This window comes from Cucurbita pepo, chromosome 13, assembly GCF_057944985.1.
Source record: "Cucurbita pepo subsp. pepo isolate OVF chromosome 13, ASM5794498v1, whole genome shotgun sequence".
Classification (NCBI taxonomy): Eukaryota; Viridiplantae; Streptophyta; class Magnoliopsida; order Cucurbitales; family Cucurbitaceae; genus Cucurbita; species Cucurbita pepo.
Window position 1 is genome coordinate 10,883,139 of NC_141810.1, and position 72,089 is coordinate 10,955,227.

Sequence of the window (72,089 nt, forward strand, 5' to 3'; positions counted from 1 at the left end):
GGTTCTCTCGAGGCACACGAGCAATGTAAGAAGAAGGAGGAGGAAACACTCGATCAAGCACTTCAAACCAAGGCGTCAATTAAAGATGAAAAGGCACTCTACTCTCAAAATTTTCAAGGTAGAGGTCGTGGTCGTGGAAGTAGTGAAAATGGTCGCGGTGGTCAAGGTAGCAATCATGAAGGATACTATAAGGAGAAGGGACACTCGAGCCAAGCAAATTGGCGTGGAAGAGGACGCAGTCGAGGAAGAGGCGATCGATCAATTTATTCCAACATTCAGTGCAACAAATGTCACAAATGTTACAATTGTGGTAGAGTGGGAGATTTTGCAAAAGATTGTCGAGCCGATAAAAAGGTGGAAGGAACAACCAACCTAGCCTTGAAAGACGTAACAAATGAAGGTCCTCTCTTGATGGCTCAGAATGAAGACAACATCAACAACGACACTCTGTGGTACCTCGAATCTCAAGGACAAGCAACCATCTGTGTTGTCACAAGTATCTATTCAAAGAGATCCAAATGATTGAAAATGGTCATGTGTCATTTGGAGATGCGTCAAAGGTGGAGGTCAAAGTCCGAGGTATGATACATTTCTTGCAAAATGATGGTTTAATTGGGTCAATCCAAGATGTTTATTATGTACCAGACCTGAAGACCAACATATTGAGTATGGGGTAACTCATAGAGAAAGGTTACTCGATATTCTTAAAAGACCGCATGCATCACCTGAAGGACAAACAAGGGCATTTGGTTGCTCGAGTCGAGATAGAAAATAATCGAACGTACAAACTGAATTTAAGAAGCATACGAGAAAATTGTTTGCGAGTCAACATAGAAGACAAGGCATCACTGTGGCATCTCCACTTTGGTCACCTACATCATGGCCGCCTAAAAGAGTTAGCAAAGAAGAATATGGTGCATGGGCTACCCAACATGGACTACGAAGGAAAATTTTGTGAAGAATGCATGCTCAGCAAGCATGCGAGAACCTCAATTCAAAAAAAGACTGAATTTTTAGCTAAACAACCTTTTGACTTGATTCATACAGATATATGTGTGTTGGAAATAAACTTAAATGAGAGAGAGAGAAAAAAAAAGCGGTTATTAATTTTGGTTTTTAAATTCAGTAAAAAAGTCATACAATTTTAGGAAAGGAGTAGTTTATGGGTGAGAAAAACGTGGGATAGTTATGACCATTTTTAGCCTTAGGAAAACTTATAAATAGGCTTTACTTCTAATTGTAATATAGAGCAAAAAAAAAAAAAAAGAGCAGAGCAAAAAGTGTAATAGAAAAAGGCTTTTGAGAATTCTTTGTCTCCTTGTATCTCCCCTCTCGACACTCTTTCACAGTTTCGTGAGAGTTATCTAAACGAATTAGTGTCAGAGCGAGCGTCCATTTTCTACAAGTCGGTATCAGAGCGGCTTTTAATTTCTACAAATTGGTATCAGAGCGACTTTATTTTCTACAATGTGGACCAATTACCCCCGAGTCTTTGAGCGGTAAAAGGTATTTCATTTCCTTTATCGATGATTACTCACAAAAAACTTGGGTTTACTTTCTGAAAGAAAAATCCGAGGCATTCAAGGTGTTCAAAAAGTTTAAAGTGATGGTGGAAAACGCAACTGGTAAACACATCAAAGCTGTACGATCCGATAGAGGTGGCGAGTATACTTCGACGTCTTTCATGGAATATTGCGAGGAGCAAGGTATAAGGCGATTTCTAACCGCACTGTACACCCCTCAACAAAATGGTGTAGCCGAGAGAAAAAAAAATCAGACCATTCTCGACATGGTTCAGTCAATGCTCAAGAGCAAAATGACGCCAAAGGAACTTTGGGCAGAAGTCGTGCAATGCCCCATCTATGTGCAAAATTGATGTCCACATGTGAAGTTAGATGATCAAACACCACATGAGGCCTGGAGCGGACAAAAGCCTACAGTTTCTCATCTCAAAGTGTTCGGTAGTGTGGCTTATGCTCACGTACCGGATCAACAAAGAACGAAACTCAAAGACAAAAGTAAAAGGTATATTTTTGTTGGGTACGATGAGAAGACAAAAGAATACAAGCTACTTGACCCGATAAGCAAGACGATGATGGTGAGTCGTGATGTGAGTAAATGAAGTAAGTGAATGGGACTAGAACAATTCGATGGAAATTAATATCGAAGTTGGAGAATCATCAGTTGTTGCACCAACAAGTATACCAACAAACTCAGAAATTTTCGATGATGAAGATGAACCACGAGAACCCAAAATGCGAAGTTTGCAAGACTTATATGATTCAACAAATGAGGTACACATTGTATGTCTTCTGGCAGATGCTGAAATTTCAAGTTTGAAGAGGCGGTGCGAGACAAGAAGTGGCAAACTGCCATGGATTAGGAGATTCAAGCGATTCATCGCAACAATAGATGGGAGTTAACAGAATTACTAGAAGGAAGTCAGCCCATTGGTGTGAAGTGGGTGTTCAAGAAAAAGATGAATGCTCAAGGCAAGATAGAGAGGTACAAGGTTTGACTTATTGCGAAGTGATACAAGCAAAAGATGGGAATTGACTATGACGAAGTGTTTGCTCCTGTTGCAAGAATGGAGACATTCTGATTGCTCATAGCGGCTCAATTCAAATGGGCGATTTTTCAAATGGATGTCAAGTCAGCATTCTTGAATGGTGTGCCTGAAGAAGAAGTCTACCTCAAACAACCACCCGGGTACATGAAAATTGGAGAAGAGAAGAAGGTACTAAAATTGAAGAAGGCGCTTTACGGGTTGAAGCAAGCACCGCGAACATGGAATACTCGTATCGATACATACTTCAAGGAGAACGGGTACAAGCAATGTTCCCACGAGCATGCACTTTACACAAAGAAGAGTGGAGGTAATGTGATACTTGTTGCTCTTTATGTCGATGACCTCATTTTTTCAGACAACAATGATGAGATGATAAAAGAGTTTAAAAGCACAATGACACAAGAATTTGAGATGACAGATTTAGGCTTGTTGAAGTTTTTCCTTCGTTTGGAGGTTAAACAAGGAGAGACGGGTATTTTTATATCACAAGAGACATATGCAAAGAAGATCTTGAAGAAGTACGTTGACCTAACAACACGTCGGTCTCAGGTTCAAGTAAAAGAAAATGCAAGCTGCAAAAATACACACATCATGGGGCCATCCCAGGCAGACTCACTCTCTTTCATGCCAGGTGCAAAAATACACACATCATGGGGCCATCCCAGGCAAGCTCACTCACTCTTTCATGTCGTCCTTGAGTGACGACGTCATCTAACAACAATAGTGGGTAATAATTTTTTTAATTGTTCGTTGCACAATAAAAACACGCTGCTCACGAAAGTTCAGCGCAAGGCAAACCGCCTTTACATCCTAAAGTTGGAGAAAGCGTAACCAGTCAGCCTCTCGGCCAGGACGCCTTTACATCCTGGAGTTGGAGATAGCGCAACCGGTCAGCCTCTCGGCTAGAACTGAAGAAGTAGCCTCTCGGCCTTTTTTAATTGTTCGTTGCACAATAAAAACACACTACTCACGAAAGTTCAGCGCAAGGCAAACCGCCTTTACATCTTAGAGTTGGAGAAAGTTTAATCGGTCAGCCTCTCGGCCAGGACGCCTTTAAATCCTGGAGTTGGAGATAGTGCAACCGGTCAGCCTCTCAGCCAGAACTGAAGAAGTAGCCTCTCGGCCTTTTTTAATTGTTCGTTGCACAATAAAAACACACTACTCACGAAAGTTCAGCGCAAGGCAAACCGCCTTTACATCTTAGAGTTGGAGAAAGTTTAATCGGTCAGCCTCTCGGCCAGGACGCCTTTAAATCCTGGAGTTGGAGATAGCACAACCGGTCAGCCTCTCAGCCAAGATTGAAAAAGTAGCCTCTCAGCCGGGTACCTGAACTTTCTTGCTCTACAAAAACTACACAAGGAGGAGATGGTGCACGGTTTTCTGGAAATCGAAGGCATGAACAAGCTGTGTGACAGATGTCTCATTGGTAAGTAAAGGCGAACCCCCTTTCCGTCTTAGGCAAACTACCGCACCGATGAGCCATTAGAGCTCGTGCACGGCGATATCTGTGGGCCCATCAAGCTGGCAATATCTGCTGGTCGATGACAAAAGCCGCTTCATGTGACTGATCCTGCTGCAAGCGAAAAGTGAGGCGGCAGAGGTGATTAAGCATTCAAGCGCGAGCAAAGGCCAAATGCAGGAAGAAGATGGGAGTGTTGCGCATGGACCGAGGCAGCGAATTCACCTCGGCGAACTTTGGTAAGTACTGCGACGAGCTTGGCATGAAGCAGCATCTAACAGCGCCCTACTCCCCCAGCAGAACGGGATGGAGGAGCACCAAAATCAGACAATCATCGGGACAATAAGATCACTGTTGATGACGGCAGGATGCCTGGGAGGTTATGGAGAGAGGCAGTCATGACGGCCGTCTACCTCCTAAATCAGTCGCCAACGTGAAGCCTCGACGGTAAAACTCCTCATGAGGTCTGGTACGACAAGAAGCCAGCGGTACATCATCTCTGAGTGTTTGGTTGCGTAGCATACATGAAGATCACGTGTCCCTACCTCGCCAAGCTCGATCCTAGGGAGCTGAAGGTCGTCTTCATAGGCTATGAACCCAAGAGCAAGGGGTACAAGTTCTATGACCCTGTGGGGGGGCGAGCTCATGTGTCGCGCGACGTTGTCTTTGACGAGAGCACCTTCTGGCAGTGGAACAACGTGACCGAGGCGAACAAAAACCCAAATCAATCCACGATGGAGTAACTCGTCACCGAGCCAGGAGAAGGAGGAGCGCAGCATCGGGAACCATCATCACTGCCAGTAGCTGCATCGGGCACGCCTACACCAACCCCAACCATAACTCCAGCTACACCCCTTGAGAACTAGTGGAGTTCGCAACACCACGTACTACGAATTCGACGCTGGATGCCGATCACGATGATGGTCTGGTGGCCATGTACCTGAGGATGGAAGACCTACTGGGAGGAGGTGAACCACCTAGACTGGACACATGCGTGAGCTCAAAGAAGAGGTGGCCGAACTGCATGCCATCAGCGCGGATGAACCGAACACCTTTACCGATACTAAAAGGAACCCATGTTGGTTGAAGACAATGTAGGAAGAGATGCCGCTGGAAACAAGACGTGGAGTTTGGAGGACATGCCACTGGGACACCGAGCCATAGGGCTCAAATGTAGAAATAAAAGCTCGCTCTGATACTAATTTGTTAAAATAATACTCATGATACTGTGAAGGAAATGTCGAGAGGGGAGAGACAAGGAGATGTCTAAAGGCAAAAAATGGCTATCCCATAAACCCACCCTTACCTAAAATAATTATTGGCCTTTCATTTTTTTCTTTTGGTAATTTCCTATTACGACTCAATTTCAAAAAACCACTCAACTTAACAAAATTAAAACTACTTTTCACCATTTAAGTTTATTCCAACATCAAATGGGTCTTCAAACTCGAGTGGAATGAGGAGGGAGAAGTTGTGAAACACAAGGCCCATCTAGTGGCAAAGGGCTACATCTAGAAGCAATGAGTGGACTTCAAAGAGCTATTCGCGTCGGTGGCAGTTGGATCCGTCCGCCTGTTGTTGGCAATCGCGGCACATTTCTCTTGGGAGGTCCACCACATGGACGTGAAGTCTGCTTTCCTTGACGGAGAGCTAATGGAGATCGTCTACGTCCGACAACCACCCGACTTCCTAGACAATAACAACCCAACAAGGTACTGCGCCTGCATAAGACACTCTATGGGCTTCGGCAAGCGCCACGAGTCTGGAACACGAAGCTCGACAGTACCCTGCTGTCGTTGAAGTTCAAGCGCTGTACCTCTAAGTATGGCATGTACACGCACGGCCACAGCGAGCAACGACTGATTGTGGGAGTGTACGTCGACGACCTCATAATCACTGGAGGCGACCTGAAAGTTTTTGAAAGATTCAAGAGGGAGATGTCAAAGAACTTCAAGATGAGCGATCTCGACGTGCTCAGCTACTATCGCGGCATCAAAGTGCAACAGAGTACTGTCGGCATCACCATCTGTCAAGGTGCATACACAAAAAAGCTGTTGGACACAGTTGGGCTAGTGGACAGTAACCCTACATGGACGCCAATGGAGGCCCGGCTCTAGCTAAGGAAGGCCAGCACTACGATGGAAGTCGACTCCGCCAATTACCGCAGCATTGTCGGGAGCCTGCGCTATCTAGTAAACACACGCCCTGACCTTGCTTATTTCGTTTGATACGTGAGTAGGTTTATGGAAGCACCTAGGGAGGAGCATCTAGTGGCTGTCAAGCGCATCCTGCGCTATTTGGCCAGAACCAGAGGTTGGGGTACAGTGATAGTGACATGGCCGGTGACGTTGATGATCGTAAGAGCACCAACGGGATGATTTACTTCTTCACAGGCGGCGCGATCTGCTGGCAATCAACTAAATAAAAGGTAGTTGCTTTGTCTTCTTGCGAAGCAGAATACATCGTCACTTCGATAGAAGCAGCACAGGGGGTCTGGCTTCCGCGACTAATGGAAGAACTCATCGGAAGATAAGGCGATCCACCAATGCTTTACGTGGACAATAAAGTTGCGATCTCCCTGATAAAAAATCTAGTTTTACACTACCGGAGCAAGTATATAGAAATCAAATTCCACTACATCCGGGAGTGTGCAGATCGGGGGCTCATCAAGATTGATTTCATCCGAATAAAGGAACAGCTCGGAGACATCTTCACCAAATCTTTGGCGCGGGTGAAAATTGAAGAACTTCGCTCGAAGATCGGAGTTCAAACAATAAGGTAGATATACGATAGGACTTTAGGAGAAGATTGTTAGATAAATCCCTACTTTTTAGTGAAAGTGACCCTATTTCTTGTTAAAGCCACATAATTAAAGTCAGTGGAAGGGCTTTAATTGAGTCGACACTTTTTTCCATTTTTAGGTTATATTTGTTATTTAAATATGCCAAATGAATGAGAAACAAATCATTCAGTATTCAGCCTGAATCTGAAATACGTCTGTCTCTCTTATGTTTTTCCTATTTTTCTTGTTTCAACGATCAGCTGTTTTCCTCCCACTATTTCCTCGTCAAATTGCTCAGTCAAAACAACACACCTCACTTCGAGTACCTAAGAGTCTTCGATTGTACAACACATGTTAAGACGGCAAAGCCATATATCAAAAAGCTTGATGACAGAAGCCAAAAGATGGTGTATTTTGGTATTGAGGATGGGACCAAGGCACACAGGCTGTATGATCCACAACATAAGAAAATTCATGTAAGTAGGGATGTCGTATTCGAAGAAGAGAGGAAGTGGGATTGGTGTAATGTTGGCAATAACAAGCACATTGTTACAGAGTTCACTACTTTGGAAGAATAGGAAGACGCAACAAATTTAGAAAGTCCCCTTAGAGCAACACCAACAAGTCCACACATGTCATCACCGGTGACACCGGAAGGCATGATGAACTCTCCAGAACAAGAGAGCTCAGGCGAAAGCACAAGAGGATCCACAATAGAGGATGGACCAAAGAATTTTCGTTCTCTTATTGAAATTTATGTGGATACACTTGAAGAAGAATTAGATCCTAATGTGTTAGTGTTACTCGCGAACGAGGAGCCGACAACCTACCGTGAGAAGAATAAGACATGGACATTAACTAACTTACCGTACGGACACAAGCCCATTGGTTTGAAATGGGTGTTTAAGTTAAAGAAGAATAGTGAAGGAAATGTCATTAAGTATAAAGCAACTCATGGCGAAGGGATACGTGCAATGACAAGGAGTTGATTTTCAGGAGGTTTTCGCGCATGTGGCCAGACTGGACATTGTAAGGTTGATTTTCGCCCTCGTAGCTCAACTTGGCTGGGAGGTCCATCACTTGGACGTCAAATTAGCATTCCTAAATGGTGACCTCCAAGAAGAATTTTATATTGCCCGACCTGAAGGGTTGGTCATCAAAGTTGAAGAATACAAAGTGTACAAGTTTTCAAAGGCCCTATATGGTCCACGGTAAGCACTGAGGGCGTGAAACATACGCTTGGACAAAAGCTTAAAGAGTCTAAAATTTATGAAATGCTTGCAAGAACAAGCAATATATACGAGAAACAATGAGGCTGAAACACTCATAGTTCGCGTGTACGTTGATGACATGATCGTCACTGGTACAAATGTGGAAGGCGTCAAAGAGTTCAAGCAGCAAATGATGAAAGAATTTGAGATGACTGATCTCAGATTATTCACGTACTACCTCGGTATTGAAGTGGACCAAAGAAAATATTGCATTATGCTAAAGAAATCAACCTATGCTAAGAAGTTGTTGCAGCAATTTAAGATGATAGAGTGCAACCTGACCAAGTATCCCATGGAAGCAAAGTTACAACTCGGGAAAGATGCTGAAGGAAACTTGGTGAATTCTACTGGGTATAGGCATGTCATCGAAAGTCTAAGGTACTTGACTCGTACTCGTCCTGACCTTTCATATTGTTGGATCGATATGACAACCCTAAAGGGGGTGAATAGGGTTTCAACAATAAAATAATTTAATCGTGATTAAATTTTTCTAATTATCAATTTTTTTTTAAATAAATAGAATATGATAATTAATACAATAAACTAGATAAACAATTATAAAACAAACTTATAACATGCAATCAAACTTAATAACAATTTAGAATTTAAATAGATAAGGTACAATTTAGATTTAAATAGAAAAGGGTTAGAAAATATAACACCGTAGTTTTATAGTGGTTCGGTCAAACTCGACCTATTCCACCCCCAAGCGCCTCTTGGGAATTTCACCCCCAAGCGCCTCTTGGGAATTTGAATAAACCTTTCTCAACTCTTTCCTCGTATCAGAGCTCAATTGCTACGCTGCTCTTCAAACTTGACCTACTCCACCCCCAAGCGCCTCTTGAAAATTTAAATAAACTTTTCTCAACTCTTTCCTCGGATCAGAGCCCAATTGCTACGCTGCTCATTTTACGAGTTCAAGAGCCCAATTGCTACACTGCTCTTTTTACGAGTTCAAGAGCCCAATTGCTACACTGCTCTTTTTACGAGTGCAAGAGCAAACTCAATCTTTTCCACGACTCAGGATCAAACCGGTACAATTGTCTGAATTTTGTAGAAACACACCACAACTCTCTAAAAGAGTAGATTTACAATTTGATCGCTCACCTACTATTTTCTCACAATACAATAAACATCTCTCTCAAGAATAAAATGAACTATAAATAAAATTGAAAGCTTTGTAGCTAGCAACAAATCAAGGCTTTAAAAAAATTTAGATAGAAGAAACTAGTTGTGTGGTGTTCTCAAAAAAGTAAACACGATTTGTACGAATAGGAATTGATACCGACCACTAAAACGCCAAGAAATGTGGACCACGAAAAATATTTTTATTATTATTATTTTTTAAATTTATCCTGACAAAATGTGGACCACATGTTTATATATATATATATATATATATATATATATATATATATATATATATATATATATATATTATTTTAAATAAATATTAAAAAATTTCAATTTAATATAAATATTTAAATGTAACAATATAATAAAAAAATATTAATGAAAATAATTTGCATACCAGTTTATTTTTATAATTCAAATAATTTTATTTCAATTTAAAAGTAATTGAAAACTCAACCATTTATTACTCTACTAAAGTTATAAATGTCATACTTCGACTGGTTCATGATGTCAATTTTGCTGCCACATCATCACGTCGGGTATCTTGTTTCGACTAAAACTTCTTCATTTTAGCTCTAATTTGAGTGAACCAAAAAAGACGCTGAAATCGTTATTTCCAACTTACACTATGGACAAAATACGGAGAATTGTTAATAATTGAACGTAGCTTTGTTATCATCAAAACATCAATTAATTAAAATTAATTAATTTGAGATGAAGGGCCAAAAAGCCAACACATATGCAGTTGGAATAATGAGTAGGTACATGGAAAAGCCCACTATGATGCATCATCAAGCGATTAAGCACATTCTCCGCTATGGGAAGGGAACCACAAGCTAATCGGTTTTACCAATAGTGATTTAGCTCACAAGCTATGGGTTGAAGTATCATAAGAATGGCGTTTTATCTCGACGAAAATTTGATCTCTTGGCAATCTCAGAAGCAATGAACTGTGGCACTATCTTCCTGTGTGGCTGAGTTCATGGCAGCAACTGAGGTGTCATGCCAAGCATTGTGGTTAAGAAATTTGTTGAGCGAAGTGACTAGAAGTGAACTAAAGCTGGTAACTCTCTGCGCCGACAGCAAATCTACAACTACACTAATGAAAAATCCAGTATTTCACGGACGTAGCAAACATATTGACAGTGCTTCCACTTCATCCCTGAGTGTGTTGAGAAGAGACAAATCTTTGTGGAGTTCGTATGCACTAGAGAGCAACGTGCGGATATTCTAACCAAGGCCCTAGCAAGGGTTAAGTTTGCAAAGATGCGAGAATTGCTGGGAGTGAAGAATCTCGAACAAAGTCAAGTTTACGGAGGAGATTGTGAGCTTATAACCATGACTTAGTAGAATAAATCACTAACTTATTGAGTAACTTTAGGAGAATTATTAGTAGACTTAGTGGAATAAGTTACTAACCTATAGAGCAACTATAGGAGAATTGGTAGCAGTTGCCAAATTGTAAACCAAGTTTTGTGGTTGTGGACTAAGTTGTATGCTTTAATTAGGAAGATCATTAGTAGTTCTTAACTTAAGGAAAAAGTTTGGGAAACAAGTTAGTGCTTTCTCAACTATAAATACTCGTGAGAAGTATGCTATCTTCACAACAAAACAACATCAAAGAGAACTAAAAAGTTAAGTGCTTAAGTTTTTCCTTTGCCTCTTGTACTTATTTCGACATAATTCCGATCGTGGGTCAAATCCAACAGCCTTCAGGTTATGCAACATGCATTTCTTCTTGGAGGTCACCATTTAGAAATGCTAATTTGACGTTCAAGTGATGGACCTTCCACCCGTGTTGAGCTGCGAGGGCAAGAATCAACCTTACAGTGTCCAGTCTAGCCACAAGCGCGAAAACCTCCTCAAAATCAACTCCTTGTCATTACACATATCCCTTCGTCATGAGTCTTGATTTATGCTTCATGACATTTTCTTCACTATTCTTCTTCAACTTAAACACCCACTTCAAACCGACGGGTTCAATGACTTGTTATCCCTTCACCATGTCTTGTTTTTCTCAATGGCCTCAAGCTCTCTTTTAATGGCCTCCTGCCACATCATCCCAATTGTTGCCTCATGGTAGGTTGTTGGCTCCTTGACCACAAGCAACACTAACATGTCCGGATCCAATTCTTCTTCAAGTATATCTGCACAAATTCCAGCAAGGGAACAAAACTTCTTTGGTCCATCTTCTGTTGTGGATCCTCCTGTGATCTCTGTTAGGTTATGGAGTCTGATGCTTATTTATAGCTTGGTCAACGGTTATATCCGGTAAAGCTATATATAGTAGATGCTTAAATCTGGTAAAGCTATATATAGTAAACTGAACTATATATATATCCCGTTCGGTAGAGCTTTGAGATGTAACTTTCTATTCTCTGTAATTTTCTCTTACTGTACATACGTGAAGTCATCAATAAAAACAAATCCTTTTAGCCAGAGTTCTCCTTGCACTTTTCTCTATTCCATTCTTTGTGTTCATCTAGATCGAGCGTGTGCGTTGTTGTGCGATCCTAACAACTGGTATCAGAGCTAGGCAAAATTCACCACGATCTGTGAAGATGGAAAGTTCAAAGATTGGAATTGAGAATTTCGATGGATCCGATTTTGATTTCTGGAAGATGCAGATTGAAGATCATCTGTACCAGAAAGATCTTCACGAACCTCCGTTGGGGGTGAAGCCGGATACCATGACCACGAAACAGTGGAAGCTCAAGGATCGACAAGCCTTGGGGCTGATCCGGTTGACGCTATCCAGAAACGTGGCGTTCAACATTATCAAGGAGAAGACAACGTCAGATCTATTGAAGGCACTGTCAAATATGTATGAAAAACCATCAGCTATGAACAAGGTGTATTTGATGCGGAGATTGTTCAATCTACAGATCTCTGAAGGTGGACCTGTTGTTGATCATATAAATGAATTCAATATGATCATAAGTCAACTGAGTTCGGTGGAAATTAATTTCGAAGATCAAATTAAAGCGTTGATTTTGATGTCATCCTTACCTGAGTCATGGGATACTGTTGTTGCCGCAATCAGCAGTTCCCGAGGATCTGATAAACTGAAGTTTGGTGAAATTTGAGATGTAGTTCTCAGCGAAAGTATTCGCAAACGAGAAACTAGAGATTCATCAGGCAATACTCTCAATGTTGATCGAAGGGGAAGAAGTAAATCAAAAAGCTCAAACAAATATGGGCGATCAAAATCAAAGAACCGGGAAAAATCTCTAAACAAACCCAACGTAACGTGTTGGAGCTGTGGGGGGAAGAGGACACTTTCGAACAGATTGTACAAAATTGAAGAAGAAGCAGAATCATAAATTTGGAAATGATGATGATTCTATAAATTCAGCATAAGACATTAGGGATGCTCTAATCCTCAGCGTGGACAATTCCATTGAATCCTGGATTTTGGATTCAGGTGCATCTTTTCATTCGTCTCCAAATAAAGAGTTGTTTCGGAATTTCAAGTCTGAAAATTTCGAGAAGGTGTATCTTGCCGACAACAAAGATTTGGAGATTAAAGGAAAATGAGATGTCTGCATAAAAACTCCGGTAGGAAATCAGTGGACATTAAAGGATGTCAGATATATTCCTGGTCTCAAGAAGAATCCGATCTCTATTGGTCAGTTGAACAGCACAGGTTATGCAACAAAGTTTGGGAAGAGTTCGTGGAAGATTATGAAGGGTGCTACGGTGGTAGCACGTGGCTCAAAATCTGGAACCTTATACACCACTGCAGGGTGTATGAACATAGCTGTTGTTGCTGGAGTGCTTCAAATTCAAGTCTACGGCACAATAGACTTAAACCTATGAGCGCGAAAGGAATGAAGAGGCTGGCTACGAAAGGAGTTTTAGAAGGTCTGAAATCTGTTGATGTGGGTCGTTGTGAGAACTACGTTATGAGCAAGCAAAAACGAGTTAGCTTCACAAGGACCGCCAAAGAATTGAAAAAAGTGCGGTTGGAAATGGAACCAGATGTGGAGCAAGGTTCCAAGACCACGAAGCCAGTGGGAGTTGAGCTTGAGTTGCAGGGAAACTCACCTAGTGATGTTGTAGCAGATACTCATGAAACTCCTGAGACTACTGCTGAGGAACCAGATGTGGAGCAAGGATCCAAGACAACAAAGCAAGTGGGAGTTGAGGTTGAGTTGCGGAGAAAATCACCAAGTGATCTTGTAGCAGATACTCAACAAACTCCTGAGGTTTTTGCGGAGGAATCAGCAGTGGAGTAAGTGACACGTGAACTGGTGTTGAGAAGATCATCTTGTACTATCAGAGTACCAGATATGTATGTACCTTCATTACACTATATGTTGCTGATGAAAGGGAACCAGAGCCCTTTGATGAGGCCCTACAGTTGGAGGATGTAGGAGCAAGCCATGGATGATGAGACGTCTAGGCTTCAAAAATGCGTTGTACTGAGGCTGAGTACATGGCAATAGTTGAAGCTGGAAAGAAGACGATATGGATGACTGACTATCTGGAAGAATGGGCAAGAAGTAGCACGAAGATATTCTTTACAGAGATAGTCAGAGTGTCATACAGTTGGCGAAGGAACTCGGTCTATCATTTCAAGAGAAAACACAGAAGACGATACCATTTCACTTGCAGGTTAGTGAAAGATGGTGATGTGTTTGGAGAAGATAGAGGGTGCAAAGAATCTAGCAAACATGTTGACAAAATGTGTTGATGTTGGAATATTGAGGTTGTGCAAAGCCTTAATTGATATGGTGCCATGAAGACCATGAAGATGCTCATGGTCGTTTGAGAATGAAATTCTTGGTTGACTAGATCAGTCTCCAAGTGGGAGAATTGCTAGGTTATGGAGCCTGAAGCTTATTTATAGCTTGATCAACGGTTATATCCGGTAAAGCTATATTTGGTAAAGCTATATCCGGTAAAGTTATATATAGTAAATAGCTATATATAGTAGATGGTTAAATCTGGTAAAGCTATATATAGTAAACTGAACTATATATATATCCCGTCCGGTAGAGCTTTGAGATGTAACTTTCTATTCTCTGTAATTCTCTCTTACTGTACATACGTGAAGTCATCAATAAAAAAATCCTTTTAGTCAGAGTTCTCCTTGCACTTTTCTCTATCTCATTCTTTGTGTTCATCTAGATCGAGCGTGTGCGTTGTTGTGCGATCCTAACAATCTCTTCTGAGCTCTATGGTTCCAGAGAATTCATCATGCCTTTCGGTGTCACCGATGATGACATGTATGGAATTGTTGGAGTCACTGTCAGTGCATTTTCTATGTATGTTGTGTCTTCCTCTTTTTCTAGGGCAGTGAACTCTGTAACAAGCTGCTTGTTATCGCCGACACTGCACCATTCCCACTTCTTCTCTTCTTCAAATACCACATCTCTACTTACATAAATTTTCTTATGTTGTAAATCATACAGCCTGTGTGTTTTGGTTCCATCCTCTATGCCAAAGTAGACAATCTTTTTGCTTCTTTTATCAAGCTTTTTTATATATGGCTTTGTAGTCTTAACATGTCTTGTACAACCGAAGACTCTTATGTACTCAAAGTGAGATGTTTTTCTGAATCATGATTTGTAGGGGCTGCGAGTGTCCAAAACCTTTGTCGGTAAATGATTTAGAAGTTAAACAACACCTTTTTCGTATTGCTTCACTCCAGAAAATCGTCAGGACTTGCATGCTCCAGAGTAAGCTTCTTGCAATGTTCATTATGGTGCGATTTCTTCATTCCATCACACAGTTTTTAGCTTATGATCAGACTCGTTTTCAACGAATCTTTTGAACTTCTTGAATTCACATAATGCCTCTCCATTTTCTTTGAGCATGTACATCGACATCCAACGACTATCATCGTCAACAAGTAAGAGAAAATACCTAATTACAAGGAATTGATGATGGGGTGACCGGGCCACACAAATCTGCATGAACCAGCTGTAGTGGTCACTCAGCACGAAAACTGGTTTGAGCTGGGAACGATAGTCTTGCTGGTTTTGGAGTAAGCATCTTTTTAAGCATCTAAAAGTTCACATGCCCAAGTTTTGCATATCATAGCCAAGCTGGATCTGCAAGTGCCGTCAATAGAGAGGTAGGTTGGCTAGTCTCCAATAGTATCTTGTACAGGCGATTATACGGTCTTACCTTTATCAACAAGGTTCCATTTTTTTCAAACATCTTGAGGAAGGAGTCAGCTAATTTCACTCTACTTCCTTCTTCCATCATATGACCAAGATTGATAACGTTACTCTTCAAGTTTGGGATATACTAGACCATGGTCAGTAAACGTTGGTCGTCATTCTTGCATTGGAGCAAGATGGATCCTTTGCCTTGGATCGGTACAATTGATCCATCACCAAACTTCACGTTTACAATGAGCTTCTCATCAAGCTCCTTAAACTTTGTTCGAACTCCGTTCATGTGGTTGCTTGCTCCATTGTCAAGGTACCACATGTTGTTCTCCACTCGGTCCTCACCTTTTGTGAGAAAGTTCGCCATAACCTTCTCTTCGTTGAGCATCAACAGGTTGAACATCTTCTCAGCCAACATCAGTGTGGGCTCTTGATTCTCCGTGATTATGAGGCTTGCCTCCTCATATCACTCTTCTTGTGGCACTCTGCTGCACAATGCCCATATTTTTCACAAGAGTAACACTTGATCATACTCTTGTTCTTCCAAGAGTTGGCATTGTCATGAGTTTGTGAGGTATTGTCATGGTTTCCTCTGCCACCACGTTCGTGACCATGTCCGCAACCAAACCTTTGCTTTCCTTATTATGGCTGCCACATCCCTGATGTCTTTTGACTGAGCAATTCGCCTGGTGAGAGGAAATCCTTGATGAAGGAAAAACAGCTGAAGAAACTTTTTGGAAGAAGTAAATATTAGAAAAACACAGAAGAGAGACACTATATGTATTAAGATTCTACTGAAGACCAGTAATTTGTTTCTCATTAGATTGACATATTTAAATAACAATTATACGCTAAAAATGAAAAGAAGTGGCAACTCAATTAGTGCCATTCCACTTGACGAGATCATTCCACTCAACTTAATTTTGTGGCTTTAACTTAAAAATAGGGATTTATCTAACAATCTTCTCCTAAAGCCTTGTGGTGTATCTACCTTATTATTTGAACTCCTATCATTGAGCGAAGTTCTTCAAATTTCACCCGTGCCAGAGATTTGATGAAGATGTCTCCAAGTTGTTCCTCTATTTAGATGAAGTCAATCTTGATGTGCCCCCGATATGCACATTCTCGAATGTAGTAGAATCTGATTTTTATGTGCTGACGTACACTCCCACGATCAGTCGCTGCTCGTCATGGCCGTGCATGTACATGTCATGCTCAAAGGCACAACGCTTGAACTTTTTAGCGACAGCAAGGTACTGTCGAGCTTCGCATTCTAGGCTCATGGTGCCTGTCGAATCTTGTAGAGTGCCTTGTGCAGGCGCAGTACCTTGCCAGAATTATCGTTGTCCAAGAAGCCAGGTGGTTGTCAAACGTAGATGGTTTCTTTCAGCTCTCCGTTGAGGAAAGTGAACTTCACGTCCATGTGGTGGACCTCCCTAGATATGGACCTATATGCACCTAGAGAGTGGATTAGCTTGAGGAGCTAGTCCTAGACGTCCTGGAAACAATAGACAAGTTTTAAACTGCTTAGATGCCCTTAAGAACCTACTATACCTCCATGGCATCCAAGAATGACAAAGGTAGCCTTCAGGTCTTCCAGTTGGTACGATGTCAACAAAGTTTCCACTTTTCTTTCCCACTTTGGTACTAGTATCATCAAGCTGGGTAAGACCGATTAGGTTGACACAGGTAGTCTTAGTAGTTGGCCAGCACAGGGGGGTCGATCCCCAAACCTTGGCTAACTAGATGGTCCGGTGAGTAGGGTTCGTCAACTAACCTCTAATGGATGATGAGAGCAGACTAATACATACCATAATGTCCCCACTAGAGAGAATTTTACGAGGTAGCACCTCGACCTAAGACATCGGTTATACACTGCTTAGGCAAAGCAAGCTACCTAAGCTTAAGAACAAAACAGTAGTTCACCCGATTGATGAGATTTGTAGCCCAAAAGACCTACAACGCCAGAAAGGGGTAAACCACCTCCTCCATACCTAGAGTGAGTCTATGAGAAACTAAAGTACTGCCCAAATTCGAGGCACTCCAAATGCCCTGATAACACTAGAGATAAGGTTTGAACTTCTTGAAGTCTAAAATAAAGCCTGTGGATACCTAGTAGGATAAGAATGCAATGAGAGCCTACAAGTAGGTTGGTTACTGAGTATTTATATACTCACCTCTTTCCCCTTTCTTTTTCAAGTGTTCGTAAGTTACCTTAGTCATTTGTATTTTGTTTTGTAATTATATCTCAAACCTATTTTGTCCTTTGTAAGAAATTTGAACAGCATCGGGATTCATTTTGTATTTCATTGTGGTGTTGTTTGTTGTCTTTATTTCTATTTCAATTTTATCCAATTTTCATCTTTTAATTTTATTTATTTTCGTATTGGTCCTTTTCTTTTTAGTCATTGTTCAAGTTTCAAAGCCTAAAAAATTGGGTCGTGACAAAAAATGCATACATAAGTAATCATGGCGGGACCTGTCCTTTTACCATGGGCAGGGTTGGATGTGTGGTACTTCCTCACACACAGCTCACGCATGTGCACATGGACCCACCAAGTGGGCTCGTATACGTACTCCCTGGGCCTGGCTCGTCGAGCTAGTGCGCTCTCATGTCGTCGGACACCACAGAGGGAAAGGGCCCGCATGATATCATGGCAAACATAAATTTCGTAAGATACACATATGTACTAATCATAACGGAGAATTATCTTGATGCATATGGCACACACAAATGAATGAGGTCCCCATAGTTTAAAATGAGGGCACACGTTTTAAGATTCAAATTGTACGACCTTTTATTCATGACATAACATGCATAAGCATTATGCATACATTATTCTTATCACATATTTCATAATTAACATACATGGCTTCAAGGGTTACACATTATGTATTATTGGAAACATTATATAACTCCATAACATAGTATAATTGTATGATAGCATAATATAGCGTAACATATGATGACATAGCATAACATAACATAGCATAGCATAGCATAACATTACATGACATACAATCATAAAATTTGACACGTATATTGTGAGATCCCACATCGGTTGGAGAGAGAAACGAAACATTCTTTATAAGAGTGTGGAAACCTCTCCCTAGAAGATGCATTTTAAAAATCTTGAGGAGAAATCCGAAAGGGAAAACTCAAAGATAATGATAAAAAAAGACTGACATACATAAAGCAAAGACATTGAGCCCCAAAGGGGGTGGTCATCAAGCAATGTGCCAGTAAAGACTCTGAGCCCCAAAGGGGGGTAGACACCGAGTAGTGTGCCAGCGAGATGATGAACCCTGAAGGTGAAGGACAACGGGTGATGTGCCAGTGAGGACGATGGGCCCCGAAGGGGGTGGATGTTGAGATCCCACATCGGTTGGAGAGGAGAATGAAGCATTTTTCATAAGAATGTGGAAACCTCTCCCTAGCAGACGCGTAGGTGGACACCGGGTGGTGTGCCAGCGAGGATGCTAGACCTCGAAAGGAGATGGATTGTGAGATCTCACATCAGTTGGAGAGGGGAACAAAGCATTCTTTATAAGGGTGTGGAGACCTCTCCCTACCAGACGCGTTTTAAAAACCTTGAGAGAAAGTCCGAAAGGGAAAGAAAGCCCAAAGATGACAATATCTGCTAGAGGTGCGCTTAGGTTGTTACATGTAGGGTCTACGGTACGCATCGTTCATACAAAAATCATGATAGTATGGAAAATATAAATATTGAAAGGTACACGTCTATACTAATTACAACGTAGAAGCATCCTAATGCACATGGCACATATCAAAACATGAGGTCCTCATAGCTTAAAATCATGGCATATGTTTTAAAATACAAATCGTTCCTCCTTCCATGACATAACGTGCATATGAATTATGCATATATTATTCTTAGCACATTTTCTATAATTAGCGTACATGGCTTCGAGGGTTATGTATCATGTATTATTAATAACATAATATAACTCCATAACATGGCATAATCATATCATAGAATGACATAGCATAACATAACATAACCTAGCATGATATACAATCATAAAATATATGTCGGACATGTGTCGTTCAAACAACAATCAGTCATCTATCCAAGCCAACAGTAAGGTCACTTACATGTTTGACCTAGTCCGAAGTTACTGATTATCATCAAACTAGCTTGGTCCTGCTCCTCTAAGTCCAACTCAACCTATGTGGACCCACAACATCAAGTTAAGACAAAGCATACTATTCAATACATCAAGCGATATTAATTAACTCAACCCTTGGCTCAAAATTAACTTAGATTAACCAAACAATGGTTATAGTGACCTCAAATGCTTCCAATAATGTCAAGATTGCCTTCAAGACAACCCAAAATCGAATGATGTGAAGAAGTTGACCAAAATTGAAAGTTTGGTAAATCATAACCTGTCATAATCCAAACAATGCATTTAAATGGATCAAAGTCAAATTCTACATAGGAGAATTCCTAAAACATGCACTTTAGTCAAATCTATCAAATTCTAGGCTTAGTTATCTATTTTCATTTTCAATTCGTCCTTGAATCATACTAGCCAAGTCCTAATCCATTTCTATAAATATTTTTTTGGGGCTAAAAACTCAAATGGTAACTCATTTATGTTGAGGATTGTTGGGAGTGAGTCCCACATTGGTTAATTTAGTGGAAGATCATGGGTTTATAAGTGAGGAATACTATCTCCATTGGTATGGGGCCTTTTGGGGAAGCCAAAGCAAACCTATGAGAGCTTATGCTCAAAGTGTACAATATCATACCATTGTGGAGAGTCGTGATTCCTAACATGGTATTAGAGTCATGCCTTAAACTTAGTCATGTCGAACAAAGAATTGTGGCCTCGAAGGTTGAGATTAGCTCCTGAACCTTTGACTCTACTAGGTCTATCGGCTCCTTTGACTCTATTCTTCTTTTCTTTTTTTGTAGGTCTATTTGCTCTCGAACCTATAACTCTGTTTCTTGACTTTGACCTGGTTGAACGAGGTAAAGCTATTTTCCTCTCAATTGACAATTGAAACATGATATTTACGTTATTCGAGCTCTTTGGCTTGAGTCTTCGGGTGTTTCAACTCCAAAATTAGCCCAACATCCCCCCTCGAGCACACTCGGGCGATGGTTCCTCTCCAAGATCGTGCCTCAACTCTCGCTGGATAGCCTCGAATCTGGGCTTATTTCTTCACTGGCGGTAATGGGTATTCTTCCAAGTTCTCGACAGAGCTCCCCCTGAGCCCCCTCTTAAACACCTCTGCCGTCTCCCTCACGCGTTCTCTGGCTGACATGACGAGGTAGGTGGCGGTCGTAACCATGAACACTGTTTGCAACTGTTTTTCCTTTTCATTTCTCTTTTATTTGTTATTCTACTAATTTCCCCAAACTCCATTATATATTTTAAACATGGGTATTATAGCATGTTTTGTTCTTTACTAGCTGTCAATTTGTTAAGTATAGAATGGCAGATCGTTCTAATAGTAATTACTTTAAATTGAAAATTTTATGCTAGAAAATAATGCATTGTTTGACAATAGCATTAAAAAAATCTATTGTTTGTTTGGTGAATATATATAATATTAGAGCTTTTCTTAATATAAAGAAAACTTTTAGGGTGCCTTTATTTTATAGGTTTTGAGAATTTCACTTTTTTAAATACACTTTAAAATTCAATTTTTTCAATGGCCTTCGTACAGGTTTAATCAATCATTATTAATTCTTTTAATTCTTTTTTAAATATTCATATATTGTTTAGAATTTATTTAAAATTTATGATTAATATTCTAATTAATTTATACTTATTTAACTATTTTTAATAACTAAATTAAAAATTTTAATTATCAATATTACTTATAAGTAATCTTTAATGAAGAAATATTTATTTATTATTATAATTGATTAAGTAATTAACTAATATAACAATGTATTAAATAACACTAATTTTAACTTATGATAATAATATAAAAAAATCTCTTACATTTAATTAATTAATTAAAAATTTTACCTATAAAAGTTGTAAACATGATCATAATATATTAAATATAATTTTTAATTAATTAATAGTATTAAAATATTTTAATATTATTTATATTTTTATGTAAGTATTTAATTTTATTTCTACATATAAAATTGGTAAAACATTGCATATCCACACATAAAATACGTAAAACATTAACTTGTGTTGGCCTTGATTTGTGATGTCATGGTCTGCCGTACAAGGGTGTCTTGCCTTTACCTAGAATAGATGTAGCAAGTGGGTTGAATATTTTAAAAAATATCAGTAAGTGACCTCAATACTCGGGTTAGTTGCAAACACATATAATCCTTGAGGGGATCTATCCTTTTAATCCTTATTTTCTTAAGTGACTATCTTAAGCGGGTAATTGGATGTGCATTTACCATTTTACACACGATCCACACATGTGAGTATAAACCCACCAGTTGGTTTCCACAACTCCTGAGTCCCTTTCTTGGTCTAGTGCTATTGTCAGTCTCTTATAGGAATAGTGACTATCGCAGCGTTATGATAAACATAATGATCGTTTTCCTGCCTCATAACATACGCGTCTGTACCATCATAAAAGGGGAGATTCTTCGATGCATGTAACATACAATGTTGCATGAGGTCCCAACATTTTTATTCACTAAATCGTGTAAAGCAACCCCTTTCATTTTGCATCATATCATTTTACAACATAGCTTTTAAGACATTCATCAGGATTGAATGACATATCATTCATATCATACACATAACATGTCCTTCGACATATCATATTATATCATGCTTGTATTATACCATAAAAGCATATCACAACATGGATTATGTCGTAAAACGTATTACACCATATCATGTGTCATAACATTAACATATCATATAATAGTCATATCATACCATAGACATATCATAGTCATGTCATTTTACAAACATATTATAGTCACATCATTTTATAAACATTTCACACATATCAAGCATTTAACACATGTCATCATACCACATCAATTTCTAACCATGTCGATAGTAAAACCACTTGGTTAACCTTAGCCGAAGTTTCTATCTAATTTCGACCCGACTTGCCTTCGTCCCTCGAATTCTTTTCCACTTATACTGAAATGTTTCCCCCTATCAAAGACATTCACATCATCCCTTTGGTAATTCTATTTCTTAAATTCGTTGAAATTGACATTCCCCTGCAATTAAAAGTTGAATCTTTTAAGCTCGGTAAAATAATAAAAATAATTTTCAAATAAGGGAAAAAAAAGATAACAATAAAAAACCCATTTCAAAATTTAGACAGCGAAAGCATATTAAAATAGAACCAATAACAAAATATGGATTTGTTTGATGTTTTAGCCTAAAATTTATATCATTAAGCTTTTCCCAAATTAAATTTATTTGAAAATTAAATATTATTCCAAAAATGAAATAATTTCTAACAATTTTAGTTTTGTGTCAATCTCCCTATTATATTTTTCAATGTTATTAGAAAAATAGTACATGATTTTAATGAGCTTAATAAAAATAATAATTACTATATTTTTCTCAATCTGATTATAAATCCCAACCCTAATTTAAAGGAATCATATTCCTTATTTAGAATTTAAATAATAAAAGCTATTTCTACCCATTCCACGAGAAGGCTGTGCAATTTGATATAAAATATTAAAAGTGAGGGAAAATAAAAAAGAAAAAGTGGTCTCATATATTAAAAGTAATTTCTGGTTTTTTTTTTCTTTTTTTTTTTTTTTTTTTTTTTTTGAGTTGAAGAGATAAAAAAAAAAAAAAAGAAAGAGGGGGAGAGATAAAAAGCCCTAACAGCCGGTAAAATAAATTACATGCAATTACAGTCTGCTAACCCCCCCACCCAGAATTACAGCCATACATCACCCACCACGTAATACACATTAAAAAAAAAAAGTAAAAATTAAAAATTTTTAAAATTAGAAGGAAAAAGAAATTAAAAACAGAGCAATTCCCGGAGAGCTCTCAGTAGCTAAACACAACCTAAACAATTTCATATTTTTCTCTCTCTATCTCTATCTCTCTCTTGCTCTGTTTTTCTTTTTCCCACTTAACACCCAATCGGGGCCACCGCCGGCTTTACCTTCGGTGGCCGCCCTCTGCCTCTGGGGGGGCCGGCGACAGGAGGAGCAGACGTTGGCGCAGGTTTCGGAGACTTCGGGGGGCGGCCACGTGGCCTTCCACTTCCCGTCGAGGTTTTCTTCTTCGGCTGCGAAATGGGAGCGAATGGATCTTTGGGTTTGGGAGGACGGCCACGTGGGCGAGGCGGAGGAACGACGGTGCCTGGCGGAAGAGGGACTTTAGGCTTGGGTGGGCGGCCACGGCCACGCTTGGGCGGGGCGTTGGGATCAGGCTTCATGTAGTTGTTTTTGACGAAGAGGAGTTTGCCTGTTTGCTTCATGACGTCTAAGTGGTGGGCGAGAAGCGTAGTGAAAGCAGGGGGCAGATCGCCGTATGTGGACTCGATTTGCTTCGTTATCGCCGTTTTGCTCACTCCGTTTTTGTCGTTCAGAGCTTCGATCGCTGTCATAATCATCTGCGAAAGAAATTTCCCAAAATTAATTTTAATAAAACAAAAATTAAGAAATGCAAAGACTGAGAGAGAAAAAGTGATACCTCGGGGTAGTGAGGGAGAGAAGGAGCCGGAGGAGGTGGCTGAGGGGGATTGTTGAGCTGGTCTTCGGTAGCCATGGCGGCGGCGGCGGCGGAGACCGAGGACAGACAAGATTTTAGAGAGAGGAAGTTGAGAGAGAAACACTGTAGGTCTTGTGGGAAGAAGAGGATGATGAAGGGAAGGGGAGGATTTAAATTGGGGAAATAGGGGAGGAGAGGATCGGGAGGAAAGGCAGGAAAGATCTGACGGCTGGGGATAGAGAGCTAAGAGTGAAGATCCCATGGCTAGCATTCGCTTATTGTGTGTTGCGACACGGATTGATGACATGGCCTATGGGACCTACTTACCACGCCCCCCCCTCTTTACTTCGCTTTGCTTTTATTTCTTTTTTCTTTATTTATTTTTTTTTTTTTTTTGCTTTTAGTACCGAAAACCACTTTAGAGTTCTAGAAAAGCACCACCCTCAGTATTCCGTGCTGCTTCTTCTCCTCATTGTTTTTTTTTTTTTTTTTTTTTCTCTCTTTTTTTCAATTTACTTTGCTTAAAAAAAATTAACATTTAGTCCCTTAAAAATTGGTAAAGTTTAAAATAAATGAAATTAATATTAAAATAATTTATTTAACTATATGTATATTGGGTTGGGTTCTCTTACATTTAATTAATAGATAATTTTCATAAAATAAAGTTATAAAACAAACACAATATATGTTTTTAGGTTAAGTGACAATTAAGTTAACTTAGTATAAAGACTAAACTAAATAACATTTTGTAAACGGTTAGGTCCTATTTCCCTCGCTAAAATGCAATTTCATTGACCCGTTATTACTTTAGAAAAGGTACCTTCAACAGAATCGGTTCAAGATTGGTAACTCTTTTGGAAATTTGCTTAAAACGCATAAAAATGAAGACAAAAACTCATAAAATAAAAAGGCTCTTCTTTACGTCACATTGCAAAAAATGCAGCGGAAAATATGTAAACGGTTAAAGTATTCCGGGTTTTAAACCTTTAGTTTTATAACGTTTTATGCTTAAGACTTAAGATTTAAAATTCAAATTTTTTTCTTTTTATTATTCAATAAAGATTTTAAACTTCTTACGTCTGTATTAACGATAATACGGCATGGCCGACTACTTTATTTATTTTATTTTTTTTTAAATGTTCTTTGTTCATTGCATTAAATACTTTCCTTTGGAGGTCACAATTAACTTAATACACTTGTATGGTACCAATAATCTCAGGTATTATTTGTGATATTTTTTCAATTTCCGTTGATGATATTTTACATATTTTTAATTTCATGTTGGATAACTATTTGAAATTCTTTGGATAACCATTTGACTTTTTAAAATTATAGCTATTTTCTTTTTTTAATCATAATTTTTTTTATCTTTAATATATAAATATTTTCATTTTTAGCTAAATTTTAAAAATTAAAATTTGAATGATGTATAAGTTATTATAACTAAACTCAAAATTCAATTTAAAAATTTGTAAGATTCTTTTGAGAAAGTTTAAAGTAATTATTTAAAAAAGAAAATGTAATCCAAGGTTGCAAATTGCAGCGTTGACTAGATCTTGAAAGAGTCCACAGCTCAGTCCCGGCAAGTAGCGCTACTGCTGAGTCGTGTCCTACAGCTAAATGTCCGACTAATTTGACTTTGACTTTCATGAATGGTACTTTTGTAATTTCAATAACTTTTCAGGGTCTTTTGAAATTTAACTCAGTGTCTTGTCGTTTGTGGATATGATTCTTATTATTTTTACTTTCTGGGTCCTACTTCCCTGTGTGCATTTCTAAAATAATCTTTTCCTAAATGAATAAATAATTTATTATTATTATCATTATTATTTTGATTGCGTAATTATAATATATATTTGTTGTCATAACAACAATGAAACTATATTATAACATAGGAGTGTCCGTCCCCACGAAAAAGAAAGGAAAAAAAATAAACATTTTAATATTAGACTAAAATTATAAAAATACGGAAAAAGAGTTAAATAAAATTGCAATTTTTTAAAATAATAGTTCTTAGTTGTGCAATATTTATAATATATATATATTTTTAATCCCATTTTAACCTTCAATAAATTGAAAACCTAATATTGGCCTAAAATTAAACCAAAATTATCCATAAACGCTCCATACAACCAAACTCTTCTGCCATCAATAGCAGAATGCAGAGAGGACGAAGAGGAAGATGAACGATTGTTTGTGTCTTTCCGACGAACGCAAACCGGCAAGGGCAAACTGAATCTCTACACACGACTCGACCACTTCACCTCTCTTTTTAAAACCTTCCTCAACTTCCCCTTTATGATCTTAACATATTTCTGTCAGTTGGAGGAGGAGGTACAAAAGAAGGGACCAACGTAAGGATATCGTATAGGAGCGAACCACCGACGAGCATCGGTTTTTTTGGGAATCTGAAATGAAACATGGATCTAAAATTGTAGGTACACCCAAGGCTTTATGACGCTGTGGGAGTGGGAGGAAAGACAAGAAGAAGGTAACGAGAATCAAAGATTTTACGTGCAGTCGAGAGAAGAAGACGAGATCCGGGGATTTGGATTCAGGTTGGATACCCACCTGCAACCCAATACTCAGTCCAGTCCAGCAACCCAAATCCTCTATACTCGACCCAAAGCCCACGTTCAAGCCCAATCACGAAGAACACATCAAACCCACACTCAACACGCGACCCACAGCGTCGTGAAACCGACCCAAAGTCCGCACCTCGCCCCGACTCGCGAGCCACGTGCATGTTACCTTCCCCCCCCCCCCCCCCCCCCAACGACACATGTCGTGAATGCAAACACCAACTCCTTCGGCTCACGCGACTTCATCGGCTCGACTCCGACTGCAGCTCAGTGGCTCCTCGACTCATTCGGCTCACAATTTGACCCGATTCCTACATCTTAGATCATATTGGAGATAAATTTAACCTTAACTAAGGCAATTAAGGTCAGTGTAACATCCTATATCCCAAGTTCAAGTTGAATTAAATAAAAAATGTATGGTTAACGATACGAAATAAACGTTCTAATAGGAAATACCTTAAGCATACTTGAAACAACTTCAAGGGACGTAATCAAGTATTCAAATTTAGGAAGAACGTCGACTAAGGTCAACCAAGTAAGTGGTCTTACTATCGGCTTGGTTGGAAGACTTACCTGATGTATGACGACACATGCCTAGTGGCCCTTGCATGTGTCATTTATGTTTTATGTTATATGATGATGTAATGATGTTATTGATGATGTGATGACATTATACGATGATGTGATGATGATATGAGATGATGACACGATATGATGACATAATGATGAGCATGATAACATAATGATGTAAGATGCATGATGAGTAAATGACTTAATATGATGATATTCCATATTAAGATGATGTGTATGTATTAAATGCCATGATGCATCATGACGATGAGTTTTTTAAGACATAACCCCAATTGATGTTAATGAAGATGAAATTATAAAGACCAATGCATGCATGTTACCTAGGGTACCGTGTGAGTGATGTATAGGGTTGTGTCATGAGAATGGTTTAAAGATGAAAATTATAGGGATCTCATGTATATTGTGTGTTCATATACAACAGGTTACTTCTTCATTTATGATGATGAGTACGAACGTGTAGACTATGATGATTATGATGATCATGCTTCGCATGATATTCAGGGGTTTGCTGACCTCTAGACGTCCGGTTACAGACAACTAGCCCAACTATGATAGGTCTAGTGGGTGCGAACTGCCTAGGGACTCACGTTTGCACGTGTGGGTCGTGTAGAAAAGTACTACACATCCAATTATGTTCAAGTTGGAGGTGTAACGCCCCTAATTTTTCTTAACCTAATTAATGACGTCAACCCATGCATGCTTAAATCACATACATAAAAATTCATAACAAATACCTTTTTAAATTAAAGTCATGGGCTTAGATAATCAGTTCAAAACATGAAATTAGACCTAACATAATTTTGATGAAAACTTATACGGTAATAAAAACACCTATTAACTACTAATTGAAATACATTGTGACCTATCAGCTACTAATTTAAAATTAAAGCATACTACTGCCCTATCGTGCCCTAATCTAACTTCCATGGCCTTCCCAACGTTCACCATCATCCGTGAATAGGAATTTTACCTTTACCTAAAAATTGAAGGGTAGCACATGACTTGAATATTTCATAGTCACCCCACTGTTGGGGTTGGATATGCAATCACACAAAATACATGAATTAGACCTATCTTTTAGAAACATAACATAACCTTAGGCTCTTTCCAATTCCAGGGAGGATTGGATGCATGGTACTTCTCCATACACGACCTACATACGCGCACATGGGCCCACCAAGCGGCCTCGTATACGTATCTCCTGGGACTGACTTGGTCAGGCACAACGCATTACACTTCACCGGATGCCACATAAAAAGAAAGACCCGCATGATATCATGGGGAACATAAATATCAAACTTACGCGTCCGTACTATCATAAGATAATGGAAAAGTATCTCGATGCATATAACATACATACATGCATGAGGTCCTGTAATTTACATTCATAACATAACATTTATTTCATTTCCTTTCTCTTTTCTTTCCTTTCCTGACATAACTCATGTATGCAACATCTACACATTGCAAACATGTCATAGTCTATCACAAAATTCTACACGTAAGACATAACATTTCATACATGGCATTTCAATTAATTTGTAAAAATAGTGTAATTTATATACATGCATACGTGACATACATCTCATGAAAATACAAAGAACAATTATGTCAGGACCCGATTTTCGAGGCTTCGAAAAATCGAATCGTGACTAAAAAGACGAAATCGAAAACAAACAAAAGGAAAAGAAAAGAAAAGCAAAGTAAAAAGATAAAAATACTTTGAATTAAAACAAAAGAGAGAAATTTTGTTCGTTAATTATTACAAAAGAAATTGCAAATATAAAATGAAATACAAAAGACTCTAAAAGATCGAAAAGGGACTGACGCTCCGGAACGACCCCCTCTGTGACTGTACAGCTCTCAAACGCTCCTCTACCTCGACCAGTAGCCAGCGAACACCTGAGAAAAATAAAGGAGAACGGGATGAGTATAAAAATTATACTCAGTAAGCCACCTACTTGTAGGCTCTCTTCGCATCTTAATTTAACAGAACTCCCACGGTTTCCTAATCGGTTCTAGGACATCGGGTTCTAACCTTAGTCTCTTGGGGCTTGCCCCTTGGGTTTCACCGGTTCATCGTCCTTTCATAAGTCACCTAGAGGTTCCTTATGCCAAGCTGATATGGTCGGTATCTCTCTATGAGGCACTACCTCTACATGGCTATCTAGGACTACATGGTATCTAGCCTATGGGTGTGCTGAATACCCCTACGCCCATATAGTCCTCCTATGGGGGGCGCGACCCAACCCGTTCCCATGCAGCTACTGGGCTGTACGACGTGGGGACACATTTCCCATGCGAAATGGCTAAGAGCAGTAAGGACTGATCAGGGACCCTTGGTCCTCCCACGAAGCTATAGATACCGTTCTCACGCTAGCAATCTATGAACACTCTTAGGTACTTTCTTGCCATGGTGAACCGCTAAGTTCCTAGGGGAAAATTAAGTCTGGCTGGAGCGACATATCGCTCCTAACAGTAATTCTCTAAGCTTATCATAGAAATTGGCACTAGAAAATAACGGGGTGTGCATGCAACCATCTTCTAACATTCTAATATTCATGCAAACTAGGCACGCCGGCTCAACAGGGCGATGGCCTCCATCCAGCACCCAAAACACGAAGTTCGCGCTCAATGGGGTGAATTCATCCATCGAGCACCCGGAACACGGAATACACAATTCTAACATAAATTAAACGCATGCATACGTACAACGGAAGCTTAAGGCATACAAGCAACACTCAGATAATTCACCCAATACATCATAACAATCCATCTGATTAATCTCATTCATGGAGAGCTAATTTAAGGCAAAATTACTAACATGCATACATACAATCCAAGCGAACCCTACAAGTATTTCTTCCTAAATACCGGTGGTGACTTACCTGATTGACGCGTGCCCTTTTTGCTAGCGTTTCTTTGCCCGTGAGGTGTCCAAAAGTACTGATTTCTTTAAATTAGGTCCCTATTCACGTAAGAACAATATTAGAACTGGAACCGGGACAAAAATCGGGCAAACAGAAAACAACCGGGCCAAATTGGCCGTTCCACGCGCACAGGAATGCGCCAGTCGCAGGCTGCACGCGCGCCCGCCTCCACGCAGTCGCGGGTCGGCCCAGCTTGCAGGCGACACGTGTCGACGCCTCGTTGGAGCTGCGTTGCTCCAGCCGATGGTCGACGCGTGTCCGGCGCCTGTCGCCGCCGTCCGTCGCTCGCCGGCCGACTCCTTTTTTTTTTTTTTTTTTTTTTTCTTCTTTCTTCTCTGCCCTCTGAAAACCGAAACACAACCCTCTTTTCTGATTTTCATATCTTTCGATCCGTAGATCGGATCGACATAATTCCTTCGGCAAAGTTTTAGATCGTGTTACGGGCTACGTCCTCGTTTTTTTTTCGTAATTTTCGCTTAACTACCGGACGAGTTAAGAAGGTCGGAATTTCGCTCACCATTCTCGGACGACTCTCGGATCTCTGCCTTCGGGTTGAGGTCTGGCCAAACTTCTTCACAGATCATGCGTAGAGTTGTTCCTAGATGAATATATCAAGATTTCAGATCTTGATTCACAAAGGAAAACCGTAGATTTGAGGAAACGTTCAAGATCCTTACCTTGCGGGTTTTCCGACTTCTTGATGAAAAATGGGACTCCGGCCACCCACATTCTCTTTTCCCTTCCAAGAAAGTCTCTCTGCATGATCTTCACCTCCTTGCATCATGATCTTCACCGGAATAGACTCCGACAGTAGTTTTCGGTGAGTCTTCCGGCGGTTCATCCTTTCTCCTCTCTCTAGGTTCTCTCTACCCCTTTCTCTCACTATCTCTCTTTTGCAGGACTATGGATGGGGTTTCGTTTGGACCCCTTAGGTGGTTGGAGGGGCAAATTTACCTATTTGCCCCTCTCAACTTTTCCTATTTTTTTTTCTTTTTCTATTTCTATTTCTCTTTCTTCGGGTATTACAAATGAAGCATCACATAACATAAGCATTACACATATAATACGGTAAATATAGAAGCTATCGGGCATGCACCATCATACATCAGTCAATAAGCTAACTTCAACCGTAAGGCCACTTACTTGGTTGTCATTGGCCGAAGTTATTAACAGTTTGGTAGTCACCTCGAAACTATAATCTAAGTCTCACCTATAACAATTCATATAGCATATTTAGGACTTGTTTCCGCTGAGAACGGAATAGTGTTCGTGTCCAAAGGACCTAGCTAAACATGATGATTAACTCCAACATAAGTCCTAAAGTCAATTAAACATAGTAAATAGGCGTCTTAATGACCACAAATTCCTTAAATATGGTCAAAAAAATGGCTTCAGAAAAGCGTCAGAAACCTAGGAATCAATATAACTTGTATACGGAGCCGGCTGAGCCAAGAATTTCTGATTTTCAAACTGAAAGGAGTCGTCGGTTAGAACTGATCATGTGCTGGCCACTTGTGGCACTCAAGAAGGAGAAGGTCGTAATCGGGTCTTTGGTACAGTTCGATGGGGCGGTAGATTGTGTTACAACTGAGCTGACGTCTTCGCTTTGGTCGTGATTGTGTGTTTGGGCCATGAGTAACTGAGCAGGCCGCAATGGACGTTGTCTGACTAGTTGGGCTGAGGAGTGATTGGACCTAACTTTTGGATTCTAGAGAGCGTGACTTCGTGGATATTTGGATGCGGATAATGGAACCCGACCGAAACTTTCGCTTTGTCTTCCTTACTCGAAAACATGACCGAACCCTCGCGACTTCCCTTTTTTTTACAAAGACCAATGATTTTGATGGCACTTCCTGACACTTCCACTGTGGTTCGTCTTCTGGAGGTTGGTATGACAACTCCACGGTACCCTTACGATCCTAAATCTCCAAACTCAGCACCAAATTCAGAGATCTTCACGATGCACAAAACCCTCGATTTCTTCTCCAAAACCCTCTCTATTTCTTTCTCGATTTCAGGTTGAAACTCACAGAAAAACAAACGACTGAATTGGTGTTGGAGGGTTTGAGAATGGAGAGGTTTTAAGAGGTTGTGAGATGCTTCACTTATGGAAATAAATGCGTCGCTGGAAATCATGTGATTTTTGGCGAGATTGAATGTTTATTTATTTATTATTTATTTTTACCCGTTATATTATTACCTCGTAAACGACTTTGTCCTCGAAAGTATATGCACTCTGAAATAGTTTTGGATACTTCTCTTTCATCTCATTCTCTCGTTCCCACGTGGCTTATGTTACTGGTTGGTTTTTCCACAACACTTTGACAAAAGCAATGTCTCTAGTGCGCAGAGTCTTTATTTCACGTGCCAAGATCGTCCGCAATTTTTCTTCGTAACGTAAGTCTTCTGCCACCTACAGGGACTCCTAATCTATCACATGCAAGGGATTAACCATATACTTTCGAAGTAAGGATACATGAAACATGTTATGTATTGCTGAGAGACGGTGTTTGGGTTATTCTATATGCAACAGGTTCAATCTGATCCAAAATTTCAAAAGGTCATTTAAAGCGTGGACTCAATTTGCCTTTGCGTCCAAACCTTATAACACCTTTCATTGGGGTCATTTTCAAGAATACCATGTCGCCCACTTCAAACTCTAGATTCCTTCGGCTTACATTTGCGTAACTATTCGTTACTCTGAGTAGTGCGCATTCTCCCCCTGATATTTTGCACTGCATCATTTGTAACTTTGATCAATTCGGGTCCCACCAATTCACGTTTCCCTACCTTATCCTAACATAGTGATGTCCTACACCGTTTTTCATACAATGCCTCATACGGTGTCATGCCAATCGTTGCTTGAAAACAATTGTTATAGAAAAATTCCATGAGATGCAATTTCAATTCCCAATTACCTGCGAAGTCTAGCACACATGCACGTAGCATATCCTCTAGAATTTGGTTCAAACATTCCATTTGACCATCTATTTGTGGGTGGAACGTCGTACTGAAATCTAGGTGAGTTCCTAATGCTTCCTGGAGTCCATGCCAAAATGCCGAAGTAAAATGTGGATCTCAGTCTGATATACTTGACACAGGAACTCCATACAATCTAATAATTTTCTTCGTGTACAACTGTGCCCAATTATCTAATGTGTAGGTGGCTTTACCAGGAAGGAAATGCGCTGATTTTGTCGATCTGTCAACAATCACCCACATGACCGTGTAACCCTTCAACATTCTTGTTAGCCCTACTATAAAATCCATGGCTATATTCTTCCATCTCCATTTTGGTACACTAAGGGGCTGCAATAATCTCGCTAGTCTCTTTCTAGGTGCCTTGACTTGCTGGCATACTAAACATTTACTAACAAACTCCGTGATATCCTTCTTCATACTACGCGACCAAGTATGGCTTTATGTCTTGATAAATCTTGGTACCACTAGGGTGCATGGCGAATGGGGAGTTATGCACCTCACTTAATATTTCGTTTCTTAGCTCTTCTGCCATCGACACACACAAACGACTTTGATACAACAATCCACCAAAAAATGACCTGGAGTATCCGGCAGCTACCTCTATTGTCAACTCATTAAATATCTTTTCTAACACAGGGTATCCTACTTGAGCATCAATTATTCTTTGTCGGAGTGTGGGCTGGTCCATCAGTTGAGCTAGCTGTGCTCTAATTTCTTCCACTACTATCGTTATTCTAGCTTGCTCGAAATTTGTGTGCATGCGGGGCTATCTCGTGATTAACGCCAATGAATGGGTCGTCTTCTTACGTAAGGCATCTGCAACCACATTGGTCTTCCCAGAGTGGTACTGGATGTCGATGTAATAATCTCGAACCAGTTTCAACCACCTCCGTTGTCTCATAGCTCTTTCTAAGTGAAGAAATACTTCAGGCTTTTGTGTCAGTGTAGATCTGATTTTTCTCTCCATATAGATAGTGTCGCCATATCTTTAATGCAAAAACTACCATCACTAGCTCCAAGTCATGTGTGGGGTAGTTTTTTTCATAGTCCTTCAGTTGCTTATACAATGACTTCCCACTTTGCATCAACACACATCCCAAGCCCTTCTTGGAAGCATCACGGTAAATAACATAGCTTCTTGTACTGTCGAGCATTATGAGTACTGGTTCAATCACTAGCTTATCTTTCAGATTTTGAAAAATTGTTTCTAAATCTTCGATCCATACGAACGGCACACCCTTCCGAGTAAGTTGAGTAAGAGGGGCAGCTATTTTGGCAAAGTCTTGTACAAAGCGTCGATAGTAACCTGCTAGACCTAAGAAACTACGTACCTCAGTAATAGTGGTTGGACGAGTCCATTTAAAATCCGTTTCCACCTCGTTAGGATCTACTGACACACTCTTCTCAGATACCACATGCCCCATAAATGAGACCTCACATAAACCTTGTTTTCCCTTAAGATTGTCAGAGCCTTTCTAAGGTGCATCTGATGTTCTTGATCTGTCTTTGAGTATACCAAGATATCTTTTATAAAATACTAGGACAAAAGTATCCAGAAATTCCTTGAACACTCATTCATTAGTTCTATGAACACTGCAGAGACATTAGTGAGTTCAAAAGACATAACTATGAACTAATAATGATCATACCTTGTTCTGAAAGCTGACACGTCTTAATCTTTGATCTTGAAATTGGCTCGGATCTTCACCGTTCTTGGAAATCGGCTCGGATCCTGAAAGCTATTTTCTCTCTCCTCCGTTCTTGAAAATTGGCTCGGATCTTCACCTTTGGACTAGAATTCCGGCTAGTTTCCTTCCTAAATATTGTGGAGAATTCCCTCCAGATGAACATATCAAAATTTCAGACCTTGATTCACAACGGATAGTTATAGATCTGAGAAAAACGATCAAGATCTTACTTTACTAATTTTCTCGATCTCTTGACAGAAAATGGGACTCCGAACGCCAACATCTTCTTCTTCCTTCCAAGAAGAAGTCCCTGTCAATTAGATCATGGCTGGCGGCTACTTCTAGTGGTGGTCGATGAGATTTTCGGCAGCGATTTTCTTGCTCACTCCCAAATTTTCTCTCTCTAGGTTTTTTTCTTTCTTTACGGCTAGGGGCTAGGGTTTCGAGGACCTCTATTATGGTTGGAGGGGCAAGCTTACTTATTTCTTTTTTTTTTTTCTTTAAATATTCGGGTGCTACAGCGTGGAAGGGTTTACTTGTTCTTCAATGTTCTCTTGTTCAGCTCCATGTGATCAATGTACAAGCGCATCGAGCCATCCTTTATCCAACAACTCTTGTAGTTGTGTCTTGAGTTCTTTCAATTCAGCTGGTGCCATACGATACAGGGTCTTAGAGATAGGATCGGTACCTAGTTGTAGCTCTATTCTAAAATCAACATCTCATGTCGGAGTAATTCCTGGAAAATCCTCTAGTAACACACCTAGGAATTCATTTGTAACTAACACTGCGGCTAAGGGAGTTTCTTCCTTTCTGGTATTCATGGAGCTGGCTAATATAACCCACACTCCGTGCTAAACCAACTTTTTTTCTTCATCATTGATATCACTTTAGGCATAACTCTCCGAAATGTACCCTTGAATTTGAAACTAGTCTGGGACGGTGGTGTAAACACTTCTTTCTTGTAAAAGTCTATGTTAGCATGATTTTTTGCTAACCAATCCGTTTCCAATACTACATCATAAACAATCATGCCAACTACCATTAGGTCTACCTCGAAGCTAACTCTTGATTCTATCACTTAACCATATTTTACCCTATAAGCAACAATCAAATCCACCCTTGCCGGGGTGCTAACAGAGAATTCATGCAATAAAGGTTTTAATACAAATTTTGCTTAACTGATGAAAATAATAGATATAAATGAATGTGTAGATGCTGAATCAAACAGTGGGAAAACAAGTTGACCAAGAATAGATATTGTACCTGTTACCACCGCATCAGGATTACTAGTGTCCTTACTAATAGAGGCATAAGCTCTTGCGGGAGGACGGTTCTGAGTAGAACGATCTGCAATGGTTAGATCTATCTACTGATTTCCAAGATTATTTGTGCGACCTCTTGGGCAGTCCCTGGCCATGTGACCTTTCTTTCCACACCAAAAATAGGCTCTGGCGTGGGCTCAACATTGACCCTTATGACGATCCTAGGTTTCAGCTACCTAAAATCGCTACTATCATCTTAGTTTAAGCTCATATACGGAACATAACTCTTAAAGAATCATCATTTAAATCATAAAGTTCAGAATAAACATACTTCATTATGGAAAATACTGTCATGGTCTTCCGTGTTCAAAACATAATTCAGAAATGAAATTGAAAATGATAATTAAATAAACTTAAAACATGAAAGGCATAACAACCTATTCTAACCTAAGTCTAGGTAATTAAATATGTTTCTAGCCTATGCACGTGTCATGGTCTCTAATTTCTGATGCCACCGTCAAACGTATTGGGACCTCTTGCCTTTACCTGAAAAATGATGTAGCACACGGTCTGAGTATTTCAAAGAATACTTAGTAAGTGGCCCCATTATAGGGGCCGTGAAAAGATGCAAGCACATGCAATAATTCTCTAGGGACCTATCATTAAAACATCCTAGGGGTGGTGTCCAATTCGGACTAAATTGGATGTGCAGTACTTTCCTGCACACGACCCACATGTGTGAGTGTGAATCTCCCGTCAGTTCACACCCCTTGGACCCATCATAGTCGATTTAACTATTCGTAGCGACGTTTGGAGGTCAGCATACCCCTGAGTGTCATGCTCGGCATGATCATCATCATCATCGTAGTGTATGCGTATGTACTCATCATCATAAAAGGGGAAGTATTGTGATGTATAGAAATGCATGAGGTCCCTATAGTTTCTCGTCTTTAAAACGTCTTTATGACACAACCCTAGTTTCATCCTTATATTACTATTAGTAATATATGTGCATTAGCTTTCCATCTTAATATCATAAATAATATTTTGTAGGGTTGTGCCCTAGGCCAAATTATCAACATAATGCAATATGGCATTCACAACATGCATCTCAACTTAATATGGAAAATAACATCATATTTAGGAAATAACATCATGCATCATCATAACGCTATCGAAATACGTCAGAAGCATCATAACACATCATCAAACATCATCATACAACTCATACATGTCATCATACATTATAGATCATACGTCATACGTCATAATTATAAAGCATAAAGGATACGTGCCGGTGCCACTAGGTATGTGTCGTCATACATCAAGCAAATACCTAGTCTATCCTATAGTAAGGTCACTTCCTTGGTTGTCCTTAGCTGGTGTTCTCCCTAATTTAAATTAGGTTAGCTTCCGTTCCTCTAAAGATGCACCAAGTGTCATCGGAGTTCATTTCCTATTAGGTGATCCCGTTCCTTTCATTAATATTTCACAATTCTAAATTAAATTCAACTTGAAATTGTAAAATAGGGCATCAAACTGACCTTAATTAGGGTCAAAATTGGCTCTGAGAAGGTAAAAATGTAGAGGTCAGTGTCCAATTTGCTAAACCGAGCTGTCTAAACCATTTTTGAAGTGAAAGACTGCGCTGAGCCGAGCCATGAAGCTGAAGGATTCTTTTTGCTGCGTGTCAACACATGGCTCAATGGGAACGAGGCATGTTGCTGCTTATCTCTCCGGTTGAGGCGCAATTTTGGTCAGGAGAAACAGGCACACGAATCATGGTTGCTGCATATTTGGGATAGAACGATGGATTTGGGCCTTAATTGTGGGCTTTGTTGTTCGATTGCATGTAGTTCGATACTCGGCCTGATGGTGTTACTATAACACGTGCAGAAGCAATTTGGATCTTAGAAACTCTAAGTACATCAATTATAGTAAATTAGCTAGCATGTTCAAAAGCATTAAAACTCAATGAGTTTGAATACTAACCTTTTGTAGTTCAAATTCCTTTCTCCTCACGAACCGGTTTCGAACCACCACTAGTGTCTTCCCTACTATTCTTCGGGCTTAGAACGGGATTGTGGAATCCGGTGAGTGACTAAATTTGATAGGAATTTAGTATAGGTAAAAGAGAGTTTTGAGAGATTTTCTCAAAGTTTTTCAGAAGAATTTCCATATACCTTACCCCTCTATTTATAGAGTCATATTTGCATGTTCATGCAAATTTTGGATTACCAAATTTTGGATTACCAAATTTTGACATTCAAAATTTGTGGGATTATGTGGCAAGCATGCAAGTTTGAGTTAACCAAATTTTGACACTCAACAAATTTGTAAGATTTATTTGGCAAACGTGCAAGTTTAGTTAAACCTTATATTGACACTCAATATTCCACTAACTCAAAAATGGATTTTTCAATGAAGTGAAGTCAATATTTTGACTTTCTTTATTTTAATTCAACCATTCATTTAAATAATTAATTTCAAATCAAAATAATATTAAATGATTAATTAAACAATTTAATTAATATTTAATATTAAATCAAATGTCAATTCCAATCAATTCCGGCACATATGAATTATGAATCCCTATTCATAATTAAAATATTTAAATCTTATTTAAATATCTTTAATTCTCTCTTCTTGTTTAATTCATAATTAAAACAAAATGAGGTTAAATATATCGTATTTATTTAGCGTATATTTCCTAATTTGAATTCGAACATTTCGAACTCACTCATCACACTATTCTAAGCTTTAGTCTGATATGAACTAGTAGGAGGACCTAATGGACCTATAGATCATGGCTCAACGATCCGAGATTAACCGGCTAAACTCATTAACCTTGTTAACAAACATTCATTAACTATTAGGACACTCCACTATAGCCTAGTAGTTCCACTCCCCTCACTATAGATATATTTCTGTCCATTTGATATAACCATGATTAGTAAGTCGGATTTTTCACAGGTTGTTCATAACTAGAGTTGGGTCAATTTACCATTTTACCCCAAAAGTTATTTCTTGATCCTTAAGTCTCACTGATCCTCTAATGAACAATTGGTTTGTGGCCCAACCACCAAACCGAATCCCTCTCGGGCCAATGAGAGGGTGGGGCCCCTTGTTCAAGACTTGGAGTCAGTACTTAAGGGAACAACCTCTCTACTATCCCTAAAAGCGGGTAGGAGTGAATTCTATCTTACACCCTATGTCCCCAGCTATTCATCCAGTCTTACCCTTGAAATGGGAGGCTTATTGAGTCGGCAAACTCGGGCCACTCTTACCCATGCAAATCTAAGGATAATTCCGAATAAACAAGTTCATAGGTAGTTCAGGATTAAGATCAAGTTACCTAGGTCATCGAATGAAAAAATCAGTCTCAACAGTAAACGACATTATAAAGTGAGAGTGGTTTTCTTCATGGTCCGATCTTATGCAATACTCATTGCATTGGACGCCCCCACTCACATATCTCCACGTGTACAATTTAGTGATCAAATTGTTTATATCGTATACAAAAGTGGGTCGCATCTATAGTGTCCCCAGAATAAGGTACTCAGCCTTATCCCGGTACTATTGATCATTTTGACCATATACTTGAACTTGATCCACTCTTATGTCTCTACATATAGTTCAAGTAATCATACTATTGCAAGAGTGTTCTTAGTTTATTGGACTTAGATTAATGATCGTAAAATTCACTTCATTCAATAACAATCTTTACTGAATAAACATCAACAATAACTTTATTGAAAACCGAATATGTTTTTGTTTACAAACTATAAGTTTTAGGACATAAAACCCAACCGGAGGCTGAGGGTTGGACAGCTGCGTACTACGTGGGCCGATTGATTCTGTGACTGGGCCGAAACGAAAAGGCTGATAGGTGACTGAGTCGGGTTGACGTAAATAGGCAGCCTAGATTTGGATCCGACCTGGTTTTGTTTGTCTTCTTCACCCACTTTCCCTCGATCTTTTGGTTCCTTTTCTCTCTCTCTTTCTATGTCATTTCGATGTTATTTTTTGGTGAAACTAGGTGCATACTTGTTCGTCTCAGCTGGTTTTCTCGTCTTTAGGGTATTTTGAGGTTGTAGCTTCGACTGTAACACAAATCTGTCACCTTAGCTTTTATTTTGAAACCCACATTTTAGATGCAGCGAATATACGTTCGACGGTGAGGTTAACAGGCTTACCATGATGTACTCGATGCCACCTTCGTGTTCTTTCTCTCATACACCGTCCCTTGAGTTATCTTCACGTGTTTCTTCATCGGACTGAGTTTGTTGGAAAACATTTTAGTTTTTGTTTTCTCTCTCTCTCTTCTGTTTTCTCTCATTCGACTTCTTTCTTGCAGGAGTGTATGGCTGAGTGGTCGGGAGGGAGCGTCAGTGAGGAGGGAAAGGCATGGCATCTTGGGTGGGCGAGAATACGACGTCGCGTCCACCAACGACTGACACAATTTCTTCCGTTTTTAAAATAATAATAACGATACGTTACAAGTGATTCTTCCCACATTCATTACGCTTGGGCCTGTTATCCGACCTATTTTCATTCCTTTGTTGACCACACTTAGAATCTCGATGATGTCTGTTAGGTCGTCATTGTGGCTGTGTTGGAGGTGGACCGCGGTGATCAACCTAGTCATGATGTCGCATTTGTCCCACAGTCGGTGGAGGGGGTTCTCGAGATTCATCAACTTCCTCCATGACCTTAACTGCTCTTAGGGCGGGAACATATGTTGTAGGCGTTATCACCTCAATTGTACGGTGGATCTTATTGTCCAATCCTAGTACGAACCTTTGTGCCATTCTATAATTAGTGTTTACCAACTTCGAGAAGAAGCGTTTCATTCTTGTAAACTCTTTGGAATACGTGGTAACGGAACGCCCCCTTTGATACAGTTGTGTGAACTCTTGCTACTTACGAAGTTGAGCATCCTTAGGGTAGTACTCTTCCATAAAGACATCCTTAAATTCCGCCCACGAGAATACACCTTGCTCAGGACTAATTCTGCATCCTCTTGCAGCATGAACGCTGCACACCGCACTTTCTGATCATCTAGGCAATTGGTCAGTTCGAACATCGTCTGCAATCCTATTAAAGTTTCAAGGTTCACCCTTTTTGAAGTTACGCAAGCACCTTACTTCTCTTTTTGACGATCAAGCATTTGTTTGTTGTGTTGTAGCCATAATTTCCATAACGGTTTGTAATGCTTTCATTAGGGCAACTATAGGGTCTGGTGCGGCCTGAGGCACCACTGGAGGTGGGAATGGCACCGTTACATTAGGCTGATTTACTAATTCCTCACGTATCAAACCTCGACCTTTTCTACCCCTTCCTCTACCCTTAATAAGGGGTCGTCCTCTAAGTCCTCCTCCTCGTGTTCTCGATAGCATAATCTATAAAAAGCACGAACCTACTAAGTCACATACTTAATTTACAGTATTCTCTAATCAATCATATAAATACATGTCACACATATATACAATCTTTGCATTAACATAACCATATTAATATGCTTGATATAACGTAATTAACCTTGCATTGTCAAAATCATGCTAACATATCAAACATACTATATATCATACCGTACTTTATTAAAATTAACTTACTGCATGCATCATTTAATTAACAAGTTATTATCTTTAAAAAGCATTCCTGACGACGATGGTATGTTTACTGGAGGACCATGGAAGTATGTTGGGCCTACAGGATCTAAACCTAGGACTTTGATACCAACTGTAACAGCTCAAGCCCACCGCTAGCAGATAGTGTCTTCTTTAAACCCTTTTGAGTTTCCCCCACAAGGTTTTAAAAACACATATGCTAGGAATAGGTTCCCACACCCTTATAAAGAATGTTTCATTCTCCTACCCAACCGATGTGGGATCTCACAATCCACCCCCTTTAGGTTCCAGTGTCCTTGCTGATCATTCCCTTCTCCAATCGATGTGGGACCTCCTAATTTACCTCCTTCGGGGCCCAACGTCCTTGCTGGCACACCGTCTCGTGTTCATCCCCTTCGAGGCTCAGCCTCCTCACTAACTCATCGCCTGGTGTCTAGCTCTAATACCTAATATCTTAACCTAATTAGTGGCATCAACTCATGCATGCTTAAATCACATACGCAGATATTCATAAATAAAAAAATACCTTTTTAAATTAAAGCCATTGACTTACATAATAGGTTAAAAACATGAAATTAAACATAACATAGTTTTGATGAAAACTCAAATTGCAATAAAACGCCTATTAACTACTAATTGAAATACAATGGGACCTATCAACTACTAATTTAAATTTCAAAGCGTACTATTGGCCTATTGTGCCCTAATCTAACTTCTTCCAGCGTTCACCGTCATTCGTGCATAGGAGCTTTACCTTTACCTAAAAATTTAAGGGTAGCATGTGGCTTGAGTATTTTATGAAATACTCAGTAAGTCACCCCAGTGTTGGAGTTAGATATGCAATCACACACAATACATGAATGAGACCTATCTTTTATAAACATAACATAACTTTAGGCTCTTTCTAATTCCACGAAGGGTTTGATGCATGATACTTCTTCATACACGACTCACATACACGCATATGAGCCCACCAGACGGGCACGTATACGTACCCCTTGGGCCTGACTTGGTTGGGCACAACGCATTACACGTCATCAGACGCCACATAAAAAGAAAGGTCCGCATGATATCATGGCGAACATAAATATCGAATGTATGCATTCGTACTATCATAACATAATAGGAATGTATCCAGATGCACATGATATACATACATGCATGAAGTCCCGTGATTAAAATTCATAACATAACATTTCTTTCATTTCCTTTCTCTTTTCTTTCATGACATATCATACATGCAACATCTACGCATGACAAACATGTCATAGTCCATCAAAAAAACTTTACATGTAAGATATCACATTTCATACATGGCATTTGGTTTCGCTCGTACAAATAGTGTAATGGATATACTTCGCATACATGGCATACATCTCATGACAATACAAAGAACATATAAGCATCACATAACATAAGCATTACACGTATAATATGATACATGCAGAAGCTACAGGGCATACATCATCATACATCAGTCAATAAGCTAACTCCAACAGTAAGACCACTTACTTGGTTGTTCTTGACCAAAGCCACTAACAATTTGGTTGTCACCTCGAAACTATAATCCAACGCCTAATTCTCAAATATAAAATTTCATATAACATATGTAGGGCCTAATAATATCTTAACCTAGCTAACCATGATGATTAATTCTAACATAATCCCTAAAACCAATTAAACTTGGTAACTATGAGTCATACTTGCCTCAAATGCCTTAAACAGGACCGAAAATGGATTCAGGAGGGTCAAAAACCTAAGAACCAGTATATAATTTGTATACCGAGTTGTCTAAGCTGAGAAGCCAAGTCATCAAGCCATCAAGTCGAGCCACCAAGTCTACCTGATCCAAATTATGAAGCTGAGTCATGCCGAAAGGAGCCGCGACTGAGAGCTGATCATGTGCTGGCCATGTGTGGTGTTGAAGAAGGCGTGGTTCGTAATCGGGTCGAAGCGCAAGTCTTTGGGTCGGTTCGCTGGGGCGGCAGGTTGTGTCACAACTGAGCTAACATCTTCGCTTGGATCGTGATTGTGTGTTCTCGTGAGTAACTGAGTAGGCCGCAGTAGACGCTGTCTGACTAGTTGGGCTGAGGTGTGATTGGACCTAACTTGTGGATCGTAGAGAGCATGATTTCGTGGATATTTGGATGTGGATAATGGAACCTGACCCGAACTAATGCTCATCTTATGGAAATAATGGATATTTGAACTAATGCGGATAATGGATATTTGAATTGGTGTTACGAGGGTTTGAGAATGAAGAGGTTTTAAGCGGTTGTGGGTCGTTTCACTCATACAAATAATGGTCCCTAATCATGAATGATATGTGTTTGCATTCCGTGATCCCAATAGTGGGGTTACTTAAAATATTCGGTAGTGTGGTACTTCTATTTTTTAGGTCACATTTGTATGGTGGCGATGACAATTGCAAGTAAGATCATGACACATGCATAGGATAGTGACATTTAAATTATTATACTATAGTTAGTATAAGGCATTTTTCATTTTCAATATTTGTTTTGTTTTATTTAATATTTTCTTTGAACGACTTTTTTTTAAAACATGTAAGTCTATGACAATGTTTTACGATGATGATTTAAATGCTTATTTCCGCATAAGAGAACACATTACTATGATGATAGCGATTTTAGGCTAACAAAAATCTAGGTCGTTACAAGCCATTTCTACCAATAATATATATTAACCTAAGAAATTATTTATTGAAACTATAAATTAATCTTTCGTAAACAAATATTAATTAATTAATTAATAATAAAATAATTAAAACTTATTGATAAATATAGTTAAAATTTTAATTAAAAATATTGTTTAAATAATTTATATCAACTTCTTTTATATATATATAAACTCCCCTAAAGGATTTTTACTATTTGACAATAATCAGTTCATTAATTATCACCTTAATTAATCGTTAAAATTTCACAAATATATATATATATATATATATATAGATAAAAGAGATAATTAATGATATAATATAAATATAAATTTATAAACATAAATAATGCATTGATTTTTATTAGTGGGGATTAAATGGAACCATGCTTATTTAAAAGAATTTAATAGTCCAAAGGATTCTCTGCTTGTTGGCTACTAAAAGGGAGAGCACTTATCAAATTGATTCTTAATTTTCAATGATTTAAAAATTTATTTAGATGCTACCTAACCATTAAATAATTACTAATTAATAATACTCTCTTACTTTTAGTTTATTAAAAATATATAAAATAACATGACTTGTTTCGAATAAATTTTTTTTAACAAGAAACCATATCTTTTATATATCTATGTATTTATTTGGTTAAAATTATAAAAAAAATATTCTTAATTATAGGTTTGTTTCAATTATAATTTGGACTTTGAATTTATTTATTTATTTCAATTCTTAAAATTTTAAATTTGGGTAAAAAACAAGTTTGGTAAGCTTCAAAACATCCTTATAAGCTTTTGTTATTAAATTCATAGATATGTCTCCAAATTTTGTGTCCTTTTGTTTATTTATTATTATTATTATTATTTGTTTTTCTTTCTTTTTTTTTTTTTTTTTTTTTGTTGCTAATCTTAATCCCTAAATTTACTTTCTATATATGTTTATATATGTTTAGTTTTGTTCATTTAAGCAATAGATAAGCATACACACTTTTTTTTGTCTGATCTTAACTGCAAAAGGTTTCGAAGGTTGTTTTGAAAAAAAAAAAAAAAAAGAAAAAAAAAAAAAAAGAAAAAAAAAAACTTAAAAGCTCATTGGTTAAAATAAAAAATTTCAAATTATGAGAATATAATTGAAACCAACCCAATAGGGTTATTATTTTTATTTTATAATTTAACCTACTTATTTAGATGCATTTATTTATTTATTTATTTTTATTTTTTAAGTTAAGGAGACTCCTTTTGTAGAAAAATGAAAGTTCTATAAATTAATGTTTTTTTAAAACGTTAAGAGATTAGATACACATGGAAAATTTATGGATTAAAAATATAATTTAACCAAAATACTTTTTAAAACCATATTTAAATTAGGCATACAAAAATTAAGAATTGATAAAGCCATAATTGGATATTTTGAGATATCAAAAGTTTTTTTTTAAGTACATTATAATTTGTAAATAATATATTACATTTTTTATACTTGAATAAAGGAATGGTACATGAATAAATCAAAATTATATTCGAGTAAGAGCAGTCATGAAAATAGGATGACTAAAAAAATTATAAAAGAATTTAAAGTTACTTTCTATACCAATAAGGTGCACCTTCCTCTCTCATAGTTCAATCATAGGAGTGAGGATAAAATATGTTAGAAAGACTCATTTTGGTCTGTGGGGTAGTCTTCACTCTTAGAAATGAGAAGTAATTAATGTGACCACGTCGCAGGAGAATGTCAGGGTCATCAGGTACCGAATCTAAAACGTGACGATGTTGCATGAAAATGTCGGGGCCATCAGGTACCGAATCTTGATCCGCAACAACATTCATATTATATGAGGTCAAAAAATGTGACGTCCAAACTTGTTTTATTGACTAGGTGGAGTCAATCCTTTAACAGTCAGCTCGCAAGACTTCAAGTATGACCACTATTTGGCCAATTTAAAGTATCTTAAGTTAAATTAGATAATTGAGACTGTAACGATTCTAGATTTCTATCAATCTAAAGTCGCTACCATCATCATACTCTATGCTCATATGTAGAATTAAACCTCTAATACGTCATGGTAAATCATAAATTTCATCTTAAAACATAATATCAACTTAAACACTGCCACAATCTTACGTGTCCAAAAACATATTCAAAATAAGATAAAAACAATAATAATTGGATAAAGTAAAACAATAAATGCAAAACATCCTATACAAACCCAAGTCTAAGAAATTAAAGTATTACTAGCCTATGCACGTGCCATAGTCTCTGATTGCGATGTCATCGTCAGCTGTACATGAGTGTCTTGTCTTTACTTAAAATAGAAGTAGCACACGTCTGGGGTCGAAAAATGCAAACACATGTGACTCATGATCTAGGGACCTATCGTTAAAACCATCATAGGGGTGGCCTCCAGTCCAAACTAAATGGGATGTGTAGTACTTCCCTACACATCACCCACACGTGCGAGTTTGGATCTCCAGCCGGTTCGCACCCCCTAGACCCATCATAGTCGAGCTAGCTGTTCGTAGCGACACCTGAAGGTCAGCATATCCCTAAGTGTCATGTGAGACATGATGATCATCATCAGCATAGTGAACACATCCGTACTCCTCATCGTAAAAAGGGGAAGTAGCCTGATATTTATGTACACACAGAATGCATGAGGTCCCTATACTTTCTCATCTTTAAAACATTTTTGTGACACAACCCTAAGTTTCGTTCACATATTACTAAAAGTAATACATGTGCACTGGTCTTCATACATTCATCATCATTATCATTAACTAGGGTTGTGTCTTAGGAAAATCATCGTCATAATGGACCTGGAATTTAAGCATGCATTTCAACTTAATATGAAAAATAACGTCATATTAAGGAATTTCATAATATTACATCTTACATCATCATGTTATCATGCATCATCACATACAACATCATCATATAACATCATAATTATCATATGACATCATCATATAACTAATTTACATCATCGTACGTCATACATCGTACATCATCATCATATAATGTAATTAGAGTATCATAAGTATAAAGCTTAAATAACATGTGTAGGGGCAACTAGGCGCGTGTCGTCATACATCAGACATCGTCTAACCTATCCTATAGTAAGACCACTTACTTGGTCGACCTTAGCCGGTGTTTTCCTAAATTCGAGTACGCTTGTCCTTTGTTCCTCGAAGTTACTCCAATTATCACAGGGTTTCGTTTCCTATTAGGATGTTTATCTCATTTTGTTAATATTTTAGCATTCTAGTCTAATTTAACTTGAATTTGTGAAATATAACATTATATTGACCTTAATTACCTAAATTAGGGTCAAAATTAGCTTCGGGATGGTCGAAACGGTAGAAATTAGGCAAAATACCCTTTATCGAGCTAAGGAACTGGTTTTTGAGCCGTGGAGCTGAGCCAAAGCTGGGCTGAGCTAACTGAGTCGTGTAAGTTGAGGAGATTTTTGGTGCAGGTGTGACACGTGGCGCATCAAAATGCTGACGCATGTGCAGGTTGAGTCGGGTTGAGGCGCTTGCTACAAACGCAGGTCGCGGGCCGTCCAAGGGCCGCTGTAGATTATTTCGATTTACCGATTTAGGCCTAGGGTGAAGGCATAGGCCAAGATGTTATAGGTGGGATGATGTGGCAGTTTTGGCTTACAAGTTTTGGCCTACAAGTTTGGGCCTTGAGTTATGGATCTGGCCTCGAGTTGCAAATCTAGACTCGGTTTATCCCTGCGAGTTGTGGCTAGGATTAGTTCTTGGGCTGTGTGGGTATTAGGGCTGCAAACAGATGATACCGATATTGGATCATCGATTGGTACCCATTCTAGATCTGACCCGAGATCGATTATTGGTACCAATTCTAGATCTGACCCGAGATCCATTGACTTCGTCTTTCTTGTTGAATAAACCTTAAATGTTATTTATAGTTAATTTTAGTGGGTTTTAAATTCAAAAGTCAGTCGTAAAGAAAAGGCCAAGAGTGTTGAAGATGAAAGGGCAACAGTTTTTGTAGGAATAGTGACGGGTTAGGAAATAGTAGCATTCTGATGGCTATATTTAGTTTTAGAAGAACTTATAAATACATTGTTCTTTCTCTTGTAAAGTAGAGCAGAGAAAAAGGAAAAAAAAAAAAAAAAATACAGAGAAGTAATAGAGAGAGGTTTTTCAGATAAACTCAGTGTTCTTTGTGTGACATCTCTTTCTATCGTTAGTGTGTGTGAGACTTATTTCACAAATTTGTGAGATTTCTTACAAATTGGTATCAGAGCCAATGACGTATGTGATGGGTCAAATGCCGCTACCGTGACTAACGAAGACAAACTACGAGAATTGGAGCATTCAAATGAAAGCTCTTCTCGGCTCTCAAGATGCATGGGAGGTGGTCGAAGAAGGTTTTGAAGAACCAAAAGATACCACGGATTATACGGCGGCACAAAACAAAGCGTTAAAAGAGGTGCGCTCAAAGGATAAGGCGGCACTATACATTCCGAGCCATTGATGGGTCGGGCTTTTAGAAGATTGCTAGTGCAACTACTTCAAAAGAAGCGTGGGACACTTTAGGAAAAGTGTTCAAAGGAACGTATCGAGTCAAGCAAGTGCATCTCCAAACTCTTCGTAGCGAGTTGGAGAGCATGAAGATGAAGAAGTCAAAAAGTGTATTTGACTACATCACACGTGTACAGACTATGGTAAACCTGTTAAATAAAAGCTATGTTCCTTATTTAGTTAGGTTGTTTTTACCTCAAAACTTTTGAATTCACGCCAATGGAAGAGCGTAATTCTAGTTGCCATTTTTTGGCCAACTTGGGCGAAGTCTTCGCCCACTTTTCTATTCTTGTGTAATTAGTTTTTCTATTTTTGTAATTAGATTTGTTATTTAAACGATTCAACTGAAGAGAAATAAAACATCGAGTCTTCAGCAAATCTCAGCGAATCTCTCTCCCTCTCTCCTTTTACTTCCACTATTTTTTCTTTCGAAGAAACATTCGACCAGTTTTTTGTCGACATTTTCCTCCGAATTGCCAGAGTCAACAAGTGGTATCAGAGTCTTGTTGAAGCGATCGGTAGTAGACCATTACAGAAGAGCCAATCTTATCAACAATCAAGTTCAATAGCTCAAGTGGTTAGAGCGTCGACCTAACAACACGCAGGCTCACTCACTCCTCCACGCCGCCGCCGTGTGCTGACATCTGCCTCGCCGCCACGAAGAGGCCGATGCCATGATGATGGGCGTCGAGTTGTTGTTGAACGAGTGATCAGGGAGACATCGACTGTCATCGTTCAGTACCCGATATTGACAAGGTCCAACTACAACGAGTGGGCCTTGTTGATGCGCGTCAACTTTACAGGTGCAAGGGTTATGGCACGCTGTCGAGCCAGAGGAAGGAGAAACGATCGAGTACCGGGAGGATCGGCTAGCGTTCGTCGCCATATTACGATCTGTGCCCCTAGAGATGCTGGCGTCTTTTTCCACCAAGCGCACCGCACAATCGACCTGGGAGGGAATCAAATCCCGTCGGGTCGGTATACAGCGAGTGCGAGAATCCAACATTGAGCAGCTGCGGAAGGAGCTCTCGGGGATCCGCTTTAAGGACGGCAAATCTGTCGATGATTTTTCAATGCGGATCATGGGGCTCGCCAACAGCATCACCACTCTCGGTGGCAGCATCAACGAGACAGAAATCGTGAAGAAGATGTTGCAAGTCGTCCCCGATCACCTCGAGCAAGTCACGATTTCAATCGAGACATTGCTTGACGTGAACGACCTAACAGTGGAAGAGGTGATCGGAAGACTACGTAACGTCAAGCAGCAGAAGAAAAATACTGCTTCAGTTGTCGACAAGGAGGGTCGTCTACTCCTCACGGAGGAGGAATGACTTGCACACCTAAAGCTCCGCGACAACACCGACGAGAGCAACGGGCCCTCCTCAAGCCGCAAAGGCGGTAAGAAGCCATGGAAGTCCCACGGACGCACGCACGAGAAAGATGGGGATCAAAAGAAGGAGTCGACCAACGGCAGGCCGATCTAGTGCTCGAACTGTGGGAAGAGAGGTCACATGAGCAAGAATTGCTGGAGCAAGCTCAGGAACAAGGAGAAGGCCGAAAAGGCCCATGTGGCTCAATCCGAGGAGGACGAGCCAGCTCTCTTCATGGTAAGTGCATGCGTTCCCAATCTCGATTTCAAATCCACGGAGGTGGAGGTAATCAACGACAACGTCGAACCCGAGAAAGAGCTCCAGCTGGGCGTAGCAAAGGCGGCACCAGCTGGGAAGCCAATTCAACTAGAGGAGGAGCGAGTGTTCGCTCAGATCGGCAAGAGGGACGAGCAACACGAGCATCGGCGATGGATCCTCAACACAGGGCAACAAACCATATGACTAGAGCTAGATCTGCGTTCTCCGAGCTCGACTCAGGGATTCGTGGGACGGTGAAATTCGGCGACGGCTCTGTCGTCGAGATCGAAGGGCGCAGCACCATCCTATTCGTCAGCAAGGGAGGTGAGCACCACAAGCTGACCGACGTCTACTTCATCCCGAGGCTCAAGGCTAACCTTGTGAGCCTGGGTCAACTCGATGAGACAGGCTGCTTCATTTCCATCGAGCGCGGACTACTCAAAATCTGCGATAATCAATGATGGCTGCTCACGCAGGTTCGCGCACGACAAACCGTCTTTACATCCTGAAGTTAGAGATAGAGGAACCCTTCAGTCTCTCGGTCAAGACCGAAGAGGTATCTTGGAGGTGGCACGCAAGGTACGGGCACTTAAACTTTCCTGCCCTAGAAAATTTACAAAAGGAGGAGTTGGTGCACGGTTTGCTGGCAATCAAAGGCGTGAACAAGCTGTGCGATGGGTGCCTCATCGGCAAACAGAGGCGCACACCCTTTCCGTCTCAAACATCCTACCGCGTCAATGAGCCTTTGGAGCTTGTACACGGCGATATCTGCGGGCCCATCAAACCGGCAACCCCAGGCGGTAAGAGTCTCTTCCTCCTGTTAGTCGATGACAAAAGCCGCTTCATGTGGCTGACCCTACTGCAAGCGAAAAGTGAGGCGGCAGAGGCGGTGAAGCGCATTAAAGCGCAAGCGGAGGCTGAATGTGAGAAGAAGATGCGAGTGCTGCGCACAGACCGAGGCAGAGAATTCACCTCGATAAGTTTCAGTAAGTACTGCGACGAGATCGGCATACAACGGCACCTAACGGTGCCCTAGTCCCCCCAACAGAACGGAGTGATGGAGCGCCAAAATCAGACCATCGTCGGGACAGCGAGGTCATTGCTGGTGACGACCGAGATACCTGGGAGATTCTGGGGAGAGGCAGTATTGGCAGCCGTCTATCTCCTCAATCGGTCACCAACTCGAAGCCTCGACGGGAAGACGCCATATGAGGCCTATACAACAAAAAGCCAGCGGTACATCATTTCCGCGTGTTCGGCTGCGTCGCATACATGAAGGTAACACGTCCCCACCTCACCAAGCTCGATCCCAGGGGGCTGAAGGTCGTCTTCATCGGCTATGAACCCGGGAGCAAGGCGTACAGACTCTATGATCCTGTAGGGGGGCGAGCTCACGTGTCTCGCGACGTCGTCTTCGACGAAAGCACCTTCTGGCAGTGGAATGACGAGATCGAGGCAGACCATAATCCAAATCAATTCACGGTGGAGTACCTCGTCACCGAGCCAGAAGAAGGAGGAGCCCAGCATCAGGAGCCGTCACCGCCGCCAGCAGGTGCACCCCTGAACCAGTGGAATTCGCAACACCACGGACTGCAGATTCGACGCTGGATGCCGATCATGATGCTGATCTGGAGGCTAGGTACCGGAGGATGGACGACCTAGTGGGAGGAGGTGAACCACTTGGACTAGCAGCGCGCGAGCTCGAAGAAGTGGCCGAACTACATGCCATCAGTGCAGATGAACCGAACACCTTCGCCAAAGCAGAAAAGAACCCGTGCTGGCTAAAGGCAATGCAAGAGGAGATGACATCCATTACCGAGAACCAGACGTGGAGTCTGGAGGATATGCCGCCGGGACACCGAGCCATAGGGCTCAAATGGGTCTTCAAACTGAAGTGCAATAAAAAAGGAGAAGTTGTGAAGCACAAGGCCCGTCTGGTGGCGAAGGGCTACGTCCAGAAGCAAAGAGTGGACATCGAAGAGGTATTTGCGCCAGTGGTAAGGTTAGAATCCGTTCGTCTCTTGCTGGCAATTGCGGCACATTACTCTTGGGAGGTTCACCATATGGACGTAAAGTCTGCTTTCCTTAACGGAGAGCTGAAGGAGACCGTCTATGTCCGACAACCACCTGGTTTCCTAGACAACGACAACCCCGATAAGGTACTGCGCCTGCACAAGGCACTCTACGGGCTTCGACAAGCCCCACGAGCCTGGAACGCGAAGCTCGGCAGTACCCTACTGTCACTGAAATTCAAACGCTGTGCCTCTGAGCATGGCATGTACACGCACGGCCATGGCAAGCAGCAACTGATCGTGGGAGTGTATGTCGACGACCTCATAATCACTGGAAGCGACGTGGAAGTCCTTGGAAGGTTCAAGAAGGAGATGTCAAAGAACTTCGAGATGAGCGATCTCGGCGTTCTCAGCTACTATCTCGGCATCGAAGTGCAATAGAATTCTACCGGCATCTCCATCTGCCAAAGTGCATATGCGAAGAAGCTGCTGAACACAACTGGGCTTGTGGACAGTAATCCTACAAGGACGCCAATGGAAGCCCGACTCCAACTAAGGAAGGCCGACACTATGATGACAGTCGACTCCACCAATTACCGCAACATTGTCGGGAGTCTGCGCTATCTGGTAAACTCTCGTCCTGATCTTGCTTATTCTGTTGGATATGTGAGCAGGTTTATGGAAGCATCTAGGGAGGAGCATCTAGTGGCTGTCAAGCGCATCCTGCGCTATGTAGCCGGAACCAGAGGCTGGAGTATAAGATACTGCGCAGGGAGAGGAAAGGAGAAACTCAAGCTGGTCGGCTATAGTGATAGTGACATGGCCGGTGACGTTGATGATCGTAAGAGCACCAGCGAAATGATCTACTTCCTCTCAGGCGGTGCGATCTACTGGCAATCAACAAAACAGAAGGTAGTTGCTTTGTCTTCCTGCGAAGCAGAATACATCGCCGCTTTGATGGCAGCAACACAAGGGGTCTGGCTTGCGCGACTAATAGAAGAACTCATCGGGAGAGAAAGCGATCCACCAATGCTATACGTAGACAACAAAGCTACGATCTTCCTGATAAAAAATCCAGTTCTGCACGACTGGAGCAAGCACATAGAAATCAGATTCCACTACATTCGAGAATGTGCAGATCGAAGTCTCATCAAGATTGATTTCATCCGAACAGAGGAACAACTTGGAGACATTTTCACCAAGTCCCTGACGCGGGTAAAATTTGAAGAACTACGCTAAAAAATCGGAGTTCAAATAATAAGGTAGATATAGCACAGCTTTTAGGAGGAGATTGTTGAATAAAAGTTATGTTCCTTATTTAGTTAGGTTGTTTTTACCTCAAAACTTCTGAATTCACGCCAATGGAAGAGCGTAATTCTAGTTGCCATTTTTTGGCCAACTTGGGCGAAGTCTTCGCCCACTTTTCTATTCTTGTGTAATTAGTTTTTCTATTTTTGTAATTAGATTTGTTATTTAAACGATTCAATTGAAGAGAAACAAAACATCGAGTCTTCAGTAAATCTCAGCGAATCTCTCTCACTCTCTCCTTTTACTTACGCTATTTTTTCTTTCGAAGAAACCTTCGGCCAGTTTTTCGTCGACATTTTCTTTCGAATTGCCAGAGTCAACAAAACCAACTCAACCAAAATGGAGAAATTTTAGCCGAGACGTGGGTTGTGGAGAAGATTTTGAGGTCATTAACCAACAACTTTGAGAATGTTGTATGCGCGATAGAAGAGTCAAAGGACCTAGCGACGTTCATAGTCGATGAGCTTGCTGGTTCTCTCGAGGCACACGAGCAACGTAAGAAGAAGAAGAAGGAAACACTCGATCAAACACTTCAAACCAAGGCATCAATCAAAGATGAAAAGGTACTCTACTCTCAAAATTTTTAAAAGGTAGAGGTTGTGGCCGTGAAAGTAGTGAAAATGGTCATAGTGGTCAAGGTAGTAGTCATGAAGGATACTAGAAGGAGAAGGGACAGTCGAGCCAAGCAAATTGGCGTGGAAGAGAACGCAGTCAAGGAAGAGGTGGCCGATCAATTTTTTCCAACATTCAGTGCTACAAATGTCACAAATATGGTCACTATGTGAATGATTGTAACTCCGATAAATGTTACAATTGTGGCAGAATGGGGCATTTTGCAAAAGATTGTTGAGTCGATAAAAAGGTGGAAGAAACAACCAACCTAGCCTTGGATTACGAAACAAATGAAGGTCTTCTCTTGATGGCTCAAAATGATGATCTGAAAGCGAGAGAACACGGCAGCGTGAAAGATGATGGTGGTGATCGTGAGACGGTAGAAGTCGTTGGAAATGAGGGGATACGCAGCGGATTTGGCAAAATGGCGATATCGGAGACGAGAAAATCGAAGAAGGATTCTAGATTGAACACATGATCGGCGAACGAGCCAAAGAAACTGTCGGATCATTAGGAGGAGAACAAAGATTCAGAGCAATAACCCAAATCTGCTGTGGATAAATCTGTGGAGAAGTCTCAGTTGCAGACGTTGAAATTGCTGAACGAATGCCTTTTGAAGGAGACACACGAGAAGAGAAAGGAATTTGGAGCTCTGGTTCAGGCTAAAAAAGGTTTAGAGCTCGACTTGAAGAAGAATGCCGACGAGAAGAAATAAAATCAAATGGATGAAGTGGGAGATAGGATTTGTAGGTTAGTTGAGAGTGAGTGATTGAAGAATGTGGAGATTGGGAGATTGAAAGATGAGAATAATGGGTTTGTGTTGAAAGTTGAGGAAGAGAGGGAGAAATGGTTGAAGGTTTGTTGTGAGAGGGATGAAATTAAGGCTGATTCTGATGGATTGTTTGAGGAAACAGGGGATTTGAGAAGGAAAATGACTGAAATAGAGAAGAATGAGAGAAGGGCTTTGGAAGAGATAGAGGATTTGAAGGTGAAATGCAAGAAGTTGTCAGGTGAAAAGATTGAGAGTGAGATTATGAATGGGAATTTGTTGAAAGAGAAGAAATTTGTTAAGAGATTATTGGATGAATATGGTAGGGTTATTGAAGATTTAGAGAGAAAAGTCGATTCGAAAACGAAGGAGAAAGTTGAAAAGGAAAAGAAAGCTTTAGAAATGAAGATTGAAAGGTTAGAGAATGAAGTGATTGAGCTGAGTGAGAGTTCTTTCTATCTCAAACAGGAGAAGGAAGAGAATGGGAAGGTAATTTCTGAGCTTGTCAATAGAATTGAAGAAGGTGTGGAGAAAGAGAATGACTTATTAATGGAGGTTGATGGTTTAGTGGAAGAGTTAGTGAGGGAGGAGAAAGATGTAGAGATGTTAACTCAATAAAGAGATTCACTTGATGTGAATCTGAATTGAGTCGAACAGAAGGCAGTGAGTTTACGACGCACGATTGAGATATTCACTCGTGATAAAGCTGAAATGGAGGAGGCAAAAGTAGAAACAGAAAATGTAGTTGTGTACGAAGGGAATTGAGTAAACTGAAAGAAGTTATAACGTCTTTGACTAAGTCGAGCAAGGTTGAGAACGGGAGAAATGAGGAGTTACTGTCTTAAATGGGCTGTCTTCGAGAAGCTCTAAATGAAATTTTGTTAGAGAGGGATAAGCTTAGTTTGTTGCTCGAGGACAAGGAGAGGAAATTGAAGAAGCCATGGCTGAGCTCTAGAAAACAAAAACGGCGCATGTGGAGTCGTTGAATGTAGCATTTAAGTTTATGGGGGAGTTTTGTTGAATAAACCTTAAATGTTATTTTTGAGTTAATTTTAGCCGGTTTTAAATTCAAAAGTCAGTCGTAAAGGAAAAGGCCGAGTGTTAAGATGAAAGGCCAAGAGTTTTATAGGAATATACGTTTTATGGGTTAGGAAATAGTGGCATTCTAATGGCTATATTTAGTTTTAGGAGAGCTTATAAATATATTGTTCTCCTTGTAGAGTAGAGAAAAAAAAAAGGAAAAAAAAAAAAGACAGAGAAGGGTTTTTCAGATAAACTTAGTGTTCTTTGTCTCTCCACTCTCAAAAGAAAAATTAATGTGTGTGACATCTCTTTCTATCGTTACTGTGTGTGACATTTATTTCACAAATTTGTGAGATTTCTTTAACATTTCTTACTTGTTTTCCTCGTGATTTTCTAATGACTTTCTCTCTCTTTCGAAAACCGTCTCTGACGATGTTTTCCGTCATTCTTCGTCTCCTGTACTCCTCTATTGGTCTCTCCTCTTCATTTCTACGACGTATCGTGACTTTTCAAGAACCTATAGCATAGATCAATTAAGTTCCTACAATTTTTGAAATCCACGTCATGTAGGCAACGAACAACGGTGTTGCTAGAGGTATGAAGCGTGAGAGACTTACTGATATGAACTAAGAGACATCAATCATACAATATACTTTAATGAAGCTGTGGAGATAATGTTGTTGAAATTATCAAAAGATATTTCAATTCATGCCACATTGAAGAAAAATGAAATTTCATTGTTATAAATTTTGGGTAAATCATAATTTAGAGTTATAGTGTTTCTTTAATGTATTTTAAGGCTTATTTACATAGTTAATTATGGTTATACAATAAACATGTCTAATTATGGTCATAAAATATAGTTACAACTCTAGGAATGCTTCATCGAAGGTTAAGGGTTTTTATTATGCTCATAAAATATAGTTACAACTCTTGGAATGCCTCATGGAAATGTTAAAAGTTTTTATTTTGAGGGTATATAAAGTCATGTATGTTATCTTTATAAAATAAACTTGGAAAATATGTAAAAGAAGTATTTGTACTTTCCTTTAGCCAATGGCTAAGTTTCTTTGAATTGTACGTAGTTTAGGTTGCATGTAGAATCATTCAAGCTCGACATGATCAATCTTGCTTGTGGAGTGATTCAAATCTCAAACAAGTGTTCTTGCCTTGAGATATTTGATCAACAAGTTAATCTGAATTTTACTTTGCCTTGGAGTGAGTCTTTATCATTGGGGCCAAGTTTAGATTGCATGTTTAGAATCATTCAAGCTAAACATGATTGATCTTGCTTGTGGAGTGATTCGAATCTCAAATAAGTATTCTTTCCTTGAGGTATTCGATCAACAAGGTAATCTATTCTTTCCTTGAGGTATTTGATCAACAAGGTAATCCGAATCTTACTTCCCTTGTAGTGATTCCATATCATTTAGTATCAGAGCTTCAGGCTCAAGATTGGATATATGTTTTCTTTGCATATTTTCTCAATTTGATTTTTATTTATTTTTATCTTTTTAGTTTTTAATCGACCCAGAGTTTAAAATTCAATCTTGGCTCTCCTGAAATTTTTGAGAGGTGAGAATGATAGCTTCATTTGTGTAAATGAGTGCAAACAGAGTGGCCTAAAATTCTTGAGTGTATATTCGTGAGAAAATGTTGTGAGGTTCTTTGTATTTCCATAATTTATTTTTTGCAGCAAAGTGTCACAAATAGATTTGAGGACGAATCCTCTTGTAGGAGTGGAGAATGATACATGAATGTGTATATGAACCAACAAAGTTTCACAGTTTGACACATGTCATGCACTAGGCCAGCCTGAACTATATATGTATATTCTTCTAGATAGTGTTTTGAAAATGTACCTTTTTGTATTTTTTTGTATCTATACCTATCAAAAGTCATCAATATAATCCTCTAGCCACTGTGGAGTTTACCATCTCAATGTTACCATGTATATTTCTCTTTGCATGCTTTCTCTCTTGTTCTTCGTATTCTTCATCCAAATCAAGTATGTGAGTTATGTTATTCTAACAACTTGTATCAAAGTTTGGAGAGATTCACCACGATTTATGAAGATAGAAAGCTCAAAGATTGGAGCCGAGAAGTTGAATGGATCCAATTTTAGTTTCATGGAGATGTAGATTAAAGATTATCTGTATCAGAAAGATTTTTATGATCCTTATCTAGGGTGAATCCAGATTCCATGACCATGGAGAAGTGGAAGCTCAAGGATCGGACGACTCTAAAGTTTATTCGATTGACACTGCCTAGAAACGTGGTGTTCAAAATCGTCAAGGAGAAGACAACATTGGACTTTTTAAAGACACTTTCGAATATTTATGAAAAAACTGCTGGATATGAACATAGTATATTTGGTGCATAACATTTTTAGTTTACAAATATCTGGGTGAATCTGTTGCACATCATATAAATGAATTAAATATGATTGCAAGTCAACTAAGTTATGTGGAAATTAATTTTGAGAATGAAATTAAAACATTGATTTTGATCTTTACCTGAGTCTTGGGATGTTGTTATTGTGATTAGTTCCCGATCTGAGAAATTGAAGTTTGATAAAATATGAGATGTAGTTCTTAGTGAAAGTATTTGCAAACGAAAATTGGACATTGATTGAGCATACTCCCAATGTTGACCGAAGGGGAAAAATTAAATCGAAGGGGTCAAACAAACTTGGCCAATCAAAATAAAAAAACAGAGAAAATTTTCCAAACGGACTAATGTACATGTTGAAATTATGGAGAAAAATGACACTTTCGAACAGATTCTATGAAACCAAAGAAGAACATAATTATAAATCTCCTAGAGTTGCTCTAATTCTTAGGGTAGACAACCTAGTGGAATCTTGAATTTTGAATTTAGGTGCATCTTTTTATTGGTCTCCAAATAAGGAATGGTTTCAAAATTTCAAATCTAAATTTGTTTGGAAGGTGTATCTTGCCAACATCAAAACCTTGGAGATTGAAGGAAAGGGGATGTCAACATACAAACTCCAACATGAATTTAGTGGATATTGAAGGATATTAGACATATTCCTAGTTTCGAGAAGAATTGAATCTTTATTGATGAGTTGGAAAACACATGTTATACAATAAAATTTAGAAAGAGTTCGTAGAAGATTAAGAATAGTGCTACGGTGGTAGCATGTGACACAAAATCTAAAACCTTATACACCACTGCAAGGTGTATAAACATGGCTAGTGTTGTAGAAAGTGCTTCCAATTGAAGTTTAAGACACGGGGCATATGAACGTTAAAGAAATGAAGATGTAGGTTGCGAAAGAAGCTTTGGAAAGTATGAAATCTATTGATATGGGTCTTTGTGAGAGTTGCATTATAGGCACAAAAAAAAAAAAAAAAAAAAAAAAAAAAAAAAAAAAAACGAGTTAGCTTCATAAGTTAAATGGTCCATACAGATGTCAGGAAATTATCTCCAGTTCATCACTTGGTAGATCCAAGTTCTATGTCACCTTGATTGATTAGGAAGGTATGAGTTTATTTCCTAAAACACAAATCAGATGTGTTTACTACCTTTAAAAGGTGGAAAGTTGAAGTTGAAAATCATACCAGTTTAAAGATCAAATTCTGAGGTTTGACAAGGGAGGAGAGTATGAGAAGCTAGAATTCAAAGCATTCTATAAATTGAGGGAATCAGATTAATGAGAACAATTCTCGATCAGGCGACACATAATGGTGTTGCTAAAAAAATGAATGAATCACTAGATGAACAAACAAAGAGTATGAGGATCCATTTTGGGTTGTCTAAGACTTTCTGACCTGATGCTATGAATACAAGAACTTAATTGATTAATAGAGAGACGTTAGTGCTGTTAGAGTTCAAGTTGCCAAAAGAGTGGATAGTAGAAAAACTCAAGTACTCTCACCTGAGAACTTTTGGTTGTACTGCGTAGGTTCATATTGATCTAGAGAAGAGACAAGTTTGATGCTAAAGTTGTGAGCTGCTACTTCATAGACTATGAGTCTTGACATCTTTGGATACATGTTTGAGGATAAAAAAAAAAAAAAAAAAAAAAAAAAAAAAACTCTTGATAAGGTGACATGACATTTGATGAAAATGTTTTGTACAAGGACCTAGAGAAAAAAGATTCATAGACTAAAAAGTAGGTGAAAGTTGAGATTGAGTTGTAAAAAATTTCATCTAGTGATGTATGAGTAGAAACTCAAAAAACTCCTGAGATTATAGTTGAGGAACTAATGGTGAAGCAAGTGAAACTTGATTAGGTATTAGGAGATCATCCAGAACTATCACAGCATCATATAGGTATTCACCTTCATTACATTGTTTGTTGTTGATTGATGAAAGAGAACCTGAGTTCTTTGATGATTACAAGTGGAGGATTCAACCAAGTGGGAGCAAGTCATGAATGATGAGATGAATTCACTTGAAAAGAACAACATGTGTGTTGACTGAGCTACTTACATGAAAGAGAGTTTTGTTGAACAAGTGGGTATTTAGAATCATGGCTGAACCAGATGACAAAAGGAGGTTCAAGGCTCGGTTAGTAGTTAAAAAATATTTACAAAGAAAATGAATTGACAAAAGGAGGTTCAAGGCTCGGTTAGTAGTTAAAAAATATTTACAAAGAAAATGAATTGAGTATGGTGAAATTTTTTCTTCTATTGTGAAATTAACTATTATCCAAATTTTATTGAGTATTGTTGCATCAAAATTTTTTCACCTTGAGCAAATGAATGTAAAAGCAACATTTTTACTTAGAGATCTAAATGAGAAAATATATACGCAACACCTAGCAGGGTTTGTAATTTCAGGCAAGGAGCATATGGTGTGCAAGCTCAATAGGAGCTTGTATGGATTGAAGCAAGCACTGAGGCACTGGTATAAGAAGTTTGGCTCATTCATGTGCAAGAGTGATTTTCACGAGAGTGAAAAGGATCAATGCTGTTGCTTCAAGAAATACACTGATTCTTATATGTTTCTACTTTTGTATGTGGATGATATATTGATTCTAGGATCCAGTATGAGGGAGATAAATCATTTGCAGGCAAGCATGTCTTTAGTATTTGCGATGAAAATTTGGAGTGTAGCGAAGTAGATTCTTGGGATGAGGAATTCTCAAGATAGATTGTTAGCACATCAGATTTATCCCAGTAGTAGTACATTAAGAAGGTGCTGTCCAAATTCAAAATGAATGTTGCTAAGCTAGGACTATCCCTTTGGTAGATCATGTAAATTTATCAAATGGGCAATCTGCCAAGACAATTGAAGAGCGTAAGCACATGACATTAGTTCCATACGCTTCTACAATTGGGAGCTTGATGTATGCTATGGTTGACCCTAGACTTGATATAACACATATAGTTGAAATTCTTAGTAGCTACATGAAAAACCTGGGGAAAGAACATTAGGAAGTTGTTAAGTGGTTTTTGAGGTATCAGATTGGTACTATCTAGTACTTCACTTTGTTATGGAAATGACAAAATAGTTGTACAAGGTTTTTATTTGTATGGACGCTGATTTTAGTGGAGATATAGACTTTAGCAAGAGCACATCTAGATATATCTACACTATAGATGAAACAACAGTGAGTTAGATGTATAGGCTTCAAAATCGTGTTTCTCTTTCATCTACTGAGGCTGAGTACATGGTAATAGCTGAAAAAAAGAAAAGAGATGATATGGATGATAGAAGATTTGGAATAATTAGGCAAGAAGCCGTGCGGAAAAATTCTTTATATCACAACCCAAAATTTCTGACTTGAAATCAAGGGCTAGACTAATAGACTATGCAATGAAAATGTGTAAAAAGAGATAGGTAGGAAGAAATTACTAATTTTTTTTTAGCAATTAAGAAAGAATTAAAATCAAAACAAAGTGTTCAAGTAGTGTATGTATTTCATGAAAAAGTATGTGTTTAAGGTACAAAAACGTATGACATATCTATGCATGAACATGAACAGACTCCTAGATGCCTCGAGACACTCCTCTGTGACTTTAAGACTTCGCACGCACTCTTGCCTCGAACCGTGGTATCACTCACCTAAAGAAGAAGAGTAGAAAGGGATAAGTATAAAAATACTCAATAAGCAACCTATTTGTAGTCTCTTTTACATCCTTATCTTAGTAGGTATCCATGGCCTTGTCTCGGGGTTCTAGGGAGTGCAAACTAAGCTGCAACTCTTTTTTCTACAACTTAGGAGGCTTGCTCATCTTATGCAGTGGAAGATCAGTGTCCTCAGATGAGGCACAACCTCATAAATAAAATTGGAGGGATAGTATGGCTGGATTTGAATCAGTATCATTCTCTGAACATCATCCGTGGAAGTTAGCTGAAAACCCTCCCACGGGACCGTACTTTCACAAAATTCAAGGGGTTGCGGTCCCCTTTGTGTTGGTCAGCTACTAAGTCATGCTACGTAATCCCACGCTCCCTCGCTCGGGGACAGGTTTCCGATGGCTTAGAGATCCTATTTAGGAGATCCCTTAGCTATCACCACTAGGTCGGGGCACAAATCACACTACCCTATTCGGCACTGCATAGCTCAACGATCTCAGTATTAGAGCTCAAACTCGATGGTACAATATCGGAGCAGTACTCAAATCTGACGACTACCTCGGTTGTCTACTATCCACACTACTCAAATCTGACAACTACCTCGGTTGTCTACTATCCACACTACTCAAATCTGACGACTACCTCGGTTGTCTACAGTTACCATGGTGTCCTACTAGGTCTTTCTAGGGTTGATCTTGGTGGCTTAGACTTGTATTCATTCATCTCTAGGATTCTCGCGCAAGGTCTCACAAACCTATCATGGTCTAGAATACTAGGGTCTAGGTCCGCTAATCATTATTTTGCGGGGCTGAATGCACGGTATTCTAGAGGTATCCCAATCTAGGTCTTTGTCTAGCCTACTCAGTCTCAAGCGCCCTAGTCTAAGCTCGTAGTTTCTTCCTATCATCAACAAGAAAGACAACACAAGCAACCATGTACTGGAGTTAACATGCAACAGTTCATGCAATATTAACAAACATGCTCAACGGGAAGATATATCCATCTTTAGCGGAGCGCAAATTTCGCAAATTTTCCTTCCTCCTTTCACATGCATACAATATCATAGTCACATGCTTGAGTGAATTCTTAGTGATAACTCTTTAAAGGTAGAGTCATATCAAGTCTTTTTGTATTTAATATGGCACTTTTATTCACAATTTTCTCATTATTTACCCCATTTATTCTACTTAGTGAGCATGAAATCGTTTATTGTTGTCCAACATGGAAAAAAAAATATGATTTGGCATAAATCGATCTTAATTGTACATTTAATTGAGTTCCAAATCGATCTTAATTGTACATTTAATTGAGTTATGTGGTAAATTTCAGACATTTATGCTTGAACCAGGAGGGAGTAGCAAATCTGGAAATAAATAGGGGATGACATGGAAATTTTAAATCCACATCAGCAGTTCAAGTGGGTCATTGATTACCCAATGAGTAACATCCTATGTGGACAACTTATTCCTTTTTGGCCCTAAAGGGGAACCCATGCTCAATATAAAAGAAAAAGGAAGACTAAGAGGAGGGGAGCCACATTTTGGGGAGAAAATCGAATTACACAGCAGCAGCCTCTACTGCAGTGAACTGTTGTGAAACTAGAGAAGGAGAAGAAAACCCTAATCCAGCAGCTGTTGACAGCAGAAGGAAAAGGAGACCAACAAGGATTGATTAGGGCAAAGAGGTGGACGTGAGAGCTCAAGAGAAGGGAACTTCCATTGACGAACGACAACAAACCGGGATAACTCTCTATTTCCTTATTCTCTTTCCTTATTCCATCAATTTTACATGATGAAGATGCGGATTCCTCTGTTTAATTCAGTTTGTATGGAGAGCTAAACTTAATAGGAGAGGCGAGAGAGTTTTATATAGTTTAAATATGTTGACGGTATGATTTTAGTTTATTAAAGAGTTGTTGTTAATGATTTACATGTATGTATAATTAGCTACTTTACATACATAGTTGTTCTCTTATTCGGGAGAAGAGAGGGAACAATGAAATCCTCTTTAATACTCTAGTTCCATAGCAAGGAGACTTGAAGGGTAATAGAAGGATTAAAAATAATTCTTCTCCTAGAGCATTGTTAATAGAAATTACAACGATTATGGAAATAATCACCATTCATGACCCTCGTATGTGGGCTTGGGAATCTATTAAAGAAACTAAAATCTATCACAAAACTCAACAACTTATCTATTTAATCTCTCTTAGCCGAACCTTCCTCATTATAGTTGATTTTCTCATCATTTTCTATTTTTCGACAGTAGTGGCACTCTGTTTTAGTTTTGTTTAGATAGTTAAAATCTCCAACACCCATTTGAATGTTACCCAAAAACTCACTTAATTTCCAGCGATAAAATTAACCAAAAAGATAGGTTCCCTGTGGAATCGATAATTTACTTATTACTTGCTACTTGTGATAGTGTATACTTACACTTATTCTTGTGAATTTTACATCATTTTATTATATACATTCACAAGCGATCACTTAGTCAATCGATTCTAGGTACCATTGATTTTCTTATTTAATTCTTTTCCACAACTTATATTCTACTATACTAGGTTCGGCTAGCTAGGATTATCAGTTCGACAACATGTATGTCTATTCCAAGCAGTTCCTACAAGTACTACTCGTGGGAATCCAAATGATTACTTACTTGGTTAATTTGTGGCTTCCCGAGCTCGAATTTCTTGTTAGTCCAAAATTTTTGAAATTTCTTTGATGGATCCTAATTCACATAATAATAAGGTAAGTATGGAAATCGGGACAAAAAACAAGCAAATGGAAGCCGAACAGAGGAAAAATGGTGACTCGCGCCTCACGTGCTCTGGAGGGATTTTTACACGCAATCCCACGCGCGAGTACATACGCATGAAATTCTGCGTAGTTGTGGGTTAGAGGAACTGGGTCGGACTGGTCTAGTCGAGGAAGTTCGTCAGATGCAGTTTGGTTCACATGTGGATCGTTGGTTTGGACTCAGGTTGACCCAAATTCGTGCGCGTACCACGTGTCTGCTAGTGAACGGGTTGCGTTCCTCCAGCCAAAATTCACCATGTGTCACTCGTCTGCTCTGCCGTGCTGCTCCGCACGTTGGGCGATGTGTAGAGTGAGTTTCTCCCTCTTGCGTGCTTTCAAATTTCTAGATCTCATCAGTTTCGTGTGTTCAAACTATTTTCTTCAGATTTTTGTAACTTTACGTAAACAACTTGGATCGACTTGGTTTCTTCACCAAAGTCGTAGAGTTTCTATTCATCTATAGTGACGTATTTTTCCTTTATTTTTTTCTTAAATACATAATGAATTATAGTCGTTCAAATGTAAGGAAAAACTCACATTTTATGTTCTTGAACGGTTCACCCAAACTCCAATTAAACTCCAATTTTCATCGAGGATTCCTTCAAGAAACCTGTGTGAATCTTCTTTTAGTTACCCACTTAAAAAATTCTTAATCTATCACTCAAGAAACTCCTCAGATCTAGGTGAAAACCAAAACGAGAAATTCATAATCTTACCTTGTTCATTCTCAAATTTTCTTATCGGAATGGGCGAATCCACAACTCAAACTCTTACTCCAACATTGAAAGGAGTCTTGAGTCAAAGTTTCTTGCCTTGGATTCAATCTCCAACTTCAGATGCGAGGCAGAAGACTTCTCTGTTTTTCTTCTCTTCCAAAACCCTAACTTCTTTTGCCTTCTTCTTTTCCTCTCTTTTTTCTTTCTATTTCTTGTTATGACTCAACTATCGAGATCCGTGTAGGAGTAGGGGCAATCATAATTTTTTCCCTATGCTAACATTGACCATTCTTTTTTTTGTCTTATCTTATCTTGTAACTATCCCAAGCATTATTTCCTTCTTCCTAAACTAGAGCCTCGGTCTCCTCAGCCTACAATAAAATATCACAACCTAATTATCATGTATATATTTAGATCTTTAGTAGGAAGGCAAGGGTAGTTTATAAATCCTAAGCTCAGGTGTTACAATTCTCACCTCTTTAGGAACTTTCGTCCCCGAAAATTGATCCTCCCCAAAAGAGTTCAGGATAAGACCTCCTTATGTCATTCTCACATCTCAAGTGGCTTCGTTGTCCTGATGGTTTTCCCATAGGACCTTGACTAAGGGAATATCCCTTTTGTGTAGTTTCCTCACGTCACGTGTCATTATCCTGATAGGTTTCTCTTCGTATGATAGGTCCTCTGGGAGGAGAAGTGTTTTGTGATCAATGATGTGAGTGGAATTCAAAGTGTACTTTCTCAACATCGAGACATGGAAACGTTGTGCACCGCAGCGATGATGAGTGGTAATGCTAGTTTGTATGCCACGGCCCTACCCATTGTAGGATTTCAATGGGGCCCATGAACCTTGGGTTTAGCTTGCCCTTCTTCCCAAACCTCAATACTTCTCTCATAGGTGCTACTTTCAAAAAGACTGATCACCTTCTGCAAACTTGAGGTCTTTCCTGCGAGTGGAATTCAAAGTGTACTTTCTCAACATCGAGACATGGAAACTTTGTGCACAGCGGCGATGGTGAGTGGTAATGCTAGTTTGTCTGCCACGGGCCCTACCCTTTCTAGGATTTCAAAGGGGCCCATGAACCTTGGGCTCAGCTTGCCCTTCTTCCCAAACCTTAATACTCCTTTCATAGGGCCTACTTTCAAAAAGACGTGATCACCTTCTGCAAACTCGAGGTCTTTCTTGCTAGAGTCTGCGTAACTCTTTTGCCAACTTTATTAAGAGAGTATCCTCTGTTTGATTTTTTGTACTGCTGCATTAGTAGTCTGTACCAACTCTGGTCCCATAGCGGTTTCTTGCTACCTCCTCCCACAATATAGGGGTTCTGCACCTCCGCTCATACAGAGATTCAAATGGTGCCATCTGAATAGTTGCCTGATAACTATTGTTGTAGGCGAATTCCATAAGGGCCAAGTGCTAATCCTAGCAACATGTAAAGTCTATAACACACGCCCTCGACATATCCTCCAGGGTCTGATTAAGCCTCTCTGTCTGCCCATCTGTTTGAAGGTGAAATGCCATACTGAACTTGAGTTGCATTCCCAAGGCATTTTGCAAACAATTCCAGAAATTAGAAGTAAACTTAGCATCCTGGTCTGACACGATGGACATTGGCACGCCATGCACTCGGACTATCTCCTTGACGTATAACTAGGCTCATTGGTCTACTCGGCAAGTGCCCTGCCTGGAATGAAGTGAGCTTTTTTTTATTAATCTATCCACAATGACCCAGATGACAATGAAACCCATTGGGTCTTCGGTAGGCCCGAGATGAAATCCATGCTTATTTCCTCCCACTTTCATTGTGGAACATTCAACAGTTGCAATAACCCTGCTGGTTGTTGTCTCGGGGCCTTTACCTGCTGACAGGTTAAACACCGACTCACATACTCAGCTACGTCCTTCTTCATTCCTGGCCACAAATAACTACACTTCAAGTCCTAATGCATTTTAGTCAGGAAATCCATGCAAGGTCATCTTGTGGGTCTCAGTTAGGATTTTCTATAGAATCTTCTTGTAACGACCCTAAATTTTACCTATTTAATCTAAGGTCATTACTATATCTTGAAATGCGGAATATACATAAATTGGCATTGTTCATAAATGCGACTTACACTTACCTTTTATTACCTCCTGAAAGAGAAAATGATTACAAGGGAAAAAGAAAAGAACATTATTGAAATAAAGGAAAATTAACAAAACCGAAATGAATGTCTTATACTACCCTATGGTTTATTATGCAAATACAATTCAACCTATACTCACCTATACTAATGATGCAAACCGAATTCAACCTAGACTATAAAATGAAAAAATAACTACCCTATGCATGTGCCACAGTTCTGAGGTGTACGATGTCGTCGTCGATGTCACATGGGTGCCTTGCCCTTATCTGAAAAAGTAAAGTAGCACGAGGCTTGAGTATTTCTAGAATACTCAGTAAGTGACCCCCTATCGGGTTATGCAACAATCACATGAAATGAAATGATGGGACCTATCATTTCATTTCGTTTCGTTTCATTTCATTTTCCCTACGGTGCAGTCCTAACGGGTAATCGTGGACGTGTACCATATACTCTACACACAGCCCATACGTGCGAGTATGGGCTCACCAGCTAGTTCGCACACCGCTGGGCCACTTTCCTTATCCGGTGGGCATACTCTGGGAGCCCCTTATGCCGGGACCCGTTAAAACTAGAACTGTCACGGAAACGCTATGCAAAGCATAACGATCGTTGTCCTGCCATTGGATGTACGCGTCCGTACCCTCGTGATAGGATAGGGGTATCCCCCCAGATGCATGAACACACATAATGCATGAGGTCCCCCCTACTTTTACATTTATCATTAATGATCACCCCCCTGTCACGTTCCATGCTTCATGTCATTCTCGTTTTCAATTCACATTTCATACATATTCCTATCGGGGTTATGATTCCAGACAGTTTACCGTGTTTCATGTCATACAATTCATGCTGTTTACATTTACATATTCCACACAATCATGCCATAATCATTCAGGAACCACATATCATCACATGCATAACATATCACATCAAACTAAGCAGCATACATAGCATACATTCACGTTCACATGAGTTCATACTTAAGCACATTAAACTATCATACAATTTAATGACACGTGCAAATCCACAGGCACGTGCCAACATACAGCAAATAACGCGTAACCTACGACAGGTGAGCCACTTACTTGGTAGGCATTAGCCGAAGTACTCCTTAGAATATAACATAAGCTCCTAGCTCCTCGTGAACGTTCTACGCTTCCGTTGGTGGTTGGTTCCTATTGGTTCATTCGTCACTTTTGTTACTATTTCACAAACATAATTAATTCCCAACTTGAATTCGTGAAATACGACCTTAAAATGATCTATTTTACCTTAAACAGGGCTGAAACTAAGTCCGAGAGGGTCGGAACGGTGACAAACGGGCTGAAAATAGGTTTTTCGGGCCGAATAAACTGCTGGAGCCGAGAAGCCACCGTCGAGCTAATTGAGCCACCGGAGCCGAGGGGAGCCGCGCTGCAGACGTGCCACGTGGCACAACTAGAGGGCGATGCGTGTGCAGGGGTCTCGGGTCGAGGCGTGGGTTATCGGATCGCTCGCGAGTGACAGGTCGGCCCGGCTGAAGGAAAAGTGCAGGTGGGCTGGGCTGGGCGTGTCAGCTTTGGACAGGGCCTGTAGGTCTCGGGTCGAGGCTGTCAGGTTGGGCCGTAACTGGGCTTATGCGTTTTAGGCTGAAGTGACTGGGCCGCAGGAACCGTCGGGTACTAGGCTGACCTAAGGGGACTGGGTTTGGTTTGGGTTGCGGGATCCGGCCCTTGGGTCAGACTTCGTCCTCTTCGCCCGGTTGCCTGCACGTTTTTCTGGCGACCTTTCTCTCTCCTTGTCAACGTCGTTTCGACGTCCTTTTCTCTCCTTTTTTTCTCCATTCCTGAGTCTCTTCTTCCCCCTAACCCCGTTTTTGGTATAGATTTGGTTTGTAAGGGCCTCACACTCCCGAATCTGGAGAAGTTCAGAAATTCAACGTTCCGTCTCCCTTGCTGACGATATTCCACGTAAAGGATTCGTCTAAATCTACCCCTGATGTGTGTAAAAGGTTCTGGGATTGCTTTTCTGGAGTAAAATGGGGGGTTTGACGTTGATTTCGTATGATTTGGCCTCGTCGGAGTTTCGTCAGGTTTTTATGTTCCTTTTCATTTTTATCTGTTTTTGTTCTTTGCAGGTCGTTTTGGGTGACTGAAGGCTGGGGTCAAGTTCTATGGCATCCCAGCCTTCGGCCGCCCTTTGTGGGTTGTCTGCGAGCGAAAACTCTAGTGTTCGCCAGAGTTTTTGGTTCTACCGACGACCTTTTTTTTTTTTTTTTTTGGTCCGTTACACTTCTCATCTTGAGGCACGCATAGTCGGTCCTGTCACATGAATCCCTTATCAGAAGAAAATGAGTATCCCTTTGCTGTCTCAGTCTCGTTCTAACCCAAGATCTTACTAAGGTGCGTATCAGTTCTCTGAGCATCGATATACGTCTCTTAAGGGTAGGTTGGATCAAAAGTGGCACTAGTTCAGCAGTGACGCCTCTAACCATTACCTCTATTCCAACCCTTTGTATCTCATCGTGTAGATACCTCTTCTTCGTGATCAGGGCGGATGTGTGGGCTGTTTTCCTGCTCAAGGCATCCACCACTACATTGGCTTTTCCTGGGTGGTAAAGTATTTTAATGTCATAATCCTTAACGAGTTCCAACCGCCTCCACTGTCTCTTGTTCAACTCTTTCTATGTAAATAGATGCTTGAGGATCTTGTGGAAAGTATACACCTAAACCCTCTCCCCAGTACAGGTAATGATGTTAGGTTTTCAATGCGAACACCACGGCTGCTAGTTCCAGATCGTGGGTGGGGTAGTTACGCTCATACTCTTTCAACTGTCTAGAGGCGTAGGCTATCACCTTACCCTTTTGCATGACTACACACCCTAGCCTTTTTCCTAAGGCCTCACTATAAAACGCAAGTCCACCTGATCCATTAGGTACTGTAAATACAGGGGCAGTGACCAACCTCTTTCTCAGTTCCAGAAAACTCTGTTCACACTCTAGTGTCTAGACAAAAAAGTATCCCTTCTTGGTTAACTGTGTCAAAGCTGCTGAGAACTTAGAGAAATCTTGTATAAACCTTCTATAATAACTTGCTTGACCTAGGAAACTCTTTACTTCAGTGATAGTAGTGTTGGGTTTTATGTCCTAAAACCCATAGTTTGTAAACAAAAACATATTCTATTTTTGGTAAAGTTATTCTTGTTGTTTATTCAGTAAAGGTTGTTATTGAATAAAGTGAACTTTACGACCATTAATCTAAATCCAATAAACTAAGAACAGTCTCGCTATAGTATGATTACTTGAACTATATGTAGAGACATAAGAGTGAATCAAGTTCAAGTATATAGTCAAAATGATCTATAGTATAAGGATAAGGCTGAGTACCTTGTTCTGGGGACACTATGGATGTGACCCACTTTTGTATATGATATAAACAATGTGATCACTAAATTGTACATATGGAGACATGTGAGTGGGGGCGTCCTATGCAATGAGTATTGCATAAGATCGGACCATGAAGAAAACGACTCTCACTTTATAATGTCGTTTACTGTTGAGACTGATTTTCTTTTCATTCAATAACCTAGGTAACTCGGTTTTAATCCTGAGCAAACCATGAACTCCTGTTTATTCAGAATTATCCTTAGATTTGCATGGGTGAGAGTGGCTCTAGTTCGCCGACTCAATAGGCCTCCCATTTTAGGGGTAAGACTGGGTGAATGGCTGGGGACGTGGGGTGCAAGATGGAATTCAAAACCAACCCACTTTAGTGTGTTTAATTAATTATGCATTATGAATGTATGTTTTAATTAAATAGAAAATGTATATGCATAAAGTATGTCATATAGATTTAAAATCCACCATAGGCTAAGCATGTTTCATGCATTCCAAGTATGTTATAAGTCTTATAATGTATAGTATGCATGTTTAGGGTTCCATGAGTGGTAGATATAAATTGTTATATTATTGCATGGAATGAATGATTATATAATTGTTATATAAAGCATGTTAGATGCATGTTATAGGTTATTTTCAACGTCATAAAATGAGATAGACGTTTAAATCTATAATAAAGATAAGTACATGCTCACTTAGGGTTAAGAACCGAGCACGATCAATTTTAATAGTTAAAATAGGTCGATGTCTTACAAAATTGTGCTTACAAGAAAGCTCACCAGGCACGATC

General features: G+C 39.5%; 2 protein-coding genes and 1 long non-coding RNA gene across 3 annotated transcripts in view; 1 reads left to right on the forward strand and 2 right to left on the reverse strand.

Moving 5' to 3' along the window:
* LOC147789738 (uncharacterized) overlaps nt 1–522 on the forward strand; it is a 633-nt gene extending 111 nt beyond the window's left edge. Inside the window, exon 1 of the mRNA XM_087129569.1 lies at nt 1–522. This exon is cut by the window's left edge and continues 111 nt beyond it. Within this exon, the coding sequence (XP_086985695.1) occupies nt 1–522 (522 nt within the window).
* Nucleotides 523–23,373: 22,851 nt separating this feature from the next.
* Nucleotides 23,374–24,148, reverse strand: HMGA (high mobility group A). The gene is made up of 2 exons (XM_023694290.2): nt 23,978–24,148; nt 23,374–23,897 (listed from the first exon to the last, which is right to left on the reverse strand). The coding sequence occupies exons 1-2, from the start codon at nt 24,050–24,052 to the stop codon at nt 23,412–23,414; spliced, it is 561 nt and encodes a 186-aa protein (XP_023550058.2). The 5' UTR covers nt 24,053–24,148; the 3' UTR covers nt 23,374–23,411.
* Nucleotides 24,149–26,068: 1,920 nt separating this feature from the next.
* LOC111808363 (uncharacterized) lies at nt 26,069–35,243 on the reverse strand. The gene is made up of 2 exons (XR_015411585.1): nt 34,730–35,243; nt 26,069–26,894 (listed from the first exon to the last, which is right to left on the reverse strand). It is a non-coding gene; the product is annotated as an uncharacterized LOC111808363 (long non-coding RNA).
* Nucleotides 35,244–72,089: the final 36,846 nt, after the last annotated feature.

Coding starts and splice junctions, on each gene's coding strand:
- HMGA (XM_023694290.2), bottom strand. CDS start 24,052: ATGGCTACCGAAGACCAGCTCAACAATCCCCCTCAGCCACCTCCTCCG. Junction 23,898..23,977: donor CTCTCCCTCACTACCCCGAG/GTATCACTTTTT, acceptor TTTCTTTCGCAG/ATGATTATGACAGCGATCGA.